The sequence below is a fragment of the Passer domesticus genome, chromosome 8 (genome assembly GCF_036417665.1).
Source record: "Passer domesticus isolate bPasDom1 chromosome 8, bPasDom1.hap1, whole genome shotgun sequence".
Classification (NCBI taxonomy): domain Eukaryota; kingdom Metazoa; phylum Chordata; class Aves; order Passeriformes; family Passeridae; genus Passer; species Passer domesticus.
Window position 1 is genome coordinate 21,113,196 of NC_087481.1, and position 70,732 is coordinate 21,183,927.

The window sequence follows — 70,732 nt, forward strand, 5'->3', positions numbered from 1 at the left end:
TGAGTAGATGTAGCCCGGCCCGCCCTTTGAAGTTGACAAGTTCTTGGCATCTCAGAGCCTCAAGGGAAGAGCAAGGTTATCTATGGTAGGCTGGGGCAGAACTAGCAGCAAGCAAAGTTGTCCAAGAATACCTTCCATTGGAATGCTAATGGCAATTGAAGAGGCAGGCCAGTGGCAAGCCACTAGCTTCTAGCAGTTTGAAAGTTGCAGACCCAGTGCAGGTGTTGTGCGGCTTCCTTCTTGGCCTCCTAGAAGGTGCCGCGTTCTCCGTCTCTTGCTTGCCAATATGTTGCCGTGTTCCTCTTATTTTTTGGTTGGTTTTGAATTGTTTTTATGATGTTTTGGCGGGTTTTCGGAATGTTTTGGTGGTGTTTCAGAATGTTTTGTTTTCTCTTGTGTTGTTTTGATTGTCTTGGCAGGTTGTGGAACGTTTGGATTCCTTTTGGCGGGTTTTAAAATCTTTTGGCGGGTATTTGGAATGTTTTGGTTTGCTTTCATTTGTTTTGATTATGTTTTGGCAAGTTATTGAAAGTTTCGATCACTTCTGACTGGTTTTCTAGTATTTTGGCATCTTTTCAGAATGTTTTGATCAGGTTTGGCAGGTTCTAAATTATTTTGTCAAGTTTTTGGAATTTTTTGGTTGGTTTTGATTTGTTTTTATGATGTTTTGGCAAGTTTTTTGAATGTTTTGATCAGTTCAGGCTGGTTTTCTAATGTTTTGGCATCTTTTCAGAATGTTTTGATGAGTTTTGTGGGTCTAAATCATTTTGGCGGGTTTTCGGAATATTTTGGTTGGTTTTGATTTGTTTTTATGATGTTTTGGCGGGTTTTCGGAATGTTTTGGTGGTGTTTCAGAATGTTTTGTTTTCTCTTGTGTTGTTTTGATTGTCTTGGCAGGTTGTGGAATGTTTGGATTCCTTTTGGCGGGTTTTAAAATCTTTTGGCGGGTATTTGGAATGTTTTGGTTTGCTTTCATTTGTTTTGATTATGTTTTGGCAAGTTATTGAAAGTTTCGATCACTTCTGACTGGTTTTCTAGTATTTTGGCATCTTTTCAGAATGTTTTGATCAGGTTTGGCAGGTTCTAAACTATTTTGTCAGGTTTTTGGAATGTTTCGGTTGGTTTTGATTTGTTTTTATGATGTTTTGCCAAGTTTTTTGAATGTTTTGATCAGTTCAGGCTGGTTTTCTAATGTTTTGGCATCATTTCAGAATGTTTTGATCAGTTTTGCGGGTCTAAATCATTTTAGCGGGTTTTTGGAATATTTTGGTTGGTTTTGATTTGGTTTTATGATGTTTTGGCGGGTTTTCGGAATGTCTTGGTTGGGTTTTAGAATGTTTTGTATTCTCTTGAGTTGTTTTTATTGTGTTGGCAGGTTTTGGAATGTTTGGATACTTTTTGGCAGGTTTTAAAATCTTTTGGCGGGTATTTGGAATGTTTTGGCAGGTATTCGGAAGGTTTTGATTAGTTTTGACGGGTTTTGAAATATTTTGGCCGGTTTTTAGAAGGTTTCGATTTGTTTTGATTTGTTTTGATTCTGTTTAGCCCAGTTTTTGGTGTGTTTGGATTAGCTTTGGTGGGCTTTATCATGTTTTGTCAGGTTTTTTCGAATGTATTGATCACTTCTGTCGGGTTTTCTATTTTGGCGGGTTTGAAAATATTTTTGGATTAGTTTTGGCGGGTTTGAAAATATTTTGGCTCTTTGCGCAGAGATGACGGTGCCGGTTGCGGTGCGCTCCGGGGCGCTCCTTCTGCGGAAAGACGCCTGGCAGCGGCACTTGGGACAGCTCCGCGTCTCCGTATTCTGCGTTTCTTGCCTTCTGCATCTCAGCAAAATGCTTTCCCACTAGGTCTAGCAAGGAGAAACTGTGGCAGCTGAGTAGATGTAGCCCGGCCCGCCCTTTGAAGTTGACAAGTTCTTGGCATCTCAGAGCCTCAAGGCAAGAGCAAGGTTATCTATGGTAGGCTGGGGCAGAACTAGCAGCAAGCAGAGCAAAGTTGTCCAAGAATAGCTTCCATTGGAATGCTAATGGCAATTGAAGAGGCAGGCCAGTGGCAAGCCACTAGCTTCTAGCAGTTTGAAAGTTGCAGACCCAGTGCAGGTGTTGTGCGGCTTCCTTCTTGGCCTCCTAGAAGGTGCCGCGTTCTCCGTCTCTTGCTTGCCAATATGTTGCCGTGTTCCTCTTATATTTTGGTTGGTTTTGAATTGTTTTTATGATGTTTTGGCGGGTTTTCGGAATGTTTTGGTGGTGTTTCAGAATGTTTTGTTTTCTCTTGTGTTGTTTTGATTGTCTTGGCAGGTTGTGGAACGTTTGGATTCCTTTTGGCGGGTTTTAAAATCTTTTGGCGGGTATTTGGAATGTTTTGGTTTGCTTTCATTTGTTTTGATTATGTTTTGGCAAGTTATTGAAAGTTTCGATCACTTCTGACTGGTTTTCTAGTATTTTGGCATCTTTTCAGAATGTTTTGATCAGGTTTGGCAGGTTCTAAACTATTTTGTCAGGTTTTTGGAATGTTTCGGTTGGTTTTGATTTGTTTTTATGATGTTTTGCCAAGTTTTTTGAATGTTTTGATCAGTTCAGGCTGGTTTTCTAATGTTTTGGCATCTTTTCAGAATGTTTTGATCAGTTTTGCGGGTCTAAATCATTTTGGCGGGTTTTTGGAATATTTTGGTTGGTTTTGATTTGGTTTTATGATGTTTTGGCGGGTTTTCGGAATGTCTTGGTTGGGTTTTAGAATGTTTTGTATTCTCTTGAGTTGTTTTTATTGTGTTGGCAGGTTTTGGAATGTTTGGATACTTTTTGGCAGGTTTTAAAATCTTTTGGCGGGTATTTGGAATGTTTTGGCAGGTATTCGGAAGGTTTTGATTAGTTTTGACGGGTTTTGAAATATTTTGGCCGGTTTTTAGAAGGTTTCGATTTGTTTTGATTTGTTTTGATTCTGTTTAGCCCAGTTTTTGGTGTGTTTGGATTAGCTTTGGTGGGCTTTCTCATGTTTTGTCAGGTTTTTTCGAATGTATTGATCACTTCTGTCTGGTTTTCTATTTTGGCGGGTTTAAAAATATTTTTGGATTAGTTTTGGCGGGTTTGAAAATATTTTGGCTCTTTGCGCAGAGATGACGGTGCCGGTTGCGGTGCGCTCCGGGGCGCTCCTTCTGCGGAAAGACGCCTGGCAGCGGCACTTGGGACAGCTCCGCGTCTCCGTATTCTGCGTTTCTTGCCTTCTGCATCTCAGCAAAATGCTTTCCCACTAGGTCTAGCAAGGAGAAACTGTGGCAGCTGAGTAGATGTAGCCCGGCCCGCCCTTTGAAGTTGACAAGTTCTTGGCATCTCAGAGCCTCAAGGCAAGAGCAAGGTTATCTATGGTAGGCTGGGGCAGAACTAGCAGCAAGCAAAGTTGTCCAAGAAGAGCTTCCATTGGAATGCTAATGGCAATTGAAGAGGCAGGCCAGTGGCAAGCCACTAGCTTCTAGCAGTTTGAAAGTTGCAGACCCAGTGCAGGTGTTGTGCGGCTTCCTTCTTGGCCTCCTAGAAGGTGCCGCGTTCTCCGTCTCTTGCTTGCCAATATGTTGCCGTGTTCCTCTTATATTTTGGTTGGTTTTGAATTGTTTTTATGATGTTTTGGCGGGTTTTCGGAATGTTTTGGTGGTGTTTCAGAATGTTTTGTTTTCTCTTGTGTTGTTTTGATTGTCTTGGCAGGTTGTGGAACGTTTGGATTCCTTTTGGCGGGTTTTAAAATCTTTTGGCGGGTATTTGGAATGTTTTGGTTTGCTTTCATTTGTTTTGATTATGTTTTGGCAAGTTATTGAAAGTTTCGATCACTTCTGACTGGTTTTCTAGTATTTTGGCATCTTTTCAGAATGTTTTGATCAGGTTTGGCAGGTTCTAAATTATTTTGTCAAGTTTTTGGAATTTTTTGGTTGGTTTTGATTTGTTTTTATGATGTTTTGCCAAGTTTTTTGAATGTTTTGATCAGTTCAGGCTGGTTTTCTAATGTTTTGGCATCTTTTCAGAATGTTTTGATGAGTTTTGCGGGTCTAAATCATTTTGGCGGGTTTTCGGAATATTTTGGTTGGTTTTGATTTGTTTTTATGATGTTTTGGCGGGTTTTCGGAATGTTTTGGTGGTGTTTCAGAATGTTTTGTTTTCTCTTGTGTTGTTTTGATTGTCTTGGCAGGTTGTGGAACGTTTGGATTCCTTTTGGCGGGTTTTAAAATCTTTTGGCGGGTATTTGGAATGTTTTGGTTTGCTTTCATTTGTTTTGATTATGTTTTGGCAAGTTATTGAAAGTTTCGATCACTTCTGACTGGTTTTCTAGTATTTTGGCATCTTTTCAGAATGTTTTGATCAGGTTTGGCAGGTTCTAAACTATTTTGTCAGGTTTTTGGAATGTTTCGGTTGGTTTTGATTTGTTTTTATGATGTTTTGCCAAGTTTTTTGAATGTTTTGATCAGTTCAGGCTGGTTTTCTAATGTTTTGGCATCTTTTCAGAATGTTTTGATCAGTTTTGCGGGTCTAAATCATTTTGGCGGGTTTTTGGAATATTTTGGTTGGTTTTGATTTGTTTTTATGATGTTTTGGCGGGTTTTCGGAATGTCTTGGTTGGGTTTTAGAATGTTTTGTATTCTCTTGAGTTGTTTTTATTGTGTTGGCAGGTTTTGGAATGGTTGGATACTTTTTGGCAGGTTTTAAAATCTTTTGGCGGGTATTTGGAATGTTTTGGCAGGTATTCGGAAGGTTTTAATTAGTTTTGACGGGTTTTGAAATATTTTGGCCGGTTTTTAGAAGGTTTCGATTTGTTTTGATTTGTTTTGATTCTGTTTAGCCCAGTTTTTGGTGTGTTTGGATTAGCTTTGGTGGGCTTTCTCATGTTTTGTCAGGTTTTTTCGAATGTATTGATCACTTCTGTCTGGTTTTCTATTTTGGCGGGTTTGAAAATATTTTTGGATTAGTTTTGGCGGGTTTGAAAATATTTTGGCTCTTTGCGCAGAGATGACGGTGCCGGTTGCGGTGCGCTCCGGAGCGCTCCTTCTGCGGAAAGACGCCTGGCAGCGGCACTTGGGACAGCTCCGCGTCTCCGTATTCTGCGTTTCTTGCCTTCTGCATCTCAGCAAAATGCTTTCCCACTAGGTCTAGCAAGGAGAAACTGTGGCAGCTGAGTAGATGTAGCCCGGCCCGCCCTTTGAAGTTGACAAGTTCTTGGCATCTCAGAGCCTCAAGGCAAGAGCAAGGTTATCTATGGTAGGCTGGGGCAGAACTAGCAGCAAGCAAAGTTGTCCAAGAAGAGCTTCCATTGGAATGCTAATGGCAATTGAAGAGGCAGGCCAGTGGCAAGCCACTAGCTTCTAGCAGTTTGAAAGTTGCAGACCCAGTGCAGGTGTTGTGCGGCTTCCTTCTTGGCCTCCTAGAAGGTGTCATGTTCTCCGTCTCTTGCTTGCCAATATGTTGCCGTGTTCCTCTTATTTTTTGGTTGGTTTTGAATTGTTTTTATGATGTTTTGGCGGGTTTTCGGAATGTTTTGGTGGTGTTTCAGAATGTTTTGTTTTCTCTTGTGTTGTTTTGATTGTCTTGGCAGGCTGTGGAATGTTTGGATTCCTTTTGGCGGGTTTTAAAATCTTTTGGCGGGTATTTGGAATGTTTTGGTTTGCTTTCATTTGTTTTGATTATGTTTTGGCAAGTTATTGAAAGTTTCGATCACTTCTGACTGGTTTTCTAGTATTTTGGCATCTTTTCAGAATGTTTTGATCAGGTTTGGCAGGTTCTAAATTATTTTGTCAAGTTTTTGGAATTTTTTGGTTGGTTTTGATTTGTTTTTATGATGTTTTGCCAAGTTTTTTGAATGTTTTGATCAGTTCAGGCTGGTTTTCTAATGTTTTGGCATCTTTTCAGAATGTTTTGATGAGTTTTGTGGGTCTAAATCATTTTGGCGGGTTTTCGGAATATTTTGGTTGGTTTTGATTTGTTTTTATGATGTTTTGGCGTGTTTTCGGAATGTCTTGGTTGGGTTTTAGAATGTTTTGTATTCTCTTGAGTTGTTTTTATTGTGTTGGCAGGTTTTGGAATGTTTGGATTCTTTTTGGCGGGTTTTAAAATATTTTGGCAGGTATTTGGAATGTTTTGGCGGGTATTCGGAATGTTTTGATTAGTTTTGACGGGTTTTGAAATATTTTGGCCCGTTTTTAGGAGGTTTCGATTTGTTTTGATTTGTTTTGATTCTGTTTAGCCCCGTTTTTGGTGTGTTTGGATTAGCTTTGGTGGGCTTTATCATGTTTTGTCAGGTTTTTTCGAATGTATTGATCACTTCTGTCTGGTTTTCTATTTTGGCGGGTTTGAAAATATTTTTGGATTAGTTTTGGCGGGTTTTAAAATATTTTGGCTCTTTGCGCAGAGATGACGGTGCCGGTTGCGGTGCGCTGCGGGGCGCTCCTTCTGCGGAAAGACGCCTGGCAGCGGCACTTGGGACAGCTCCGCGTCTCCGTATTGTGCGTTTCTTGCCTTCTGCATCTCAGCAAAATGCTTTCCCACTAGGTCTAGCAAGGAGAAACTGTGGCAGCTGAGTAGATGTAGCCCGGCCCGCCCTTTGAAGTTGACAAGTTCTTGGCATCTCAGAGCCTCAAGGCAAGAGCAAGGTTATCTATGGTAGGCTGGGGCAGAACTAGCAGCAAGCAGAGCAAAGTTGTCCAAGAATAGCTTCCATTGGAATGCTAATGGCAATTGAAGAGGCAGGCCAGTGGCAAGCCACTAGCTTCTAGCAGTTTGAAAGTTGCAGACCCAGTGCAGGTGTTGTGCGGCTTCCTTCTTGGCCTCCTAGAAGGTGCCGCGTTCTCCGTCTCTTGCTTGCCAATATGTTGCCGTGTTCCTCTTATTTTTTGGTTGGTTTTGAATTGTTTTTATGATGTTTTGGCGGGTTTTCGGAATGTTTTGGTGGTGTTTCAGAATGTTTTGTTTTCTCTTGTGTTGTTTTGATTGTCTTGGCAGGTTGTGGAACGTTTGGATTCCTTTTGGCGGGTTTTAAAATCTTTTGGCGGGTATTTGGAATGTTTTGGTTTGCTTTCATTTGTTTTGATTATGTTTTGGCAAGTTATTGAAAGTTTCGATCACTTCTGACTGGTTTTCTAGTATTTTGGCATCTTTTCAGAATGTTTTGATCAGGTTTGGCAGGTTCTAAACTATTTTGTCAGGTTTTTGGAATGTTTCGGTTGGTTTTGATTTGTTTTTATGATGTTTTGCCAAGTTTTTTGAATGTTTTGATCAGTTCAGGCTGGTTTTCTAATGTTTTGGCATCTTTTCAGAATGTTTTGATGAGTTTTGCGGGTCTAAATCATTTTGGCGGGTTTTTGGAATATTTTGGTTGGTTTTGATTTGGTTTTATGATGTTTTGGCAGGTTTTCGGAATGTCTTGGTTGGGTTTTAGAATGTTTTGTATTCTCTTGAGTTGTTTATATTGTGTTGGCAGGTTTTGGAATGTTTGGATTCCTTTTGGCGAGTTTTAAAATGTTTTGGCGGGTTTTAAAATATTTTGGCGTGTATTTGGAATATATTGATTTGTTTTGACGGGTTTTGAAATATTTTGGCGGGTCTTTAGATGGTTTCGATTTGTTTTGATTCTGTTTGGCCCAGATTTTGGTGTGTTTGGATTAGCTTTGGTGGGCTTTCTCATGTTTTGTCAGGTTTTTTCGAATGTATTGATCACTTCTGTCTGGTTTTCTATTTTGGCGGGTTTGAAAATATTTTTGGATGAGTTTTGGCGGGTTTGAAAATATTTTGGCTCTTTGCGCAGAGATGACGGTGCCGGTTGCGGTGCGCTGCGGGGCGCTCCTTCTGCGGAAAGACGCCTGGCAGCGGCACTTGGGACAGCTCCGCGTCTCCGTATTGTGCGTTTCTTGCCTTCTGCATCTCAGCAAAATGCTTTCCCACTAGGTCTAGCAAGGAGAAACTGTGGCAGCTGAGTAGATGTAGCCCGGCCCGCCCTTTGAAGTTGACAAGTTCTTGGCATCTCAGAGCCTCAAGGCAAGAGCAAGGTTATCTATGGTAGGCTGGGGCAGAACTAGCAGCAAGCAAAGTTGTCCAAGAAGAGCTTCCATTGGAATGCTAATGGCAATTGAAGAGGCAGGCCAGTGGCAAGCCACTAGCTTCTAGCAGTTTGAAAGTTGCAGACCCAGTGCAGGTGTTGTGCGGCTTCCTTCTTGGCCTCCTAGAAGGTGCCGCGTTCTCCGTCTCTTGCTTGCCAATATGTTGCCGTGTTCCTCTTATTTTTTGGTTGGTTTTGATTTGTTTTTATGATGTTTTGGCAGGTTTTCGGAATGTTTTGGTGGTGTTTCAGAATGTTTTGTTTTCTCTTGTGTTGTTTTGATTGTCTTGGCAGGTTGTGGAACATTTGGATTCGTTTTGGCGGGTTTTTAAATCTTTTGGCGGGTATTTGGAATGTTTTGGTTTGCTTTCATTTGTTTTGATTATGTTTTGGCAAGTTATTGAAAGTTTCGATCACTTCTGACTGGTTTTCTAGTATTTTGGCATCTTTTCAGAATGTTTTGATCAGGTTTGGCAGGTTCTAAACTATTTTGTCAGGTTTTTGGATTGTTTCGGTTGGTTTTGATTTGTTTTTATGATGTTTTGCCAAGTTTTTTGAATGTTTTGATCAGTTCAGGCTGGTTTTCTAATGTTTTGGCATCTTTTCAGAATGTTTTGATGAGTTTTGTGGTTCTAAATCATTTTGGTGGGTTTTTGGAATATTTTGGTTGGTTTTGATTTGTTTTAATGATGTTTTGGCGGGTTTTCGGAATGTCTTGGTTGGGTTTTAGAATGTTTTGTATTCTCTTGAGTTGTTTTTATTGTGTTGGCAGGTTTTGGAATGTTTGGATTCCTTTTGGCGAGTTTTAAAATGTTTTGGCGGGTTTTGAAATATTTTGGCGTGTATTTGGAATATTTTGATTTGTTTTGACGGGTTTTGAAATATTTTGGCGGGTGTTTAGAAGGTTTCGATTTGTTTTGATTCTGTTTAGCCCAGTTTTTGGTGTGTTTGGATTAGCTTTGGTGGGCTTTATCATGTTTTGTCAGGTTTTTTCGAATGTATTGATCACTTCTGTCTGGTTTTCTATTTTGGCGGGTTTAAAAATATTGTTGGATTAGTTTTGGCGGGTTTGAAAATATTTTGGCTCTTTGCGCAGAGATGACGGTGCCGGTTGCGGTGCGCTGCGGGGCGCTCCTTCTGCGGAAAGACGCCTGGCAGCGGCACTTGGGACAGCTCCGCGTCTCCGTATTGTGCGTTTCTTGCCTTCTGCATCTCAGCAAAATGCTTTCCCACTAGGTCTAGCAAGGAGAAACTGTGGCAGCTGAGTAGATGTAGCCCGGCCCGCCCTTTGAAGTTGACAAGTTCTTGGCATCTCAGAGCCTCAAGGCAAGAGCAAGGTTATCTATGGTAGGCTGGGGCAGAACTAGCAGCAAGCAGAGCAAAGTTGTCCAAGAATAGCTTCCATTGGAATGCTAATGGCAATTGAAGAGGCAGGCCAGTGGCAAGCCACTAGCTTCTAGCAGTTTGAAAGTTGCAGACCCAGTGCAGGTGTTGTGCGGCTTCCTTCTTGGCCTCCTAGAAGGTGCCGCGTTCTCCGTCTCTTGCTTGCCAATATGTTGCCGTGTTCCTCTTATTTTTTGGTTGGTTTTGAATTGTTTTTATGATGTTTTGGCGGGTTTTCGGAATGTTTTGGTGGTGTTTCAGAATGTTTTGTTTTCTCTTGTGTTGTTTTGATTGTCTTGGCAGGTTGTGGAACGTTTGGATTCCTTTTGGCGGGTTTTAAAATCTTTTGGCGGGTATTTGGAATGTTTTGGTTTGCTTTCATTTGTTTTGATTATGTTTTGGCAAGTTATTGAAAGTTTCGATCACTTCTGACTGGTTTTCTAGTATTTTGGCATCTTTTCAGAATGTTTTGATCAGGTTTGGCAGGTTCTAAACTATTTTGTCAGGTTTTTGGAATGTTTCGGTTGGTTTTGATTTGTTTTTATGATGTTTTGCCAAGTTTTTTGAATGTTTTGATCAGTTCAGGCTGGTTTTCTAATGTTTTGGCATCTTTTCAGAATGTTTTGATGAGTTTTGCGGGTCTAAATCATTTTGGCGGGTTTTTGGAATATTTTGGTTGGTTTTGATTTGGTTTTATGATGTTTTGGCAGGTTTTCGGAATGTCTTGGTTGGGTTTTAGAATGTTTTGTATTCTCTTGAGTTGTTTATATTGTGTTGGCAGGTTTTGGAATGTTTGGATTCCTTTTGGCGAGTTTTAAAATGTTTTGGCGGGTTTTAAAATATTTTGGCGTGTATTTGGAATATATTGATTTGTTTTGACGGGTTTTGAAATATTTTGGCGGGTCTTTAGATGGTTTCGATTTGTTTTGATTCTGTTTGGCCCAGATTTTGGTGTGTTTGGATTAGCTTTGGTGGGCTTTCTCATGTTTTGTCAGGTTTTTTCGAATGTATTGATCACTTCTGTCTGGTTTTCTATTTTGGCGGGTTTGAAAATATTTTTGGATGAGTTTTGGCGGGTTTGAAAATATTTTGGCTCTTTGCGCAGAGATGACGGTGCCGGTTGCGGTGCGCTGCGGGGCGCTCCTTCTGCGGAAAGACGCCTGGCAGCGGCACTTGGGACAGCTCCGCGTCTCCGTATTGTGCGTTTCTTGCCTTCTGCATCTCAGCAAAATGCTTTCCCACTAGGTCTAGCAAGGAGAAACTGTGGCAGCTGAGTAGATGTAGCCCGGCCCGCCCTTTGAAGTTGACAAGTTCTTGGCATCTCAGAGCCTCAAGGCAAGAGCAAGGTTATCTATGGTAGGCTGGGGCAGAACTAGCAGCAAGCAGAGCAAAGTTGTCCAAGAAGAGCTTCCATTGGAATGCTAATGGCAATTGAAGAGGCAGGCCAGTGGCAAGCCACTAGCTTCTAGCAGTTTGAAAGTTGCAGACCCAGTGCAGGTGTTGTGCGGCTTCCTTCTTGGCCTCCTAGAAGGTGCCGCGTTCTCCGTCTCTTGCTTGCCAATATGTTGCCGTGTTCCTCTTATATTTTGGTTGGTTTTGAATTGTTTTGATGATGTTTTGGCGGGTTTTCGGAATGTTTTGGTGGTGTTTCAGAATGTTTTGTTTTCTCTTGTGTTGTTTTGATTGTCTTGGCAGGTTGTGGAACGTTTGGATTCCTTTTGGCGGGTTTTAAAATCTTTTGGCGGGTATTTGGAATGTTTTGGTTTGCTTTCATTTGTTTTGATTATGTTTTGGCAAGTTATTGAAAGTTTCGATCACTTCTGACTGGTTTTCTAGTATTTTGGCATCTTTTCAGAATGTTTTGATCAGGTTTGGCAGGTTCTAAACTATTTTGTCAGGTTTTTGGAATGTTTCGGTTGGTTTTGATTTGTTTTTATGATGTTTTGCCAAGTTTTTTGAATGTTTTGATCAGTTCAGGCTGGTTTTCTAATGTTTTGGCATCTTTTCAGAATGTTTTGATGAGTTTTGCGGGTCTAAATCATTTTGGCGGGTTTTTGGAATATTTTGGTTGGTTTTGATTTGGTTTTATGATGTTTTGGCAGGTTTTCGGAATGTCTTGGTTGGGTTTTAGAATGTTTTGTATTCTCTTGAGTTGTTTATATTGTGTTGGCAGGTTTTGGAATGTTTGGATTCCTTTTGGCGAGTTTTAAAATGTTTTGGCGGGTTTTAAAATATTTTGGCGTGTATTTGGAATATATTGATTTGTTTTGACGGGTTTTGAAATATTTTGGCGGGTCTTTAGATGGTTTCGATTTGTTTTGATTCTGTTTGGCCCAGATTTTGGTGTGTTTGGATTAGCTTTGGTGGGCTTTCTCATGTTTTGTCAGGTTTTTTCGAATGTATTGATCACTTCTGTCTGGTTTTCTATTTTGGCGGGTTTGAAAATATTTTTGGATGAGTTTTGGCGGGTTTGAAAATATTTTGGCTCTTTGCGCAGAGATGACGGTGCCGGTTGCGGTGCGCTGCGGGGCGCTCCTTCTGCGGAAAGACGCCTGGCAGCGGCACTTGGGACAGCTCCGCGTCTCCGTATTGTGCGTTTCTTGCCTTCTGCATCTCAGCAAAATGCTTTCCCACTAGGTCTAGCAAGGAGAAACTGTGGCAGCTGAGTAGATGTAGCCCGGCCCGCCCTTTGAAGTTGACAAGTTCTTGGCATCTCAGAGCCTCAAGGCAAGAGCAAGGTTATCTATGGTAGGCTGGGGCAGAACTAGCAGCAAGCAAAGTTGTCCAAGAAGAGCTTCCATTGGAATGCTAATGGCAATTGAAGAGGCAGGCCAGTGGCAAGCCACTAGCTTCTAGCAGTTTGAAAGTTGCAGACCCAGTGCAGGTGTTGTGCGGCTTCCTTCTTGGCCTCCTAGAAGGTGCCGCGTTCTCCGTCTCTTGCTTGCCAATATGTTGCCGTGTTCCTCTTATATTTTGGTTGGTTTTGAATTGTTTTGATGATGTTTTGGCGGGTTTTCGGAATGTTTTGGTGGTGTTTCAGAATGTTTTGTTTTCTCTTGTGTTGTTTTGATTGTCTTGGCAGGTTGTGGAACGTTTGGATTCCTTTTGGCGGGTTTTAAAATCTTTTGGCGGGTATTTGGAATGTTTTGGTTTGCTTTCATTTGTTTTGATGATGTTTTGGCAAGTTATTGAAAGTTTCGATCACTTCTGACTGGTTTTCTAGTATTTTGGCATCTTTTCAGAATGTTTTGATCAGGTTTGGCAGGTTCTAAATTATTTTGTCAAGTTTTTGGAATTTTTTGGTTGGTTTTGATTTGTTTTTATGATGTTTTGCCAAGTTTTTTGAATGTTTTGATCAGTTCAGGCTGGTTTTCTAATGTTTTGGCATCTTTTCAGAATGTTTTGATGAGTTTTGTGGGTCTAAATCATTTTGGCGGGTTTTCGGAATATTTTGGTTGGTTTTGATTTGTTTTTATGATGTTTTGGCGGGTTTTCGGAATGTCTTGGTTGGGTTTTAGAATGTTTTGTATTCTCTTGAGTTGTTTTTATTGTGTTGGCAGGTTTTGGAATGTTTGGATTCTTTTTGGCGGGTTTTAAAATCTTTTGGCGGGTATTTGGAATGTTTTGGCGGGTATTCGGAAGGTTTTGATTAGTTTTGACGGGTTTTGAAATATTTTGGCCCGTTTTTAGGAGGTTTCGATTTGTTTTGATTTGTTTTGATTCTGTTTAGCCCCGTTTTTGGTGTGTTTGGATTAGCTTTGGTGGGCTTTATCATGTTTTGTCAGGTTTTTTCGAATGTATTGATCACTTCTGTCTGGTTTTCTATTTTGGCGGGTTTAAAAATATTGTTGGATTAGTTTTGGCGGGTTTGAAAATATTTTGGCTCTTTGCACAGAGATGACGGTGCCGGTTGCGGTGCGCTGCGGGGCGCTCCTTCTGCGGAAAGACGCCTGGCAGCGGCACTTGGGACAGCTCCGCGTCTCCGTATTGTGCGTTTCTTGCCTTCTGCATCTCAGCAAAATGCTTTCCCACTAGGTCTAGCAAGGAGAAACTGTGGCAGCTGAGTAGATGTAGCCCGGCCCGCCCTTTGAAGTTGACAAGTTCTTGGCATCTCAGAGCCTCAAGGCAAGAGCAAGGTTATCTATGGTAGGCTGGGGCAGAACTAGCAGCAAGCAGAGCAAAGTTGTCCAAGAATAGCTTCCATTGGAATGCTAATGGCAATTGAAGAGGCAGGCCAGTGGCAAGCCACTAGCTTCTAGCAGTTTGAAAGTTGCAGACCCAGTGCAGGTGTTGTGCGGCTTCCTTCTTGGCCTCCTAGAAGGTGCCGCGTTCTCCGTCTCTTGCTTGCCAATATGTTGCCGTGTTCCTCTTATATTTTGGTTGGTTTTGAATTGTTTTTATGATGTTTTGGCGGGTTTTCGGAATGTTTTGGTGGTGTTTCAGAATGTTGTGTTTTCTCTTGTGTTGTTTTGATTGTCTTGGCAGGTTGTGGAACGTTTGGATTCCTTTTGGCGGGTTTTAAAATCTTTTGGCGGGTATTTGGAATGTTTTGGTTTGCTTTCATTTGTTTTGATTATGTTTTGGCAAGTTATTGAAAGTTTCGATCACTTCTGACTGGTTTTCTAGTATTTTGGCATCTTTTCAGAATGTTTTGATCAGGTTTGGCAGGTTCTAAACTATTTTGTCAGGTTTTTGGAATGTTTCGGTTGGTTTTGATTTGTTTTTATGATGTTTTGCCAAGTTTTTTGAATGTTTTGATCAGTTCAGGCTGGTTTTCTAATGTTTTGGCATCTTTTCAGAATGTTTTGATGAGTTTTGTGGGTCTAAATCATTTTGGCGGGTTTTTGGAATATTTTGGTTGGTTTTGATTTGGTTTTATGATGTTTTGGCGGGTTTTCGGAATGTCTTGGTTGGGTTTTAGAATGTTTTGTATTCTCTTGAGTTGTTTTTATTGTGTTGGCAGGTTTTGGAATGTTTGGATTCCTTTTGGCGAGTTTTAAAATGTTTTGGCGGGTTTTGAAATATTTTGGCGTGTATTTGGAATATATTGATTTGTTTTGACGGGTTTTGAAATATTTTGGCGGGTCTTTAGAAGGTTTCGATTTGTTTTGATTCTGTTTAGCCCAGATTTTGGTGTGTTTGGATTAGCTTTGGTGGGCTTGATCATGTTTTGTCAGGTTTTTTCGAATGTATTGATCACTTCTGTCTGGTTTTCTATTTTGGCGGGTTTGAAAATATTTTTGGATTAGTTTTGGCGGGTTTTAAAATATTTTGGCTCTTTGCGCAGAGATGACGGTGCCGGTTGCGGTGCGCTGCGGGGCGCTCCTTCTGCGGAAAGACGCCTGGCAGCGGCACTTGGGACAGCTCCGCGTCTCCGTATTCTGCGTTTCTTGCCTTCTGCATCTCAGCAAAATGCTTTCCCACTAGGTCTAGCAAGGAGAAACTGTGGCAGCTGAGTAGATGTAGCCCGGCCCGCCCTTTGAAGTTGACAAGTTCTTGGCATCTCAGAGCCTCAAGGCAAGAGCAAGGTTATCTATGGTAGGCTGGGGCAGAACTAGCAGCAAGCAAAGTTGTCCAAGAATAGCTTCCATTGGAATGCTAATGGCAATTGAAGAGGCAGGCCAGTGGCAAGCCACTAGCTTCTAGCAGTTTGAAAGTTGCAGACCCAGTGCAGGTGTTGTGCGGCTTCCTTCTTGGCCTCCTAGAAGGTGCCGCGTTCTCCGTCTCTTGCTTGCCAATATGTTGCCGTGTTCCTCTTATTTTTTGGTTGGTTTTGATTTGTTTTTATGATGTTTTGGCAGGTTTTCGGAATGTTTTGGTGGTGTTTCAGAATGTTTTGTTTTCTCTTGTGTTGTTTTGATTGTCTTGGCAGGTTGTGGAACATTTGGATTCGTTTTGGCGGGTTTTTAAATCTTTTGGCGGGTATTTGGAATGTTTTGGTTTGCTTTCATTTGTTTTGATTATGTTTTGGCAAGTTATTGAAAGTTTCGATCACTTCTGACTGGTTTTCTAGTATTTTGGCATCTTTTCAGAATGTTTTGATCAGGTTTGGCAGGTTCTAAACTATTTTGTCAGGTTTTTGGATTGTTTCGGTTGGTTTTGATTTGTTTTTATGATGTTTTGCCAAGTTTTTTGAATGTTTTGATCAGTTCAGGCTGGTTTTCTAATGTTTTGGCATCTTTTCAGAATGTTTTGATGAGTTTTGTGGTTCTAAATCATTTTGGTGGGTTTTTGGAATATTTTGGTTGGTTTTGATTTGTTTTAATGATGTTTTGGCGGGTTTTCGGAATGTCTTGGTTGGGTTTTAGAATGTTTTGTATTCTCTTGAGTTGTTTTTATTGTGTTGGCAGGTTTTGGAATGTTTGGATTCCTTTTGGCGAGTTTTAAAATGTTTTGGCGGGTTTTGAAATATTTTGGCGTGTATTTGGAATATTTTGATTTGTTTTGACGGGTTTTGAAATATTTTGGCGGGTGTTTAGAAGGTTTCGATTTGTTTTGATTCTGTTTAGCCCAGTTTTTGGTGTGTTTGGATTAGCTTTGGTGGGCTTTATCATGTTTTGTCAGGTTTTTTCGAATGTATTGATCACTTCTGTCTGGTTTTCTATTTTGGCGGGTTTAAAAATATTGTTGGATTAGTTTTGGCGGGTTTGAAAATATTTTGGCTCTTTGCGCAGAGATGACGGTGCCGGTTGCGGTGCGCTGCGGGGCGCTCCTTCTGCGGAAAGACGCCTGGCAGCGGCACTTGGGACAGCTCCGCGTCTCCGTATTCTGCGTTTCTTGCCTTCTGCATCTCAGCAAAATGCTTTCCCACTAGGTCTAGCAAGGAGAAATTGTGGCAGCTGAGTAGATGTAGCCCGGCCCGCCCTTTGAAGTTGACAAGTTCTTGGCATCTCAGAGCCTCAAGGCAAGAGCAAGGTTATCTATGGTAGGCTGGGGCAGAACTAGCAGCAAGCAGAGCAAAGTTGTCCAAGAATAGCTTCCATTGGAATGCTAATGGCAATTGAAGAGGCAGGCCAGTGGCAAGCCACTAGCTTCTAGCAGTTTGAAAGTTGCAGACCCAGTGCAGGTGTTGTGCGGCTTCCTTCTTGGCCTCCTAGAAGGTGCCGCGTTCTCCGTCTCTTGCTTGCCAATATGTTGCCGTGTTCCTCTTATTTTTTGGTTGGTTTTGAATTGTTTTTATGATGTTTTGGCGGGTTTTCGGAATGTTTTGGTGGTGTTTCAGAATGTTTTGTTTTCTCTTGTGTTGTTTTGATTGTCTTGGCAGGTTGTGGAACGTTTGGATTCCTTTTGGCGGGTTTTAAAATCTTTTGGCGGGTATTTGGAATGTTTTGGTTTGCTTTCATTTGTTTTGATTATGTTTTGGCAAGTTATTGAAAGTTTCGATCACTTCTGACTGGTTTTCTAGTATTTTGGCATCTTTTCAGAATGTTTTGATCAGGTTTGGCAGGTTCTAAACTATTTTGTCAGGTTTTTGGAATGTTTCGGTTGGTTTTGATTTGTTTTTATGATGTTTTGCCAAGTTTTTTGAATGTTTTGATCAGTTCAGGCTGGTTTTCTAATGTTTTGGCATCTTTTCAGAATGTTTTGATGAGTTTTGCGGGTCTAAATCATTTTGGCGGGTTTTTGGAATATTTTGGTTGGTTTTGATTTGGTTTTATGATGTTTTGGCAGGTTTTCGGAATGTCTTGGTTGGGTTTTAGAATGTTTTGTATTCTCTTGAGTTGTTTATATTGTGTTGGCAGGTTTTGGAATGTTTGGATTCCTTTTGGCGAGTTTTAAAATGTTTTGGCGGGTTTTAAAATATTTTGGCGTGTATTTGGAATATATTGATTTGTTTTGACGGGTTTTGAAATATTTTGGCGGGTCTTTAGATGGTTTCGATTTGTTTTGATTCTGTTTGGCCCAGATTTTGGTGTGTTTGGATTAGCTTTGGTGGGCTTTCTCATGTTTTGTCAGGTTTTTTCGAATGTATTGATCACTTCTGTCTGGTTTTCTATTTTGGCGGGTTTGAAAATATTTTTGGATGAGTTTTGGCGGGTTTGAAAATATTTTGGCTCTTTGCGCAGAGATGACGGTGCCGGTTGCGGTGCGCTGCGGGGCGCTCCTTCTGCGGAAAGACGCCTGGCAGCGGCACTTGGGACAGCTCCGCGTCTCCGTATTCTGCGTTTCTTGCCTTCTGCATCTCAGCAAAATGCTTTCCCACTAGGTCTAGCAAGGAGAAACTGTGGCAGCTGAGTAGATGTAGCCCGGCCCGCCCTTTGAAGTTGACAAGTTCTTGGCATCTCAGAGCCTCAAGGCAAGAGCAAGGTTATCTATGGTAGGCTGGGGCAGAACTAGCAGCAAGCAAAGTTGTCCAAGAAGAGCTTCCATTGGAATGCTAATGGCAATTGAAGAGGCAGGCCAGTGGCAAGCCACTAGCTTCTAGCAGTTTGAAAGTTGCAGACCCAGTGCAGGTGTTGTGCGGCTTCCTTCTTGGCCTCCTAGAAGGTGCCGCGTTCTCCGTCTCTTGCTTGCCAATATGTTGCCGTGTTCCTCTTATTTTTTGGTTGGTTTTGAATTGTTTTTATGATGTTTTGGCGGGTTTTCGGAATGTTTTGGTGGTGTTTCAGAATGTTTTGTTTTCTCTTGTGTTGTTTTGATTGTCTTGGCAGGTTGTGGAATATTTGGATTCCTTTTGGCGGGTTTTAAAATCTTTTGGCGGGTATTTGGAATGTTTTGGTTTGCTTTCATTTGTTTTGATTATGTTTTGGCAAGTTATTGAAAGTTTCGATCACTTCTGACTGGTTTTCTAGTATTTTGGCGTCTTTTCAGAATGTTTTGATCAGGTTTGGCAGGTTCTAAACTATTTTGTCAGGTTTTTGGAATGTTTCGGTTGGTTTTGATTTGTTTTTATGATGTTTTGCCAAGTTTTTTGAATGTTTTGATCAGTTCAGGCTGGTTTTCTAATGTTTTGGCATCTTTTCAGAATGTTTTGATGAGTTTTGTGGGTCTAAATCGTTTTGGCGGGTTTTTGGAATATTTTGGTTGGTTTTGATTTGTTTTTATGATGTTTTGGCGGGTTTTCGGAATGTCTTGGTTGGGTTTTAGAATGCTTTGTATTCTCTTGAGTTGTTTTTATTGTGTTGGCAGGTTTTGGAATGTTTGGATTCCTTTTGGCGGGTGTTCGGAATGTTTTGGCGGGTGTTCGGAATGTTTTGATTAGTTTTGACGGGTTTTGAAATAATTTGGCGGGTGTTTAGAAGGTTTCGATTTGTTTTGATTTGTTTTGATTCTGTTTAGCCCAGTTTTTGGGGTGTTTGGATTAGCTTTGGTGGGCTTGATCATGTTTTGTCAGGTTTTTTCGAATGTATTGATCACTTCTGTCTGGTTTTCTATTTTGGCGGGTTTGAAAATATTTTTGGATTAGTTTTGGCGGGTTTGAAAATATTTTGGCTCTTTGCGCAGAGATGACGGTGCCGGTTGCGGTGCGCTGCGGGGCGCTCCTTCTGCGGAAAGACGCCTGGCAGCGGCACTTGGGACAGCTCCGCGTCTCCGTATTCTGCGTTTCTTGCCTTCTGCATCTCAGCAAAATGCTTTCCCACTAGGTCTAGCAAGGAGAAACTGTGGCAGCTGAGTAGATGTAGCCCGGCCCGCCCTTTGAAGTTGACAAGTTCTTGGCATCTCAGAGCCTCAAGGCAAGAGCAAGGTTATCTATGGTAGGCTGGGCAGAACTAGCAGCAAGCAAAGTTGTCCAAGAAGAGCTTCCATTGGAATGCTAATGGCAATTGAAGAGGCAGGCCAGTGGCAAGCCACTAGCTTCTAGCAGTTTGAAAGTTGCAGACCCAGTGCAGGTGTTGTGCGGCTTCCTTCTTGGCCTCCTAGAAGGTGCCGCGTTCTCCGTCTCTTGCTTGCCAATATGTTGCCGTGTTCCTCTTATATTTTGGTTGGTTTTGAATTGTTTTTATGATGTTTTGGCGGGTTTTCGGAATGTTTTGGTGGTGTTTCAGAATGTTTTGTTTTCTCTTGTGTTGTTTTGATTGTCTTGGCAGGTTGTGGAATATTTGGATTCCTTTTGGCGGGTTTTAAAATCTTTTGGCGGGTATTTGGAATGTTTTGGTTTGCTTTCATTTGTTTTGATTATGTTTTGGCAAGTTATTGAAAGTTTCGATCACTTCTGACTGGTTTTCTAGTATTTTGGCATCTTTTCAGAATGTTTTGATCAGGTTTGGCAGGTTCTAAATTATTTTGTCAAGTTTTTGGAATTTTTTGGTTGGTTTTGATTTGTTTTTATGATGTTTTGCCAAGTTTTTTGAATGTTTTGATCAGTTCAGGCTGGTTTTCTAATGTTTTGGCATCTTTTCAGAATGTTTTGATGAGTTTTGTGGGTCTAAATCATTTTGGCGGGTTTTCGGAATATTTTGGTTGGTTTTGATTTGTTTTTATGATGTTTTGGCGTGTTTTCGGAATGTCTTGGTTGGGTTTTAGAATGTTTTGTATTCTCTTGAGTTGTTTTTATTGTGTTGGCAGGTTTTGGAATGTTTGGATTCTTTTTGGCGGGTTTTAAAATATTTTGGCAGGTATTTGGAATGTTTTGGCGGGTATTCGGAATGTTTTGATTAGTTTTGACGGGTTTTGAAATATTTTGGCCCGTTTTTAGGAGGTTTCGATTTGTTTTGATTTGTTTTGATTCTGTTTAGCCCCGTTTTTGGTGTGTTTGGATTAGCTTTGGTGGGCTTTATCATGTTTTGTCAGGTTTTTTCGAATGTATTGATCACTTCTGTCTGGTTTTCTATTTTGGCGGGTTTAAAATATTGTTGGATTAGTTTTGGCGGGTTTGAAAATATTTTGGCTCTTTGCGCAGAGATGACGGTGCCGGTTGCGGTGCGCTGCGGGGCGCTCCTTCTGCGGAAAGACGCCTGGCAGCGGCACTTGGGACAGCTCCGCGTCTCCGTATTGTGCGTTTCTTGCCTTCTGCATCTCAGCAAAATGCTTTCCCACTAGGTCTAGCAAGGAGAAACTGTGGCAGCTGAGTAGATGTAGCCCGGCCCGCCCTTTGAAGTTGACAAGTTCTTGGCATCTCAGAGCCTCAAGGCAAGAGCAAGGTTATCTATGGTAGGCTGGGGCAGAACTAGCAGCAAGCAGAGCAAAGTTGTCCAAGAATACCTTCCATTGGAATGCTAATGGCAATTGAAGAGGCAGGCCAGTGGCAAGCCACTAGCTTCTAGCAGTTTGAAAGTTGCAGACCCAGTGCAGGTGTTGTGCGGCTTCCTTCTTGGCCTCCTAGAAGGTGCCGCGTTCTCCGTCTCTTGCTTGCCAATATGTTGCCGTGTTCCTCTTATATTTTGGTTGGTTTTGAATTGTTTTTATGATGTTTTGGCGGGTTTTCGGAATGTTTTGGTGGTGTTTCAGAATGTTGTGTTTTCTCTTGTGTTGTTTTGATTGTCTTGGCAGGTTGTGGAACGTTTGGATTCCTTTTGGCGGGTTTTAAAATCTTTTGGCGGGTATTTGGAATGTTTTGGTTTGCTTTCATTTGTTTTGATTATGTTTTGGCAAGTTATTGAAAGTTTCGATCACTTCTGACTGGTTTTCTAGTATTTTGGCATCTTTTCAGAATGTTTTGATCAGGTTTGGCAGGTTCTAAATTATTTTGTCAAGTTTTTGGAATTTTTTGGTTGGTTTTGATTTGTTTTTATGATGTTTTGCCAAGTTTTTTGAATGTTTTGATCAGTTCAGGCTGGTTTTCTAATGTTTTGGCATCTTTTCAGAATGTTTTGATGAGTTTTGTGGGTCTAAATCATTTTGGCGGGTTTTCGGAATATTTTGGTTGGTTTTGATTTGTTTTTATGATGTTTTGGCGTGTTTTCGGAATGTCTTGGTTGGGTTTTAGAATGTTTTGTATTCTCTTGAGTTGTTTTTATTGTGTTGGCAGGTTTTGGAATGTTTGGATTCTTTTTGGCGGGTTTTAAAATATTTTGGCAGGTATTTGGAATGTTTTGGCGGGTATTCGGAATGTTTTGATTAGTTTTGACGGGTTTTGAAATATTTTGGCCCGTTTTTAGGAGGTTTCGATTTGTTTTGATTTGTTTTGATTCTGTTTAGCCCCGTTTTTGGTGTGTTTGGATTAGCTTTGGTGGGCTTTATCATGTTTTGTCAGGTTTTTTCGAATGTATTGATCACTTCTGTCTGGTTTTCTATTTTGGCGGGTTTAAAATATTGTTGGATTAGTTTTGGCGGGTTTGAAAATATTTTGGCTCTTTGCGCAGAGATGACGGTGCCGGTTGCGGTGCGCTGCGGGGCGCTCCTTCTGCGGAAAGACGCCTGGCAGCGGCACTTGGGACAGCTCCGCGTCTCCGTATTGTGCGTTTCTTGCCTTCTGCATCTCAGCAAAATGCTTTCCCACTAGGTCTAGCAAGGAGAAACTGTGGCAGCTGAGTAGATGTAGCCCGGCCCGCCCTTTGAAGTTGACAAGTTCTTGGCATCTCAGAGCCTCAAGGCAAGAGCAAGGTTATCTATGGTAGGCTGGGGCAGAACTAGCAGCAAGCAGAGCAAAGTTGTCCAAGAATAGCTTCCATTGGAATGCTAATGGCAATTGAAGAGGCAGGCCAGTGGCAAGCCACTAGCTTCTAGCAGTTTGAAAGTTGCAGACCCAGTGCAGGTGTTGTGCGGCTTCCTTCTTGGCCTCCTAGAAGGTGCCGCGTTCTCCGTCTCTTGCTTGCCAATATGTTGCCGTGTTCCTCTTATATTTTGGTTGGTTTTGAATTGTTTTTATGATGTTTTGGCGGGTTTTCGGAATGTTTTGGTGGTGTTTCAGAATGTTGTGTTTTCTCTTGTGTTGTTTTGATTGTCTTGGCAGGTTGTGGAACGTTTGGATTCCTTTTGGCGGGTTTTAAAATCTTTTGGCGGGTATTTGGAATGTTTTGGTTTGCTTTCATTTGTTTTGATTATGTTTTGGCAAGTTATTGAAAGTTTCGATCACTTCTGACTGGTTTTCTAGTATTTTGGCATCTTTTCAGAATGTTTTGATCAGGTTTGGCAGGTTCTAAACTATTTTGTCAGGTTTTTGGAATGTTTCGGTTCTTTTTGATTTGTTTTTATGATGTTTTGCCAAGTTTTTTGAATGTTTTGATCAGTTCAGGCTGGTTTTCTAATGTTTTGGCATCTTTTCAGAATGTTTTGATGAGTTTTGTGGGTCTAAATCATTTTGGCGGGTTTTCGGAATATTTTGGTTGGTTTTGATTGGGTTTTATGATGTTTTGGCGGGTTTTCGGAATGTCTTGGTTGGGTTTTAGAATGTTTTGTATTCTCTTGAGTTGTTTTTATTGTGTTGGCAGGTTTTGGAATGTTTGGATACTTTTTGGCCGGTTTTAAAATCTTTTGGCGGGTATTTGGAATGTTTTGGCAGGTATTCGGAAGGTTTTGATTAGTTTTGACGGGTTTTGAAATATTTTGGCCGGTTTTTAGAAGGTTTCGATTTGTTTTGATTTGTTTTGATTCTGTTTAGCCCAGTTTTTGGTGTGTTTGGATTAGCTTTGGTGGGCTTTCTCATGTTTTGTCAGGTTTTTTCGAATGTATTGATCACTTCTGTCTGGTTTTCTATTTTGGCGGGTTTGAAAATATTTTTGGATTAGTTTTGGCGGGTTTGAAAATATTTTGGCTCTTTGCGCAGAGATGACGGTGCCGGTTGCGGTGCGCTGCGGGGCGCTCCTTCTGCGGAAAGACGCCTGGCAGCGGCACTTGGGACAGCTCCGCGTCTCCGTATTGTGCGTTTCTTGCCTTCTGCATCTCAGCAAAATGCTTTCCCACTAGGTCTAGCAAGGAGAAACTGTGGCAGCTGAGTAGATGTAGCCCGGCCCGCCCTTTGAAGTTGACAAGTTCCTGGCATCTCAGAGCCTCAAGGCAAGAGCAAGGTTATCTATGGTAGGCTGGGGCAGAACTAGCAGCAAGCAGAGCAAAGTTGTCCAAGAATAGCTTCCATTGGAATGCTAATGGCAATTGAAGAGGCAGGCCAGTGGCAAGCCACTAGCTTCTAGCAGTTTGAAAGTTGCAGACCCAGTGCAGGTGTTGTGCGGCTTCCTTCTTGGCCTCCTAGAAGGTGTCACGTTCTCCGTCTCTTGCTTGCCAATATGTTGCCGTGTTCCTCTTATTTTTTGGTTGGTTTTGATTTGTTTTTATGATGTTTTGGCGGGTTTTCGGAATGTTTTGGTGGTGTTTCAGAATGTTTTGTTTTCTCTTGTGTTGTTTTGATTGTCTTGGCAGGTGTTGGAATGTTTGGATTCCTTTTGGCGGGTTTTAAAATCTTTTGGCGGGTATTTGGAATGTTTTGGTTTGCTTTCATTTGTTTTGATTATGTTTTGGCAAGTTATTGAAAGTTTCGATCACTTCTGACTGGTTTTCTAGTATTTTGGCATCTTTTCAGAATGTTTTGATCAGGTTTGGCGGGTTCTAAACTATTTTGTCAGGTTTTTGGATTGTTTCGGTTGGTTTTGATTTGTTTTTATGATGTTTTGCCAAGTTTTTTGAATGTTTTGATCAGTTCAGGCTGGTTTTCTAATGTTTTGGCATCTTTTCAGAATGTTTTGATCAGTTTTGCGGGTCTAAATCATTTTGGCGGGTTTTTGGAATATTTTGGTTGGTTTTGATTTGTTTTTATGATGTTTTGGCGGGTTTTCGGAATGTTTTGGTGGTGTTTCAGAATGTTTTGTATTCTCTTGAGTTGTTTTTATTGTGTTGGCAGGTTTTGGAATGTTTGGATACTTTTTGGCAGGTTTTAAAATCTTTTGGCGGGTATTTGGAATGTTTTGGCAGGTATTCGGAAGGTTTTGATTAGTTTTGACGGGTTTTGAAATATTTTGGCCGGTTTTTAGAAGGTTTCGATTTGTTTTGATTTGTTTTGATTCTGTTTAGCCCAGTTTTTGGTGTGTTTGGATTAGCTTTGGTGGGCTTGATCATGTTTTGTCAGGTTTTTTCGAATGTATTGATCACTTCTGTCTGGTTTTCTATTTTGGCGGGTTTGAAAATATTTTTGGATTAGTTTTGGCGGGTTTGAAAATATTTTGGCTCTTTGCGCAGAGATGACGGTGCCGGTTGCGGTGCGCTGCGGGGCGCTCCTTCTGCGGAAAGACGCCTGGCAGCGGCACTTGGGACAGCTCCGCGTCTCCGTATTGTGCGTTTCTTGCCTTCTGCATCTCAGCAAAATGCTTTCCCACTAGGTCTAGCAAGGAGAAACTGTGGCAGCTGAGTAGATGTAGCCCGGCCCGCCCTTTGAAGTTGACAAGTTCTTGGCATCTCAGAGCCTCAAGGGAAGAGCAAGGTTATCTATGGTAGGCTGGGGCAGAACTAGCAGCAAGCAGAGCAAAGTTGTCCAAGAATAGCTTCCATTGGAATGCTAATGGCAATTGAAGAGGCAGGCCAGTGGCAAGCCACTAGCTTCTAGCAGTTTGAAAGTTGCAGACACAGTGCAGGTGTTGTGTGGCTTCCTTCTTGGCCTCCTAGAAGGTGTCACGTTCTCCGTCTCTTGCTTGCCAATATGTTGCCGTGTTCCTCTTATTTTTTGGTTGGTTTTGAATTGTTTTTATGATGTTTTGGCGGGTTTTCGGAATGTTTTGGTGGTGTTTCAGAATGTTTTGTTTTCTCTTGTGTTGTTTTGATTGTCTTGGCAGGTGTTGGAATATTTGGATTCCTTTTGGCGGGTTTTAAAATCTTTTGGCGGGTATTTGGAATGTTTTGGTTTGCTTTCATTTGTTTTGATTATGTTTTGGCAAGTTATTGAAAGTTTCGATCACTTCTGACTGGTTTTCTAGTATTTTGGCATCTTTTCAGAATGTTTTGATCAGGTTTGGCAGGTTCTAAACTATTTTGTCAGGTTTTTGGAATGTTTCGGTTGGTTTTGATTTGTTTTTATGATGTTTTGCCAAGTTTTTTGAATGTTTTGATCAGTTCAGGCTGGTTTTCTAATGTTTTGGCATCTTTTCAGAATGTTTTGATGAGTTTTGTGGGTCTAAACCATTTTGGCGGGTTTTTGGAATATTTTGGTTGGTTTTGATTTGCTTTTATGATGTTTTGGCGGGTTTTCGGAATGTCTTGGTTGGGTTTTAGAATGTTTTGTATTCTCTTGAGTTGTTTTTATTGTGTTGGCAGGTTTTGGAATGTTTGGATTCTTTTTGGCGGGTTTTAAAATCTTTTGGCGGGTATTTGGAATGTTTTGGCAGGTATTCGGACGGTTTTGATTAGTTTTGACGGGTTTTGAAATATTTTGGCCCGTTTTTAGGAGGTTTCGATTTGTTTTGATTTGTTTTGATTCTGTTTAGCCCAGTTTTTGGTGTGTTTGGATTAGCTTTGGTGGGCTTTCTCATGTTTTGTCAGGTGTTTTCGAATGTATTGATCACTTCTGTCTGGTTTTCTATTTTGGCGGGTTTGAAAATATTTTTGGATTAGTTTTGGCGGGTTTGAAAATATTTTGGCTCTTTGCGCAGAGATGACGGTGCCGGTTGCGGTGCGCTCCGGGGCGCTCCTTCTGCGGAAAGACGCCTGGCAGCGGCACTTGGGACAGCTCCGCGTCTCCGTATTCTGCGTTTCTTGCCTTCTGCATCTCAGCAAAATGCTTTCCCACTAGGTCTAGCAAGGAGAAACTGTGGCAGCTGAGTAGATGTAGCCCGGCCCGCCCTTTGAAGTTGACAAGTTCTTGGCATCTCAGAGCCTCAAGGCAAGAGCAAGGTTATCTATGGTAGGCTGGGGCAGAACTAGCAGCAAGCAGAGCAAAGTTGTCCAAGAATAGCTTCCATTGGAATGCTAATGGCAATTGAAGAGGCAGGCCAGTGGCAAGCCACTAGCTTCTAGCAGTTTGAAAGTTGCAGACACAGTGCAGGTGTTGTGCGGCTTCCTTCTTGGCCTCCTAGAAGGTGCCGCGTTCTCCGTCTCTTGCTTGCCAATATGTTGCCGTGTTCCTCTTATTTTTTGGTTGGTTTTGAATTGTTTTTATGATGTTTTGGCGGGTTTTCAGAATGTTTTGGTGGTGTTTCAGAATGTTTTGTTTTCTCTTGTGTTGTTTTGATTGTCTTGGCAGGTGTTGGAATATTTGGATTCCTTTTGGCGGGTTTTAAAATCTTTTGGCGGGTATTTGGAATGTTTTGGTTTGCTTTCATTTGTTTTGATTATGTTTTGGCAAGTTATTGAAAGTTTCGATCACTTCTGACTGGTTTTCTAGTATTTTGGCATCTTTTCAGAATGTTTTGATCAGGTTTGGCAGGTTCTAAACTATTTTGTCAGGTTTTTGGAATGTTTCGGTTGGTTTTGATTTGTTTTTATGATGTTTTGCCAAGTTTTTTGAATGTTTTGATCAGTTCAGGCTGGTTTTCTAATGTTTTGGCATCTTTTCAGAATGTTTTGATGAGTTTTGTGGGTCGAAATCATTTTGGCGGGTTTTTGGAATATTTTGGTTGGTTTTGATTTGGTTTTATGATGTTTTGGCGGGTTTTCGGAATGTCTCTGGGGGCACCTTGCATCTTGGCGGCATCCTGATCCGTGAGGAATTTCAGCAGGCAGCCGGCCACTCCGGGCCACCGGGCCCTGGACATGAACGATGGCCTTTCCCCAGAGAAGCAAAACTCTCCAGGCCAAGTTCCTGATGTCACTTTGCAAGAGGCACTTGGCACTGTCCAACCAGCCACACTTGCCTCTGGTGGTGCCTTGCTTCTTGCAGGTGTCCTGAGATGTTCAGAATTTTAAGGAGCACCCTGCAGCTACAGTCCACTGGAACCCGCCCAGGAACGATGGCCATTCCCCAGAGAAACAAAACTCACCAGACAAAGTCCTGTTGTCTGTTTGCAGGAGGCACTTTTCACTGTAAAAATCAGCCACAGTTGCATTTTCTGGCAGCTTGCCGCTGGGAGGCATCCTGCGATGTTCGGAATTTTGGTAGTCAGTCAGCCACTCTGGGCCACTGTCACCTGCAAATGAACACTGGACCTTTTGCCTGGGAAACGAATCTGACCAGGCCAGATGCCTGATGTCAGTTTGCAGGAGGCACTTGGCAGTGTCAAACCAGCCACAGTTGCCTGTGGGGGCACCTTGCATCTGGGAGGCATCCTGATCCATTCGGAATTTCAGCAGGCAGCCGGCCACTCCGGGCCACCGGGCCCTGGACATGAACGATGGCCTTTCCCCAGAGAAACAAAAGTCACCAGGCCAGGTTCCTGATGTCAGTTTGCAGGAGGCGCTTGGCACTGTCAAACCAGCCACAGTTGCCTGTGGTGGTACTTTCATTCTGGGAGGAATCCTGATCCGTTCGGAATATCAGCAGGCGGCCGGCCAATACGGGCCACAGGCCATGGATACGTACAATGGCCATTCCAAAGAGAAACAAAAATCACCAGGCCAGGTTCCTGATGTCAGTTTGCAGGAGGCACTTGGCACTGTCAAACCAGCCACAGTTGCCGGTGGGGGCTCCTTTCATCTGGGAGCTATCCTGATCTGGGCGGAATTTCAGCAGGCATCCGCCCACTAGAGCCACCGGGCCCTGGACATGAACCACTGCTTTTCCCCAGAGAAACAAAACTCACCAGGCCAGGTTCCTGATGTCAGTTTGCAGGAGGCACTTGGCACTGTCAAACCAGACACAGTTGCCTGTGGGAGCACCTTGCATCTGGGAGGTATCCTGATCCGTTCGGAATTTCAGCAGGCAGCCGGCCAGTCCGGGCCTACAGGTCCAGGATATGAACGATGGCCTTTCCCCAGAGAAACAAAAGTCACCAGGCCTGGTTCCTGATGTCAGTTTGCAGGAGGCACTTGGCACTGTCAAACCAGCCACAGTTGCCTGTGGGGGCACCTTGCATCTGGGAGGTATCCTCATCCGTGCGGAATTTCAGCAGGCAGCCGGGACTCAGGGCCAGCGGGCCCCGGACAAGAATGATGGCCTTTCCCTAGAGAAACAAAAGTCACCAGGACAGGTTCCGATGTCTGTTTGCAGGAGGCACTTGGCACTGTCAAACCAGCCACAGTTGCCTGTGGGGACACCTCGCATCTGGGAGGTATCCTGATCCGTTCAGAGTTTCAGTAGGCAGCCAGCCACTCCGGGCCACTGGGCCCTGGGCACGAACCATGGCCATTCCCCAGAGAAACAAAAGTCACCAGGCCAGGTTCCTGATGTCAGTTTGCAGGAGGCACTTGGCACTGTCAAACCAGCCACACTTGCCTCTGGTGGTGCCTTGCTTCTGGGAGGTATCTTGAGATATTCGGAATTTTAAGAAGCACCCTGCCGCTACGGTCCATCGGAACCTGCCCAGGAACTATGGCCGTTCCCCAGAGAAACAAAACTCGCCAGGCCACGTCCCTGATGTACATTTTCAAAAGGAACTTCACACTGTCCAACCAGCCACAGTTACCGGTGGTGGCACCTTGCTTCAGGCTGGTATATTGGGATGTTCGGAATTTCAGCAGGCACCAGTCCTCTCCTGGCCACCGGACCCTGGACACCAACGATGGCCTTTTCTGTGAGAAACAAAACTCACCAGGCCAGGTTCCTGAGGTCAGTTTGCAAGAGGCACTTGGCACTGTCCAACCACCCACAGGTGCCTGTGGTGGTGCCTTGATTCTGGGAGGCATCCTGAGATGTTTGGAATTTAAGAGACACCCTGCCACGCCGGGTCACCTCAACCTGGACATGAACCATGAACTTTTTCTGACAGAAGCAAAACTCAGCAGGCCAGGTTCCTGATGTCAATTTGCAGGAGGCATTTGGCACTGTCCAATCCGCCACAATTGCCTATTGTGCCGCCTTGCTTCTAGGATGTATATTGAGACGTTCGGAATTTCTGCAGGCAGCCGGCCACTCCGGCCTACAGGACGTGGGAAAAGAACAATGGCTTTTCCTCTGAGAAACAGAACTCACAAGGCCAGGGTCCTGATGTCAGTTTGCAGGAGGCACTTGGCACTGTCCAACCAGCCACAGTTGCCTGTGGGGGCACCTTGTATCTGGGAGGTATCCTCAACCGTGCGGAATTTCAGCAGGCAGCTTGCCGCCCGGGGCCACGGGAACCAGGACACGCGCCATGGCTTTCCTAAGAGTCACAAAACTCATCAGGCCAAGTTCCTGATGTCAGTTTGCAGGAGGCACTTGGCAATGTCAAACCAGCCACAGGTACCTCTGCTGGCAGCTTGCGTCTTGGAGGCACCCTGGGACATTCGGAATATCAGAATAAGCCGGCCGTTGCGTGCCAGCGGTCCCCGGACACGAACGACGGCCTTTCCCCAGAGAAGCAAAACTCACCAGGCCAAGTTCCTGATGTCACTTTGCAAGAGGCACTTGGCACTGTCCAACCAGCCACACTTGCCTCTGGTGGTGCCTTGCTTCTTGCAGGTGTCCTGAGATGTTCAGAATTTTAAGGAGCACCCTGCAGCTACGGTCCACCGGAACCCGCCCAGGAACGATGGCCATTCCCCAGAGAAACAAAACTCACCAGACAAAGTCCTGTTGTCTGTTTGCAGGAGGCACTTTTCACTGTAAAAATCAGCCACAGTTGCATTTTCTGGCAGCTTGCCGCTGGGAGGCATCCTGCGATGTTCGGAATTTTGGTAGTCAGTCAGCCACTCTGGGCCACTGTCACCTGCAAATGAACACTGGGCCTTTTGCCTGGGAAACGAATCTGACCAGGCCAGATGCCTGATGTCAGTTTGCAGGAGGCACTTGGCAGTGTCAAACCAGCCACAGTTGCCTGTGGGGGCACCTTGCATCTGGGAGGCATCCTGATCCATTCGGAATTTCAGCAGGCATCCGCCCACTCGAGCCACCGGGCCCTGGACATGAACCACGGCTTTTCCCCAGAGAAACAAAAGTCACCAGGCCAGGTTCCTGATGTCAGTTTGCAGGAGGACCTTGGCACTGTCAAACCAGACACAGTTGCCTGTGGGAGCACCTTGCATCTGGGAGGTATCCTGATCCGTTCGGAATTTCAGCAGGCAGCCGGCCACTCAGGGCCACCAGGTCCAGGATATGAACGATGGCCTTTCCCCAGAGAAACAAAAGTCACCAGGCCAGGTTCCTGATGTCAGTTTGCAGGAGGCACTTGGCACTGTCAAACCAGCCACAATTGCCTGTGGGGGCACATTGCATCCTAGAGGTATCCTCAACCGTGCGGAATTTCAGCAGGCAGCCGGCCACTCAGGGCCAGCGGGCCCCGGACAAGAATGATGGCCTTTCCCTAGAGAAACAAAAGTCACCAGGCCAGGTTCCGATGTCAGTTTGCAGGAGGCACTTGGCACTGTCAAACCAGCCACAGTTGCCTGTGGTGGTACTATCGGTCTGGGAGCTATCATGATCCGTTCAGAATTTCAGCAGGCGGCCGGCCACTCCGGGCCACAGGCCCTGGACACGTACAATGGCCTTTCCCCAGAGAAACAAAAGTCACCGGGCCAGGTTCCTGATGTCAGTTTGCAGGAGGCACTTGGCACTGTCCAACCAGCCACAGTTGCCTGTGGGGGCACCTTGTATCTGGGAGGTATCCTCAACCGTGCGGAATTTCAGCAGGCAGCTTGCCGCCCGGGGCCACGGGAACCAGGACACGCGCCATGGCTTTCCTAAGAGTCACAAAACTCATCAGGCCAAGTTCCTGATGTCAGTTTGCAGGAGGCACTTGGCAATGTCAAACCAGCCACAGGTACCTCTGCTGGCAGCTTGCGTCTTGGAGGCACCCTGGGACATTCGGAATATCAGAATAAGCCGGCCGTTGCGTGCCAGCGGTCCCCGGACACGAACGACGGCCTTTCCCCAGAGAAGCAAAACTCACCAGGCCAAGTTCCTGATGTCACTTTGCAAGAGGCACTTGGCACTGTCCAACCAGCCACACTTGCCTCTGGTGGTGCCTTGCTTCTTGCAGGTGTCCTGAGATGTTCAGAATTTTAAGGAGCACCCTGCAGCTACGGTCCACCGGAACCCGCCCAGGAACGATGGCCATTCCCCAGAGAAACAAAACTCACCAGACAAAGTCCTGTTGTCTGTTTGCAGGAGGCACTTTTCACTGTAAAAATCAGCCACAGTTGCATTTTCTGGCAGCTTGCCGCTGGGAGGCATCCTGCGATGTTCGGAATTTTGGTAGTCAGTCAGCCACTCTGGGCCACTGTCACCTGCAAATGAACACTGGGCCTTTTGCCTGGGAAACGAATCTGACCAGGCCAGATGCCTGATGTCAGTTTGCAGGAGGCACTTGGCAGTGTCAAACCAGCCACAGTTGCCTGTGGGGGCACCTTGCATCTGGGAGGCATCCTGATCCATTCGGAATTTCAGCAGGCATCCGCCCACTCGAGCCACCGGGCCCTGGACATGAACCACGGCTTTTCCCCAGAGAAACAAAAGTCACCAGGCCAGGTTCCTGATGTCAGTTTGCAGGAGGACCTTGGCACTGTCAAACCAGACACAGTTGCCTGTGGGAGCACCTTGCATCTGGGAGGTATCCTGATCCGTTCGGAATTTCAGCAGGCAGCCGGCCACTCAGGGCCACCAGGTCCAGGATATGAACGATGGCCTTTCCCCAGAGAAACAAAAGTCACCAGGCCAGGTTCCTGATGTCAGTTTGCAGGAGGCACTTGGCACTGTCAAACCAGCCACAATTGCCTGTGGGGGCACATTGCATCCTAGAGGTATCCTCAACCGTGCGGAATTTCAGCAGGCAGCCGGCCACTCAGGGCCAGCGGGCCCCGGACAAGAATGATGGCCTTTCCCCAGAGCAACAAAAGTCACCAGGCCAGGTTCCGATGTCAGTTTTCAGGAGGCACTTGGCACTGTCAAACCAGCCACAGTTGCCTGTGGTGGTACTATCGGTCTGGGAGCTATCCTGATCCGTTCAGAATTTCAGCAGGCGGCCGGCCACTACGGGCCACAGGCCCTGGACACGTACAATGGCCTTTCCAAAGGGAAACAAAAGTCACCGGGCCAGGTTCCTGATGTCAGTTTGCAGGAGGCACTTGGCACTGTCAAACCAGACACAGTTGCCTGTGGGGGCACCTTGCATCTGGGAGGTATCCTGATCCGTGCGGAATTTCAGCAGGCAGCCGGCCACTCGAGCCACCAGGCCCTGGGGAGGAACGATGGCCTTTCCCGCGAGAAACAAAACTCACCAGGCCAGGTTCCTGATGTCAGTTTGCAGGAGGACCTTGGCACTGTCAAACCAGCCACAGTTGCCTGTGGGAGCACCTTGCATCTGGGAAGTATCCTCAACCGTTCGCAATTTCAGCAGGCAGCCTGCCAATCCGGGCCTGCAGGCCTCGTACAAGAATGATGACCTTTCCCCAGAGAAACAAAAGTCACCAGGCCAGGTTCCTGATGTCTGTTTGCAGGAGGCACTTGGCACTGTCAAACCAGACACAGTTGCCTGTGGGGGCACCTTGCATCTGGGAGGTATCCTCAACCGTGCGGAATTTCAGCAGGCAGGCGGGACTCCGGGCCACCGGGCACTGGACACGATCGCGGGCCTTTCCCCAGAGCAACAAAAGTCACCAGGCCAGGTTCCGATGTCAGTTTGCAGGAGGCACTTGGCACTGTCAAACCAGCCACAGTTGCCTCTGGTGGTACTATCGGTCTGGGCGGTATCCTGATCCGTTTGGAATTTCAGCAGGCGGCCGGCCACTCCGGGCCACAGGCCCTGGGCACGTACAATGTCCTTTCCAAAGGAAAACACAAGTTACCAGGCCAGGTTCCTGATGTCAGTTTGCAGGAAGCACTTGGCACTGTCAAATCAGCCACAGGTGTCTGTGGGGGCACCTTGCATCTTGGCGGCATCCTGATCCGTTCGGAATTTCAGCAGGCAGCCGGCCACTCCGGGCCACCGGGCCCTGGACATGAACGATGGCCTTTCCGCAGAGAAACAAAAGTCACCAGGCCAGGTTCCTGATGTCAGTTTGCAGGAGGCACTTGGCACTGTCAAACCAGCCACAGTTGCCTGTGGTGGTACTATCGGTCTGGGAGGTATCCTGATCCGTTCGGAATTTCAGCAGGCGGCCGGTCTCTACGGGCCACCAGGCCCTGGACACATACAATGGCCTTTCCAAAGAGAAACAAAAATCACCAGGCCAGGTTCCTGATGTCAGTTTGCAGGAGGCACTTGGCACTGTCAAACCAGCCACAGTTGCCTGTGGGGGCTCCTTTCATCTGGGAGCTATCCTGATCTGTGCGGAATTTCAGCAGGCAGCCGGCCACTACGGGCCGCAAGGCCGTAGAGAGGAACGATGGCCTTTCCCCAGAGAAACAAAAGTCACCAGGCCTGGTTCCTGATGTCAGTTTGCAGGAGGCACTTGGCACTGTCAAACCAGCCACAGTTGCCTGTGGGGGTAGCTTCGGTCTGGCAGGCATCCTTATCCGTGCAGAATTTCAGCAGGCAGCCGGCCACTCCGGGCCACCGGGCCATGGACATGGATCGTGGCCTTTCCCCAGAGAAACCAAAGTGACCAGCCCAGCTTTCCGATGTCTGTTTGCAGGAGGCACTTGGCACTGTCAAACCAGCCACAGTTGCCTGTGGGGGCTCCTTGCATCTGGGAGCTATCCTGATCTGTGTGGAATTTCAGCAGGCATCCGCCCACTCGAGCCACCGGGCCCTGGACATGAACCACGGCTTTTCCCCAGAGAAACAAAAGTCACCAGGCCAGGTTCCTGATGTCAGTTTGCAGGAGGCACTTGGCACTGTCAAACCACCCACAGTTGCCTGTGGGGACACTTTTCATCTGGGAAGTATACTGATCCATGCGAAATTCCAGCAGGCAGCCGGCCACTCCTGGCCAACTTGCCCTGGACATGAATCATGGCCTTTCCCCAGAGAAACAAAAGTCACCAGGCCAGGTTCCTGATGGCAGTTTGCAGGAGGCACTTGGCACTGTCAAACCAGCCACAGTTGCCTCTGGTGGTACTATCGGTCTGGGAGGTATCCTGATCTGTTTGGAATTTCAGCAGGCGGCCGGCCACTCCGGGCCACAGGCCCTGGGCACGTACAATGTCCTTTCCAAAGGAAAACACAAGTCACCAGGCCAGGATCCTGATGTCAGTTTGCAGGAAGCACTTGGCACTGTCAAACCAGCCACAGTTGCCTGTGGGGGTAGCATCGGTCTGGCAGGCATCCTGATCCGTGCGGAATTTCAGCAGGCAGCCGGCCACTCCGGGCCACCGGGCCATGGACATGGATCGTGGCCTTTCCCCAGAGAAACCAAAGTGACCAGCCCAGCTTTCCGATGTCTGTTTGCAGGAGGCACTTGGCACTGTCAAACCAGCCACAGTTGCCTGTGGGGACACCTCGCATCTGGGAGGTATCCTGATCCGTTCGGAATTTCAGCAGGCAGCCGGCCACTCCAGGCCACCAGGCACTGGACACGAACCATGGCCTTTCCCCAGAGAAACAAAAGTCACCAGGCCAGGTTCCTGATGTCAGTTTGCAGGAGGCACTTGGCACTGTCAAACCAGCCACACTTGCCTCTGGTGGTGCCTTCCTTCTGGGAGGTATCTTGAGATATTCGGAATTTTAAGAAGCACCCTGCCGCTACGGTCCATCGGAACCTGCCCAGGAACTATGGCCGTTCCCCAGAGAAACAAAACTCGCCAGGCCAGGTCCCTGATTTACATTTTCAAAAGGAACTTCACACTGTCCAACCAGCCACAGTTACCGGTGGTGGCACCTTGCTTCAGGCTGGTATATTGGGATGTTCGGAATTTCAGCAGGCACCAGTCCTCTCCTGGCCACCGGACACTGGTCACCAACGATGGCCTTTTCCGTGAGAAACAAAAGTCACCAGGCCAGGTTCCTGATGTCAGTTTGCAGGAGGCACTTGGCACTGTCAAACCACCTACAGTTGCCTCTGGGGGCATTTTTCATATGGGAAGTATCCTCATCCGTGCGGAATTTCAGCAGGCAGCCGGCCACTCCAGGCCAGTGGGCACTGGACACGAACCATGGCCTTTCCCAGAGAAACAAATGTCACCAGGCCAGGTTCCTGATGTCAGTTTGCAGGAGGCACTTGGCACTGTCAAACCAGACACAGTTGCCTGTGGGGGCACCTTGCATCTGGGCGGTATCCTCAACCGTGCGGAATTTCAGCAGGCAGGCGGGACTCCGGGCCACCGGGCACTGGACACGAACCATGGCCTTTCCCCAGAGAAACAAAAGTCACCAGGCCAGGTTCCTGATGTCACTTTGCAGGAGGCTCTTGGCACTGTCAAACCAGCCACAGTTGCCTGTGGTGGTACTTTCGGTCGGGGAGGCATCCTGGTCCATGAGGAATTTCAGCAGGCAGCCGGCCACTCCAGGCCACCAGGCCCTAGAAATGTACGATGACCTTTTCCCAGAGAAACAAAAGTTACCAGGACAGGGTCCTGATGTCAGTTTGCAGTAGGCACTTGGCACTGTCAAACCAGCCACTGTTGCCTGTGGCGGCACCTTTCATTTAGACGGTATCCTGATCCGTTCGGAATTTCAGTAGGCAGCCGGCGACTCCAGGCCACAGTGCCCCGGACAAGAATGATGGCCTTTTCCCAGAGAAACAAAAGTTACCAGGCCAGGTTCCTGATGTCAGTTTGCACGAGGCACTTGGCACTGTCAAACCAGCCACAGTTGCCTGTGGGGACACCTCGCATCTGGGAGGTATCCTGATCCGTTCAGAGTTTCAGCAGGCAGCCAGCCACTCCGGGCCACTGGGCCCTGGACACGAACCATGGCCATTCCCCAGAGAAACAAAAGTCACCAGGCCAGGTTCCTGATGTCAGTTTGCAGGAGGCACTTGGCACTGTCAAACCAGCCACACTTGCCTCTGGTGGTGCCTTGCTTCTGGGAGGTATCTTGAGATATTCGGAATTTTAAGAAGCACCCTGCCGCTACGATCCATCGGAACCTGCCCAGGAACTATGGCCGTTCCCCAGAGAAACAAAACTCGCCAGGCCAGGTCCCTGATGTACATTTTCAAAAGGAACTTTGCACTGTCCAACCAGCCACAGTTACCGGTGGTGGCACCTTGCTTCAGGCTGGTATATTGGGATGTTCGGAATTTCAGCAGGCACCAGTCCTCTCCTGGCCACCGGACCCTGGACACCAACGATGGCCTTTTCTGTGAGAAACAAAACTCACCAGGCCAGGTTCCTGAGGTCAGTTTGCAAGAGGCACTTGGCACTGTCCAACCACCCACAGGTGCCTGTGGTGGCGCCTTGATTCTGGGAGGCATCCTTAGATATTTGGAATTTTAAGAGACACCCTGCCACGCCGGGTCACCTCAACCTGGACATGAACCATGAACTTTTTCTGACAGAAGCAAAACTCAGCAGGCCAGGTTCCTGATGTCAATTTGCAGGAGGCATTTGGCACTGTCCAATCCGCCACAATTGCCTATTGTGCCACCTTGCTTCTAGGATGTATATTGAGACGTTCGGAATTTCTGCAGGCAGCCGGCCACTCCGGCCTACAGGACGTGGGAAAAGAACAATGGCTTTTCCTCTGAGAAACAGAACTCACAAGGCCAGGGTCCTGATGTCAGTTTGCAGGAGGCACTTGGCACTGTCCAACCAGCCACAGTTGCCTGTGGGGGCACCTTGTATCTGGGAGGTATCCTCAACCGTGCGGAATTTCAGCAGGCAGCTTGCCGCCCGGGGCCACGGGAACCAGGACACGCGCCATGGCTTTCCTAAGAGTCACAAAACTCATCAGGCCAAGTTCCTGATGTCAGTTTGCAGGAGGCACTTGGCACTGTCAAACCAGCCACAGTTGCCTGTGGGGGCACCTTGCATCTGGGAGGCATCCTGATCCATTCGGAATTTCAGCAGGCAGCCGGCCACTCCGGGCCACCGGGCCCTGGACATGAACGATGGCCTTTCCCCAGAGAAACAAAAGTCACCAGGCCAGGTTCCTGATGTCAGTTTGCAGGAGGCACTTGGCACTGTCAAACCAGCCACAGTTGCCGGTGGTGGTACTTTTGGTCAGGGAGGTATCCTGATCCGTGCGGAATTTCTGCAGGCAGCCGGCCACCACGGGCCTCCTCGCCCTGCACACCTAGAATGGCCTTTCCCCAGAGAAACAAAAGTCACCAGGCCAGGTTCCGATGTCAGTTTGCAGGAGGCACTTGGCACTGTCAAACCAGCCACAGTTGCCTCTGGTGGTACTATCGGTCTGGGAGGTATCCTGATCCGTTTGGAATTTCAGCAGGCGGCCGGCCACTCCGGGCCACAGGCCCTGGGCACGTACAAGGTCCTTTCCAAAGGAAAACACAAGTTACCAGGCCAGGTTCCTGATGTCAGTTTGCAGGAAGCACTTGGCACTGTCAAATCAGCCACAGGTGTCTGTGGGGGCACCTTGCATCTTGGCGGCATCCTGATCCGTTCGGAATTTCAGCAGGCAGCCGGCCACTCCGGGCCACCGGGCCCTGGACATGAACGATGGCCTTTCCCCAGAGAAACAAAAGTCACCAGGCCAGGTTCCTGATGTCTGTTTGCAGGAGGCACTTGGCACTGTCAAACCAGCCACAGTTGCCTGTGGGGACACTTTTCATCTGGGAAGTATACTGATCCATGCGGAATTCCAGCAGGCAGCCAGCCACTCCTGGCCAACTTGCCCTGGACATGAATCATGGCCTTTCCCCAGAGAAACAAAAGTCACCAGGCCAGGTTCCTGATGTCAGTTTGCAGGAGGCACTTGGCACTGTCAAACCAGCCACAGTTGCCGGTGGTGGTACTATTGGTCTGGGAGGTATCCTGATCTGTTTGGAATTTCAGCAGGCGGCCGGCCACTCCGGGCCACAGGCCCTGGGCACGTACAATGTCCTTTCCAAAGGAAAACACAAGTCACCAGGCCAGGATCCTGATGTCAGTTTGCAGGAAGCACTTGGCACTGTCAAACCAGCCACAGTTGCCTGTGGGGGTAGCTTCGGTCTGGCAGGCATCCTGATCCGTGCGGAATTTCAGCAGGCAGCCGGCCACTCCGGGCCACCGGGCCATGGACATGGATCGTGGCCTTTCCCCAGAGAAACCAAAGTGACCAGCCCAGCTTTCCGATGTCTGTTTGCCGGAGGCACTTGGCACTGTCAAACCAGCCACAGTTGCCTGTGGGGACACCTCGCATCTGGGAGGTATCCTGATCCGTTCAGAGTTTCAGCAGGCAGCCAGCCACTCCGGGCCACTGGGCCCTGGACACGAACCATGGCCTTTCCCCAGAGAAACAAAAGTCACCAGGCCAGGTTCCTGATGTCAGTTTGCAGGAGGCACTTGGCACTGTCAAACCAGCCACACTTGCCTCTGGTGGTGCCTTGCTTCTGGGAGGTATCTTGAGATATTCGGAATTTTAAGAAGCACCCTGCCGCTACGGTCCATAGGAACCTGCCCAGGAACTATGGCCGTTCCCCAGAGAAACAAAACTCGCCAGGCCAGGTCCCTGATGTACATTTTCAAAAGGAACTTTGCACTGTCCAACCAGCCACAGTTACCGGTGGTGGCACCTTGCTTCAGGCTGGTATATTGGGATGTTCGGAATTTCAGCAGGCACCAGTCCTCTCCTGGCCACCGGACCCTGGTCACCAACGATGGCCTTTTCCGTGAGAAACAAAAGTCACCAGGCCAGGTTCCTGATGTCAGTTTGCAGGAGGCACTTGGCACTGTCAAACCACCTACAGTTGCCTCTGGGGGCATTTTTCATATGGGAAGTATCCTGATCCGTGCGGAATTTCAGCAGGCAGCCGGCCACTCCAGGCCAGTGGGCACTGGACACGAACCATGGCCTTTCCCCAGAGAAACAAATGTCACCAGGCCAGGTTCCTGATGTCAGTTTGCAGGAGGCACTTGGCACTGTCAAACCAGCCACAGTTGCCTGTGGTGGTACTTTTGGTCAGGGAGGTATCCTGATCCGTGCGGAATTTCTGCAGGCAGCCGGCCACCACGGGCCTCCTCGCCCTGCACACCTAGAATGGCCTTTCCCCAGAGAAACAAAAGTCACCAGGCCAGGTTCCTGATGTCAGTTTGCAGGAGGCACTTGGCACTGTCAAACCAGCCACAGTTGCCTGTGGGGGCACCTTGCATCTGGGAGGTATCCTGATCCGTTCGGAATTTCAGCAGGCAGCCGGCCACTCCGGTTTACCGGGCCCATGAGAAGAATGATGGCCTTTCCCCAGAGAAACAAAAGTCACCAGGCCAGGTTCCTGATCTCAGTTTGCAGGAGGCACTTGGCACTGTCAAACCAGCCACAGTTGCCTGTGGGGGCACCTTGCATCCTGGAGGTATCCTGATCCGTGCGGAATTTCAGCAGGCAGCCGGCTACTCCGGGCCACCGTGCCCCAGACAAGAATGATGGCCTTTTCCCAGGGAAACAAAAGTCACCAGGCCAGGTTCCTGATGTCAGTTTGCAGGAGGCACTTGGCACTGTCAAACCAGCCACAGTTGCCGGTGGTGGTACTTTTGGTCAGGGAGGTATCCTGATCCGTGCGGAATTTCTGCAGGCAGCCGGCCACCACGGGCCTCCTCGCCCTGCACACCTAGAATGGCCTTTCCCCAGAGAAACAAAAGTCACCAGGCCAGGTTCCTGATGTCAGTTTGCAGGAGGCACTTGGCACTGTCAAACCAGCCACAGTTGCCTGTGGGGGCACCTTGCATCTGGGAGGTATCCTGATCCGTTCGGAATTTCAGCAGGCAGCCGGCCTGTCCGGTTTACCGGGACCCTGAGAAGAATGATGGCCTTTCCCCAGAGAAACAAAAGTCACCAGGCCAGGTTCCTGATGTCAGTTTGCAGGAGGCACTTGGCACTGTCAAACCAGCCACAGTTGCCTGTGGGGGCACCTTGCATCCTGGATGTATCCTGATCCGTGCGGAATTTCAGCAGGCAGCGGGCTACTCCGGGACACCGTGCCCCAGACAAGAATGATGGCCTTTTCCCAGGGAAACAAAAGTTACCAGGCCAGGTTCCTGATGTCAGTTTGCAGGAGGCACTTGGCACTGTCAAACCAGCCACAGTTGCCTGCGGGGGCACCTTGCATCTGGGTGGTATCCTGATCCGTTCGGAATTTCAGCAGGCAGCCGGCCACTCCCGGCAGGGGGACCCTTGAGAAGAATGATGGCCTTTCCCCAGAGAAACAAAAGTCACCAGGCCAGGTTCCTGATGTCAGTTTGCAGGAGGCACTTGGCACTGTCAAACCAGCCACAGTTGCAGGTGGTGGTACTTTTGGTCAGGGAGGTATCCTGATCCGTGCGGAATTTCTGCAGGCAGCCGGCCACCACGGGCCTCCTCGCCCTGCACACCAACAATGGCCTTTCCCCAGAGAAACAAAAGTCACCAGGGCAGCTTCCTGATGTCAGTTTGCAGGAGGCACTTGGCACTGTCAAACCAGCTGCCGGTGCCTGTGGGAGCACCTTGCATCCTGGAGGTATCCTGATCCGTGCGGAATTTCAGCAGGCAGCCGGCCACACCGGGCCACCGGGCCACCGGGCCACCGGTCACCGGACAAGAATGATGACCTTTTCCCCAGAGAAACAAATGTCACCAGGCCAGGTTCCTGATGTCAGTGTGCAGGAGGCACTTGGCACTGTCAAACCAGACACAGTTGACTCTGGGGGCATTTTTCATATGGGAAGTATCCTGATCCGTTCGGAATTTCAGCAGGCAGCCGGCCACTCCGGGCCACCGGGCACTGGACACGAACCATGGCCTTTCCCCAGAGAAACAAAAGTCACCAGGCCAGCTTCCTGATGTCAGTTTGCAGGAGGCACTTGGCACTGTCAAACCAGCCACAGTTGCCTGTGGTGGTACTTTCCGTCTGGGAAGCATCCTGATCCGTGCGGAATTTCAGCAGTCAGCCGGCCAATACTGGCCTCCAGGCCCTGTACACCAACAATGGCCTTTCCCCAGAGAAACAAAAGTCACCAGGGCAGCTTCCTGATGTCAGTTTGCAGGAGGCACTTGGCACTGTCAAACCAGCCACAGTTGCCTCTGGGGGCACCTTGCATCTGGGCGGTATCCTGATCTGTTCGGAATTTCAGCAGGCAGCCGGCCACTACTGGCCTCCAGGCCCTGGACACGTACAATGGACTTTCCCCAGAGAAACAAAAGTCACCAGGCCAGGTTCCTGATGGCAGTTTGCAGGAGGCACTTGGCACTGTCAAACCAGCTGCCGGTGCCTCTGGGGGCACCTTGCATCCTGGAGGTATCCTCATCCGTGCGGAATTTCAGCAGGCAGCCGGCCACTCCAGGCCACCGGGCACTGGATATGAACCATGGCCTTTTCCCAGAGAAACAAAAGTCACCAGGCCAGGTTCCTGATGTCAGTTTGCAGGAGGCACTTGGCACTGTCAAACCAGCCACAGTTGCCGGTGGTGGTACTTTTGGTCAGGGAGGTATCCTGATCCGTGCGGAATTTCTGCAGGCAGCCGGCCACCACGGGCCTCTTCGCCCTGGACAGCTACAATGGCCTTTCCCCAGAGAAACAAAAGTCACCAGGCCAGGTTCCTGATGTCAGTTTGCAGGAGGCACTTGGCACTGTCAAACCAGCCACAGTTGCCTGTGGTCGTACTTTCGGTCTGGGAGGCATCCTGATCCGTGCGGAATTTCAGCAGGCAGCCGGCGACTACTGGCCTCCAGGCCCTGTACACCAACAATGGCCTTTCCCCAGAGAAACAAAAGTCACCAGGGCAGCTTCCTGATGTCAGTTTGCAGGAGGCACTTGGCACTGTCAAACCAGCCACAGTTGCCTGTGGGGGCACCTTGCATCCTGGAGGTATCCTCATCCATGAGGAATTTCAGCAGGCAGCCGGCCACTCCAGGCCACCGGGCACTGGACAGGAACCATGGCCTTTCCCCAGAGAAACAAAAGTCACCAGGCCAGGTTCCTGATGTCAGTTTGCAGGAGGCACTTGGCACTCTCAAACCAGCCACTGTTGCCTGTGGGGGCACCTTGCATCTCGGAGGTATCCTGATCCATTCGGAATTTCAGCAGGCAGCCGGCCACTCCAGGCCACCGTGTCCCGGACAAGAATGATGGCCTTTTCCCAGAGAAACAAAAGTCACCAGGCCCGGTTCCTGATGTCAGTTTGCAGGAGGCACTTGGCACTGTCAAACCGGCCACAGGTGCCTCTGGGGGCACCTTGCATCCTAGAGGTATCCTGATCCGTGCGGAATTTCAGCAGGCAGCCGGCCACTCCGGTTTACCGGGCTCATGAGAAGAATGATGGCCTTTCCCCAGAGAAACAAAAGTCAGCAGGCCAGGTTCCTGATGTCAGTTTGCAGGAGGCACTTGGCACTGTCAAACCAGCCACTGTTGCCTGTGGGGGCACCTTGCATCTGGGAGGTATCTTGATGCATTCGGAATTTCAGCAGGCAGCCGGCCACTGCCGGCCGCCGGGAACTGGACACGAAAAATGGCCTTTCCCCAGAGAAACAAAAGTCACCAGGGCAGCTTCCTGATGTCAGTTTGCAGGAGGCACTTGGCACTGTCAAACCAGCCACAGTTGCCTGTGGGGGCACCTTGCATCCTGGAGGTATCCTCATCCATGAGGAATTTCAGCAGGCAGCCGGCCACTCCAGGCCACCGGGCACTGGACAGGAACCATGGCCTTTCCCCAGAGAAACAAAAGTCACCAGGCCAGGTTCCTGATGTCAGTTTGCAGGAGGCACTTGGCACTCTCAAACCAGCCACTGTTGCCTGTGGGGGCACCTTGCATCTCGGAGGTATCCTGATCCATTCGGAATTTCAGCAGGCAGCCGGCCACTCCAGGCCACCGTGTCCCGGACAAGAATGATGGCCTTTTCCCAGAGAAACAAAAGTCACCAGGCCCGGTTCCTGATGTCAGTTTGCAGGAGGCACTTGGCACTGTCAAACCGGCCACAGGTGCCTCTGGGGGCACCTTGCATCCTAGAGGTATCCTGATCCGTGCGGAATTTCAGCAGGCAGCCGGCCACTCCGGTTTACCGGGCTCATGAGAAGAATGATGGCCTTTCCCCAGAGAAACAAAAGTCAGCAGGCCAGGTTCCTGATGTCAGTTTGCAGGAGGCACTTGGCACTGTCAAACCAGCCACTGTTGCCTGTGGGGGCACCTTGCATCTGGGAGGTATCTTGATGCATTCGGAATTTCAGCAGGCAGCCGGCCACTGCCGGCCGCCGGGAACTGGACACGAAAAATGGCCTTTCCCCAGAGAAACAAAAGTCACCAGGCCAGGTTCCTGATGTCAGTTTGCAGGAGGCACTTGGCACTGTCAAACCAGCCACAGTTGCCTCTGGGGGCACCTTGCATCTGGGAGGTATCCTCAACCGTTCGGAATTTCAGCAGGCATCCGCCCACTCCAGGCCACCGGGCACTGGACACGAACCATGGCCTTTTCCCGGAGAAACAAAAGTCACCAGGCCAGGTTCCTGATGTCAGATTGCAGGAGGCACTTGGCACTGTCAAACCAGCCACAGTTGCCTGTGGGGGCACCTTGCATCTGGGAGGTATCCTGATCCGTTCGGAATTACAGTAGGCAGCCGGCTACTCCGGCGACCGTTCCCCAGACAAGAATGATGGCTTTTTCCCAGGGAAACAAAAGTTACCAGGCCAGGTTCCTGATGTCAGTTTGCAGGAGGCACTTGGCACTGTCAAACCAGCCACTGTTGCCTGTGGGGACACCTTGCATCTGGGCGGTATCCTGATCCGTTCGGAATTTCAGCAGGCAGCCGGCCACTCCCGGCAAGGGGACCCTTGAGAAGAATGATGGCCTTTCCCCAGAGAAACAAAAGTCACCAGGCCAGGTTCCTGATGTCAGTTTGCTGGAGGCACTTGGCACTGTCAAACCAGCCACAGTTGCCTGTGGTGGTACTTTTGGTCAGGGAGGTATCCTGATCCGTGCGGAATTTCTGCAGGCAGCCGGCCACCACGGGTCTCCTCGCCCTGTACATCTACAATGGCCTTTCCCCAGAGAAACAAAAGTCACCAGGCCAGGTTCCTGATGTCAGTTTGCAGGAGGCACTTGGCACTGTCAAACCAGCCACTGTTGCCTCTGGGGGCACCTTGCATCTGGGAGGTATCCTGATCCATTTGGAATTTCAGCAGGCAGCCGGCCACACCGGGCCACCGGGCCACCGGTCCCCGGACAAGAATGATGGCCTTTCCCCAGAGAAACAAAAGTCACCAGGCCAGGTTCCTTATGTCAGTTTGCAGGAGGCACTTGGCACTGTCAAACCAGCCACAGTTGCCCCTGGGGGCATTTTTCATATGGGAAGTATCCTGATCCGTGCGGAATTTCAGCAGGCAGCCGGCCACTACTGGCCTCCAGGCCCTGTACACCAACAATGGCCTTTCCCCAGAGAAACAAAAGTCACCAGGGCAGCTTCCTGATGTCAGTTTGCAGGAGGCACTTGGCACTGTCAAACCAGCTGCCGGTGCCTGTGGGAGCACCTTGCATCCTGGAGGTATCCTGATCCGTGCGGAATTTCAGCAGGCAGCCCGCCACTCCAGGCCACCGGGCACTGGATATGAACCATGGCCTTTCCCCAGAGAAACAAAAGTCACCAGGCCAGGTTCCTGATGGCAGTTTGCAGGAGGCACTTGGCACTGTCAAACCAGCTGCCGGTGCCTGTGGGGGCACCTTGCATCCTGGAGGTATCCTGATCCGTTCGGAATTTCAGCAGGCAGCCGGCCACTCCAGGCCACCGGGCACTGGATATGAACCATGGCCTTTCCCCAGAGAAACAAAAGTCACCAGGCCAGGTTCCTGATGTCAGTTTGCAGGAGGCACTTGGCACTGTCAAACCAGCCACAGTTGCCTGTTGTGGTACTTTTGGTCAGGGAGGTATCCTGATCCGTGCGGAATTTCTGCAGGCAGCCGGCCACCACGGGCCTCTTCGCCCTGGACAGCTACAATGGCCTTTCCCCAGAGAAACAAAAGTCACCAGGCCAGGTTCCTGATGTCAGTTTGCTGGAGGCACTTGGCACTGTCAAACCACCCACAGTTGCAAGTGGGGGCACCTTGCATCTGGGAGGTATCCTGATCCGTGCGTAATTTCAGCAGGCAGCCGGCCACTCCAGGCCACCAGGCACTGGACAGGAACCATGGCCTTTCCCCAGAGAAACAAAAGTCACCAGGCCAGGTTCCTGATGTTAGTTTGCAGGAGGCACTTGGCACTCTCAAAACAGCCACTGTTGCCTGTGGGGGCAACTTGCATCTGGGAGGTATCCTGATCCATTTGGAATTTCAGCAGGCAGCCGGCCACTCCGGGCCACCGTGTCCCGGACAAGAATGATGGCCTTTTCCCAGAGAAACAAAAGTCACCAGGCCAGGTTCCTGATGTCAGTTTGCAGGAGGCACTTGGCACTGTCAAACCAGCCACAGGTGCCTCTGGGGGCACCTTGCATCCTAGAGGTATCCTGATCCGTGCGGAATTTCAGCAGGCAGCCGGCCACTCCGGTTTACCGGGCTCATGAGAAGAATGATGGCCTTTCCCCAGAGAAACAAAAGTCAGCAGGCCAGGTTCCTGATGTCAGTTTGCAGGAGGCACTTGGCACTGTCAAACCAGCCACAGTTGACTCTGGGGGCATTTTTCATATGGGAAGTATCCTGATCCGTTCGGAATTTCTGCAGGCAGCCGGCCACTCCAGGCCACCAGGCACTGGACACGAACCATGGCCTTTCCCCAGAGAAACAAAAGTCACCAGGCCAGCTTCCTGATGTCAGTTTGCAGGAGGCACTTGGCACTGTCAAACCAGCCACAGTTGCCTGTGGTGGTACTTTCGGTCTGGGAAGCATCCTGATCCGTGCGGAATTTCAGCAGTCAGCCGGCCAATACTGGCCTCCAGGCCCTGTACACCAACAATGGCCTTTCCCCAGAGAAACAAAAGTCACCAGGGCAGCTTCCTGATGTCAGTTTGCAGGAGGCACTTGGCACTGTCAAACCAGCCACAGTTGCCTCTGGGGGCACCTTGCATCTGGGCGGTATCCTGATCCATTCGGAATTTCAGCAGGCAGCCGGCCACTACCGGCCTCCAGGCCCTGGACACGTACAATGGACTTTCCCCAGAGAAACAAAAGTCACCAGGCCAGGTTCCTGATGGCAGTTTGCAGGAGGCACTTGGCACTGTCAAACCAGCTGCCGGTGCCTGTGGGGGCACCTTGCATCCTGGAGGTATCCTGATCCGTGCGGAATTTCAGCAGGCAGCCGGCCACTCCAGGCCACCGGGCACTGGATATGAACCATGGCCTTTCCCCAGAGAAACAAAAGTCACCAGGCCAGGTTCCTGATGTCAGTTTGCAGGAGGCACTTGGCACTGTCAAACCAGCCACTGTTGCCTGTGGTGGTACTTTTGGTCAGGGAGGTATCCTGATCCGTGCGGAAATTCTGCAGGCAGCCGGCCACCACGGGCCTCTTCGCCCTGGACAGCTACAATGGCCTTTCCCCAGAGAAACAAAAGTCACCAGGCCAGGTTCCTGATGTCAGTTTGCAGGAGGCACTTGGCACTGTCAAACCAGCCACAGTTGCCTGTGGTCGTACTTTCGGTCTGGGAGGCATCCTGATCCGTGCGGAATTTCAGCAGGCAGCCGGCCACTACTGGCCTCCAGGCCCTGTACACCAACAATGGCCTTTCCCCAGAGAAACAAAAGTCACCAGGGCAGCTTCCTGATGTCAGTTTGCAGGAGGCACTTGGCACTGTCAAACCAGCCACAGTTGCCTCTGGGGGCACCTTGCATCTGGGCGGTATCCTGATCTGTTCGGAATTTCAGCAGGCAGCCGGCCACTACCGACCTCCAGGCCCTGGACACGTACAATGGACTTTCCCCAGAGAAACAAAAGTCACCAGGCCAGGTTCCTGATGTCAGTTTGCAGGAGGCACTTGGCACTGTCAAACCAGCCACAGTTGCCTGTGGGGGCACCTTGCATCTGGGAGGTATCCTGATCCATTTGGAATTTCAGCAGGCATCCGGCCACTCCGGGCCACCGTGTCCCGGACAAGAATGATGGCCTTTTCCCAGAGAAACAAAAGTCACCAGGCCAGGTTCCTGATGTCAGTTTGCAGGAGGCACTTGGCACTTTCAAACCAGCCACAGGTGCCTCTGGGGGCACCTTGCATCCTAGAGGTATCCTGATCCGTGCGGAATTTCAGCAGGCAGCTTGCCACTCCGGTTTACCGGGCTCATGAGAAGAATGATGGCCTTTCCCCAGAGAAACAAAAGTCAGCAGGCCAGGTTCCTGATGTCAGTTTGCAGGAGGCACTTGGCACTGTCAAACCAGCCACTGTTGCCTGTGGGGACACCTTGCATCTGGGCGGTATCCTGATCCGTTCGGAATTTCAGCAGGCAGCCGGCCACTCCCGGCAAGGGGACCCTTGAGAAGAATGATGGCCTTTCCCCAGAGAAACAAAAGTCACCAGGCCAGGTTCCTGATGTCAGTTTGCTGGAGGCACTTGGCACTGTCAAACCAGCCACAGTTGCCTGTGGTGGTACTTTTGGTCAGGGAGGTATCCTGATCCGTGCGGAATTTCAGCAGGCAGCCGGCCACCACGGGTCTCCTCGCCCTGTACATCTACAATGGCCTTTCCCCAGAGAAACAAAAGTCACCAGGCCAGGTTCCTGAGGTCAGTTTGCAGGAGGCACTTGGCACTGTCAAACCAGCCACTGTTGCCTGTGGGGGCACCTTGCATCTGGGAGGTATCCTGATCCATTTGAAATTTCAGCAGGCAGCCGGCCATTCCAGGCCACCGGGCCAAAGGTCCCCGGACAAGAATGATGGCCTTTCCCCAGAGAAACAAAAGTCACCAGGCCAGGTTCCTGATGTCAGTTTGCAGGAGGCACTTGGCACTGTCAAACCAGCTGCCGGTGCCTGTGGGGGCACCTTGCATCTGGGAGGTATACTCATCCGTGCGGAATTTCAGCAGGAAGCCGGCCACTCCAGGCCACCGGGCACTGGATATGAACCATGGCCTTTCCCCAGAGAAACAAAAGTCACCAGGCCAGGTTCCTGATGTCAGTTTGCAGGAGGCACTTGGCACTGTCAAACCAGCCACAGTTGCCTGTGGTGGTACTTTCTGTCTGGGAGGCATCGTGATCCATGCGGAATTTCAGCAGGCAGCCGGCCACTACTGGCCTCCAGGCCCTGTACACCAACAATGGCCTTTCCCCAGAGAAACAAAAGTCACCAGGCCAGGTTCCTGATGTCAGTTTGCAGGAGGCACTTGGCACTGTCAAACCAGCCAGAGTTGTCTGTGGTGGTACTTTCGGTCTGGGAGGTATCCTGATCCGTGCGGAATTTCAGCAGGCAGCCGGCCACTACGGGCCTCCAGGCCCTGGGCACTTACAATGGACTTTCCCCTGAGTAACAAAAGTCACCAGGCCAGGTTCCTGATGTCAGTTTGCAGGAGGCACTTGGCACTGTCCAACCACATGCCGTTGCCTGTGGGGGCACCTTGCATCCTGGAGGTATCCTGATCCGTGCGGAATTTCAGCAGGCAGCCGGCCACTCCAGGCCACCGGGCACTGGATATGAACCATGGCCTTTCCCCAGAGAAACAAAAGTCACCAGGCCAGGTTCCTGATGTCAGTTTGCAGGAGGCACTTGGCACTGGCAAACCAGCCACAGTTGCCTCTGGGGGCACCTTGCATCCTGGAGTTATGCTGATCCATTCGGAATTTCAGCAGGCAGCCGGCCACACCGGGCCACCGGGCCACCGTTCCCCGGACAAGAATTATGGCCTTTCCCCAGAGAAACAAAAGTCACCAGGCCAGGTTCCTGATGTCAGTTTGCAGGAGGCACTTGGCACTGTCAAACCAGCCACAGTTACCTGTGGGGGGACCTTGCATCCTGGAGGTATCCTGATCCGTGCGGAATTTCAGCAGGCAGCCGGCCACTCCAGGCCACCGGGCACTGGACAAGAACCATGGCCTTTCCCCAGAGAAACAAAAGTCACCAGGCCAGGTTCCTGATGTCAGTTTGCAGGAGGCACTTGGCACTGTCAAACCAGCCACAGTTGCCTGTGGTGGTACTTTTGGTCAGGGAGGTATCCTGATCCGTGCGGAATTTCTGCAGGCAGCCGGCCACCACGGGCCTCTTCGCCCTGGACAGCTACAATGGCCTTTCCCCAGAGAAACAAAAGTCACCAGGCCAGGTTCCTGATGTCAGTTTGCAGGAGGCACTTGGCACTGTCAAACCAGCCACAGTTGCCTGTGGTCGTACTTTCGGTCTGGGAGGCATCCTGATCCGTGCGGAATTTCAGCAGGCAGCCGGCGACTACTGGCCTCCAGGCCCTGTACACCAACAATGGCCTTTCCCCAGAGAAACAAAAGTCACCAGGGCAGCTTCCTGATGTCAGTTTGCAGGAGGCACTTGGCACTGTCAAACCAGCCACAGTTGCCTGTGGGGGCACCTTGCATCCTGGAGGTATCCTCATCCATGAGGAATTTCAGCAGGCAGCCGGCCACTCCAGGCCACCGGGCACTGGACAGGAACCATGGCCTTTCCCCAGAGAAACAAAAGTCACCAGGCCAGGTTCCTGATGTCAGTTTGCAGGAGGCACTTGGCACTCTCAAACCAGCCACTGTTGCCTGTGGGGGCACCTTGCATCTCGGAGGTATCCTGATCCATTCGGAATTTCAGCAGGCAGCCGGCCACTCCAGGCCACCGTGTCCCGGACAAGAATGATGGCCTTTTCCCAGAGAAACAAAAGTCACCAGGCCCGGTTCCTGATGTCAGTTTGCAGGAGGCACTTGGCACTGTCAAACCGGCCACAGGTGCCTGTGGGGGCACCTTGCATCCTAGAGGTATCCTGATCCGTGCGGAATTTCAGCAGGCAGCCGGCCACTACCGACCTCCAGGCCCTGGACACGTACAATGGACTTTCCCCAGAGAAACAAAAGTCACCAGGCCAGGTTCCTGATGTCAGTTTGCAGGAGGCACTTGGCACTGTCAAACCAGCCACAGTTGCCTGTGGGGGCACCTTGCATCTGGGAGGTATCCTGATCCATTTGGAATTTCAGCAGGCAGCCGGCCACTCCGGGCCACCGTGTCCCGGACAAGAATGATGGCCTTTTCCCAGAGAAACAAAAGTCACCAGGCCAGGTTCCTGATGTCAGTTTGCAGGAGGCACTTGGCACTTTCAAACCAGCCACAGGTGCCTCTGGGGGCACCTTGCATCCTAGAGGTATCCTGATCCGTGCGGAATTTCAGCAGGCAGCCGGCCACTCCGGTTTACCGGGCTCATGAGAAGAATGATGGCCTTTCCCCAGAGAAACAAAAGTCAGCAGGCCAGGTTCCTGATGTCAGTTTGCAGGAGGCACTTGGCACTGTCAAACCAGCCACTGTTGCCTGTGGGGACACCTTGCATCTGGGCGGTATCCTGATCCGTTCGGAATTTCAGCAGGCAGCCGGCCACTCCCGGCAAGGGGACCCTTGAGAAGAATGATGGCCTTTCCCCAGAGAAACAAAAGTCACCAGGCCAGGTTCCTGATGTCAGTTTGCTGGAGGCACTTGGCACTGTCAAACCAGCCACAGTTGCCTGTGGTGGTACTTTTGGTCAGGGAGGTATCCTGATCCGTGCGGAATTTCTGCAGGCAGCCGGCCACCACGGGTCTCCTCGCCCTGTACATCTACAATGGCCTTTCCCCAGAGAAACAAAAGTCACCAGGCCAGGTTCCTGAGGTCAGTTTGCAGGAGGCACTTGGCACTGTCAAACCAGCCACTGTTGCCTGTGGGGGCACCTTGCATCTGGGAGGTATCCTGATCCATTTGAAATTTCAGCAGGCAGCCGGCCATTCCAGGCCACCGGGCCAAAGGTCCCCGGACAAGAATGATGGCCTTTCCCCAGAGAAACAAAAGTCACCAGGCCAGGTTCCTGATGTCAGTTTGCAGGAGGCACTTGGCACTGTCAAACCAGCTGCCGGTGCCTGTGGGGGCACCTTGCATCTGGGAGGTATACTCATCCGTGCGGAATTTCAGCAGGAAGCCCGCCACTCCAGGCCACCGGGCACTGGATATGAACCATGGCCTTTCCCCAGAGAAACAAAAGTCACCAGGCCAGGTTCCTGATGTCAGTTTGCAGGAGGCACTTGGCACTGTCAAACCAGCCACAGTTGCCTGTGGTGGTACTTTCTGTCTGGGAGGCATCGTGATCCATGCGGAATTTCAGCAGGCAGCCGGCCACTACTGGCCTCCAGGCCCTGTACACCAACAATGGCCTTTCCCCAGAGAAACAAAAGTCACCAGGCCAGGTTCCTGATGTCAGTTTGCAGGAGGCACTTGGCACTGTCCAACCACATGCCGTTGCCTGTGGGGGCACCTTGCATCCTGGAGGTATCCTGATCCGTGCGGAATTTCAGCAGGCAGCCGGCCACTCCAGGCCACCGGGCACTGGATATGAACCATGGCCTTTCCCCAGAGAAACAAAAGTCACCAGGCCAGGTTCCTGATGTCAGTTTGCAGGAGGCACTTGGCACTGGCAAACCAGCCACAGTTGCCTCTGGGGGCACCTTGCATCCTGGAGTTATGCTGATCCATTCGGAATTTCAGCAGGCAGCCGGCCACACCGGGCCACCGGGCCACCGTTCCCCGGACAAGAATTATGGCCTTTCCCCAGAGAAACAAAAGTCACCAGGCCAGGTTCCTGATGTCAGTTTGCAGGAGGCACTTGGCACTGTCAAACCAGCCACAGTTACCTGTGGGGGGACCTTGCATCCTGGAGGTATCCTGATCCGTGCGGAATTTCAGCAGGCAGCCGGCCACTCCAGGCCACCGGGCACTGGACAAGAACCATGGCCTTTCCCCAGAGAAACAAAAGTCACCAGGCCAGGTTCCTGATGTCAGTTTGCAGGAGGCACTTGGCACTGTCAAACCAGCCACAGTTGCCTGTGGTGGTACTTTTGGTCAGGGAGGTATCCTGATCCGTGCGGAATTTCTGCAGGCAGCCGGCCACCACGGGCCTCTTCACCCTGGACAGCTACAATGGCCTTTCCCCAGAGAAACAAAAGTCACCAGGCCAGGTTCCTGATGTCAGTTTGCAGGAGGCACTTGGCACTGTCAAACCAGCCACAGTTGCCTGTGGTCGTACTTTCGGTCTGGGAGGCATCCTGATCCGTGCGGAATTTCAGCAGGCAGCCGGCGACTACTGGCCTCCAGGCCCTGTACACCAACAATGGCCTTTCCCCAGAGAAACAAAAGTCACCAGGGCAGCTTCCTGATGTCAGTTTGCAGGAGGCACTTGGCACTGTCAAACCAGCCACAGTTGCCTGTGGGGGCACCTTGCATCCTGGAGGTATCCTCATCCATGAGGAATTTCAGCAGGCAGCCGGCCACTCCAGGCCACCGGGCACTGGACAGGAACCATGGCCTTTCCCCAGAGAAACAAAAGTCACCAGGCCAGGTTCCTGATGTCAGTTTGCAGGAGGCACTTGGCACTCTCAAACCAGCCACTGTTGCCTGTGGGGGCACCTTGCATCTCGGAGGTATCCTGATCCGTTCGGAATTTCAGCAGGCAGCCGGCCACTCCAGGCCACCGTGTCCCGGACAAGAATGATGGCCTTTTCCCAGAGAAACAAAAGTCACCAGGCCCAGTTCCTGATGTCAGTTTGCAGGAGGCACTTGGCACTGTCAAACCGGCCACAGGTGCCTCTGGGGGCACCTTGCATCCTAGAGGTATCCTGATCCGTGCGGAATTTCAGCAGGCAGCCGGCCACTCCGGTTTACCGGGCTCATGAGAAGAATGATGGCCTTTCCCCAGAGAAACAAAAGTCAGCAGGCCAGGTTCCTGATGTCAGTTTGCAGGAGGCACTTGGCACTGTCAAACCAGCCACTGTTGCCTGTGGGGGCACCTTGCATCTGGGAGGTATCTTGATGCATTCGGAATTTCAGCAGGCAGCCGGCCACTGCCGGCCGCCGGGAACTGGACACTAAAAATGGCCTTTCCCCAGAGAAACAAAAGTCACCAGGCCAGGTTCCTGATGTCAGTTTGCAGGAGGCACTTGGCACTGTCAAACCAGCCACAGTTGCCTCTGGGGGCACCATGCATCTGGGAGGTATCCTCAACCGTTCGGAATTTCAGCAGGCATCCGCCCACTCCAGGCCACCGGGCACTGGACACGAACCATGGCCTTTTCCCGGAGAAACAAAAGTCACCAGGCCAGGTTCCGGATGTCAGATTGCAGGAGGCACTTGGCACTGTCAAACCAGCCACAGTTGCCTGTGGGGGCACCTTGCATCTGGGAGGTATCCTGATCCGTTCGGAATTACAGTAGGCAGCCGGCTACTCCGGCCACCGTTCCCCAGACAAGAATGATGGCTTTTTCCCAGGGAAACAAAAGTTACCAGGCCAGGTTCCTGATGTCAGTTTGCAGGAGGCACTTGGCACTGTCAAACCAGCCACTGTTGCCTGTGGGGACACCTTGCATCTGGGCGGTATCCTGATCCGTTCGGAATTTCAGCAGGCAGCCGGCCACTCCCGGCAAGGGGACCCTTGAGAAGAATGATGGCCTTTCCCCAGAGAAACAAAAGTCACCAGGCCAGGTTCCTGATGTCAGTTTGCTGGAGGCACTTGGCACTGTCAAACCAGCCACAGTTGCCTGTGGTGGTACTTTTGGTCAGGGAGGTATCCTGATCCGTGCGGAATTTCTGCAGGCAGCCGGCCACCACGGGTCTCCTCGCCCTGTACATCTACAATGGCCTTTCCCCAGAGAAACAAAAGTCACCAGGCCAGGTTCCTGAGGTCAGTTTGCAGGAGGCACTTGGCACTGTCAAACCAGCCACTGTTGCCTCTGGGGGCACCTTGCATCTGGGAGGTATCCTGATCCATTTGGAATTTCAGCAGGCAGCCGGCCACACCGGGCCACCGGGCCACCGGTCCCCGGACAAGAATGATGGCCTTTCCCCAGAGAAACAAAAGTCACCAGGCCAGGTTCCTTATGTCAGTTTGCAGGAGGCACTTGGCACTGTCAAACCAGCCACAGTTGCCCCTGGGGGCAATTTTCATATGGGAAGTATCCTGATCCGTGCGGAATTTCAGCAGGCAGCCGGCCACTACTGGCCTCCAGGCCCTGTACACCAACAATGGCCTTTCCCCAGAGAAACAAAAGTCACCAGGCCAGCTTCCTGATGTCAGTTTGCAGGAGGCACTTGGCACTGTCAAACCAGCTGCCGGTGCCTGTGGGAGCACCTTGCATCCTGGAGGTATCCTGATCCGTGCGGAATTTCAGCAGGCAGCCCGCCACTCCAGGCCACCGGGCACTGGATATGAACCATGGCCTTTCCCCAGAGAAACAAAAGTCACCAGGCCAGGTTCCTGATGGCAGTTTGCAGGAGGCACTTGGCACTGTCAAACCAGCTGCCGGTGCCTGTGGGGGCACCTTGCATCCTGGAGGTATCCTGATCCGTTCGGAATTTCAGCAGGCAGCCGGCCACTCCAGGCCACCGGGCACTGGATATGAACCATGGCCTTTCCCCAGAGAAACAAAAGTCACCAGGCCAGGTTCCTGATGTCAGTTTGCAGGAGGCACTTGGCACTGTCAAACCAGCCACAGTTGCCTTTTGTGGTACTTTTGGTCAGGGAGGTATCCTGATCCGTGCGGAATTTCTGCAGGCAGCCGGCCACCACGGGCCTCTTCGCCCTGGACAGCTACAATGGCCTTTCCCCAGAGAAACAAAAGTCACCAGGCCAGGTTCCTGATGTCAGTTTGCTGGAGGCACTTGGCACTGTCAAACCACCCACAGTTGCAAGTGGGGGCACCTTGCATCTGGGAGGTATCCTGATCCGTGCGTAATTTCAGCAGGCAGCCGGCCACTCCAGGCCACCGGGCACTGGACAGGAACCATGGCCTTTCCCCAGAGAAACAAAAGTCACCAGGCCAGGTTCCTGATGTTAGTTTGCAGGAGGCACTTGGCACTCTCAAACCAGCCACTGTTGCCTTTGGGGGCACCTTGCATCTGGGAGGTATCCTGATCCATTTGGAATTTCAGCAGGCAGCCGGCCACTCCGGGCCACCGTGTCCCGGACAAGAATGATGGCCTTTTCCCAGAGAAACAAAAGTCACCAGGCCAGGTTCCTGATGTCAGTTTGCAGGAGGCACTTGGCACTGTCAAACCAGCCACAGGTGCCTCTGGGGGCACCTTGCATCCTAGAGGTATCCTGATCCGTGCGGAATTTCAGCAGGCAGCCGGCCACTCCGGTTTACCGGGCTCATGAGAAGAATGATGGCCTTTCCCCAGAGAAACAAAAGTCAGCAGGCCAGGTTCCTGATGTCAGTTTGCAGGAGGCACTTGGCACTGTCAAACCAGCCACAGTTGACTCTGGGGGCATTTTTCATATGGGAAGTATCCTGATCCGTTCGGAATTTCTGCAGGCAGCCGGCCACTCCAGGCCACCAGGCACTGGACACGAACCATGGCCTTTCCCCAGAGAAACAAAAGTCACCAGGCCAGGTTCCTGATGTCAGTTTGCAGGAGGCACTTGGCACTGTCAAACCAGCCACAGTTGCCTGTGGTGGTACTTTCGGTCTGGGAAGCATCCTGATCCGTGCGGAATTTCAGCAGTCAGCCGGCCAATACTGGCCTCCAGGCCCTGTACACCAACAATGGCCTTTCCCCAGAGAAACAAAAGTCACCAGGGCAGCTTCCTGATGTCAGTTTGCAGGAGGCACTTGGCACTGTCAAACCAGCCACAGTTGCCTCTGGGGGCACCTTGCATCTGGGCGGTATCCTGATCCATTCGGAATTTCAGCAGGCAGCCGGCCACTACCGGCCTCCAGGCCCTGGACACGTACAATGGACTTTCCCCAGAGAAACAAAAGTCACCAGGCCAGGTTCCTGATGGCAGTTTGCAGGAGGCACTTGGCACTGTCAAACCAGCTGCCGGTGCCTGTGGGGGCACCTTGCATCCTGGAGGTATCCTGATCCGTGCGGAATTTCAGCAGGCAGCCGGCCACTCCAGGCCACCGGGCACTGGATATGAACCATGGCCTTTCCCCAGAGAAACAAAAGTCACCAGGCCAGGTTCCTGATGTCAGTTTGCAGGAGGCACTTGGCACTGTCAAACCAGCCACAGTTGCCTGTGGTCGTACTTTCGGTCTGGGAGGCATCCTGATCCGTGCGGAATTTCAGCAGGCAGCCGGCCACTACTGGCCTCCAGGCCCTGTACACCAACAATGGCCTTTCCCCAGAGAAACAAAAGTCACCAGGGCAGCTTCCTGATGTCAGTTTGCAGGAGGCACTTGGCACTGTCAAACCAGCCACAGTTGCCTCTGGGGGCACCTTGCATCTGGGCGGTATCCTGATCTGTTCGGAATTTCAGCAGGCAGCCGGCCACTACCGACCTCCAGGCCCTGGACACGTACAATGGACTTTCCCCAGAGAAACAAAAGTCACCAGGCCAGGTTCCTGATGTCAGTTTGCAGGAGGCACTTGGCACTGTCAAACCAGCCACAGTTGCCTGTGGGGGCACCTTGCATCTGGGAGGTATCCTGATCCATTTGGAATTTCAGCAGGCAGCCGGCCACTCCGGGCCACCATGTCCCGGACAAGAATGATGGCCTTTTCCCAGAGAAACAAAAGTCACCAGGCCAGGTTCCTGATGTCAGTTTGCAGGAGGCACTTGGCACTTTCAAACCAGCCACAGGTGCCTCTGGGGGCACCTTGCATCCTAGAGGTATCCTGATCCGTGCGGAATTTCAGCAGGCAGCCGGCCACTCCGGTTTACCGGGCTCATGAGAAGAATGATGGCCTTTCCCCAGAGAAACAAAAGTCAGCAGGCCAGGTTCCTGATGTCAGTTTGCAGGAGGCACTTGGCACTGTCAAACCAGCCACTGTTGCCTGTTGGGACACCTTGCATCTGGGCGGTATCCTGATCCGTTCGGAATTTCAGCAGGCAGCCGGCCACTCCCGGCAAGGGGACCCTTGAGAAGAATGATGGCCTTTCCCCAGAGAATCAAAAGTCACCAGGCCAGGTTCCTGATGTCAGTTTGCTGGAGGCACTTGGCACTGTCAAACCAGCCACAGTTGCCTGTGGTGGTACTTTTGGTCAGGGAGGTATCCTGATCCGTGCGGAATTTCTGCAGGCAGCCGGCCACCACGGGTCTCCTCGCCCTGTACATCTACAATGGCCTTTCCCCAGAGAAACAAAAGTCACCAGGCCAGGTTCCTGAGGTCAGTTTGCAGGAGGCACTTGGCACTGTCAAACCAGCCACTGTTGCCTGTGGGGGCACCTTGCATCTGGGAGGTATCCTGATCCATTTGAAATTTCAGCAGGCAGCCGGCCATTCCAGGCCACCGGGCCAAAGGTCCCCGGACAAGAATGATGGCCTTTCCCCAGAGAAACAAAAGTCACCAGGCCAGGTTCCTGATGTCAGTTTGCAGGAGGCACTTGGCACTGTCAAACCAGCTGCCGGTGCCTGTGGGGGCACCTTGCATCTGGGAGGTATACTCATCCGTGCGGAATTTCAGCAGGAAGCCCGCCACTCCAGGCCACCGGGCACTGGATATGAACCATGGCCTTTCCCCAGAGAAACAAAAGTCACCAGGCCAGGTTCCTGATGTCAGTTTGCAGGAGGCACTTGGCACTGTCAAACCAGCCACAGTTGCCTGTGGTGGTACTTTCTGTCTGGGAGGCATCGTGATCCGTGCGGAATTTCAGCAGGCAGCCGGCCACTACTGGCCTCCAGGCCCTGTACACCAACAATGGCCTTTCCCCAGAGAAACAAAAGTCACCAGGCCAGGTTCCTGATGTCAGTTTGCAGGAGGCACTTGGCACTGTCAAACCAGCCACAGTTGTCTGTGGTGGTACTTTCGGTCTGGGAGGTATCCTGATCCGTGCGGAATTTCAGCAGGCAGCCGGCCACTACGGGCCTCCAGGCCCTGGGCACTTACAATGGACTTTCCCCTGAGTAACAAAAGTCACCAGGCCAGGTTCCTGATGTCAGTTTGCAGGAGGCACTTGGCACTGTCCAACCACATGCCGTTGCCTGTGGGGGCACCTTGCATCCTGGAGGTATCCTGATCCGTGCGGAATTTCAGCAGGCAGCCGGCCACTCCAGGCCACCGGGCACTGGATATGAACCATGGCCTTTCCCCAGAGAAACAAAAGTCACCAGGCCAGGTTCCTGATGTCAGTTTGCAGGAGGCACTTGGCACTGGCAAACCAGCCACAGTTGCCTCTGGGGGCACCTTGCATCCTGGAGTTATGCTGATCCATTCGGAATTTCAGCAGGCAGCCGGCCACACCGGGCCACCGGGCCACCGTTCCCCGGACAAGAATTATGGCCTTTCCCCAGAGAAACAAAAGTCACCAGGCCAGGTTCCTGATGTCAGTTTGCAGGAGGCACTAGGCACTGTCAAACCAGCCACAGTTACCTGTGGGGGCACCTTGCATCCTGGAGGTATCCTGATCCGTGCGGAATTTCAGCAGGCAGCCGGCCACTCCAGGCCACCGGGCACTGGACAAGAACCATGGCCTTTCCCCAGAGAAACAAAAGTCACCAGGCCAGGTTCCTGATGTCAGTTTGCTGGAGGCACTTGGCACTGTCAAACCAGCCACAGTTGCCTGTGGGGGCACCTTGCATCTGGGATGTATCCTGATCCATGCGGAATTTCAGCAGGCAGCCGGCCACTCCGGGCCACCGGGAACTGGGGACGAACCATGGCCTTTCCCCAGAGAAACAAAAGTCACCAGGCCAGGTTCCTGATGTCAGTTTGCAGGAGGCACTTGGCACTGTCAAACCACCCACAGTTGCAAGAGGGGGCACCTTGCATCTGGGAGGTATCCTGATCCGTGCGTAATTTCAGCAGGCAGCCGGCCACTCCAGGCCACCGGGCACTGGACAAGAACCATGGCCTTTCCCCAGAGAAACAAAGTCACCAGGCCAGCTTCCTGATGTCAGTTTGCAGGAGGCACTTGGCACTGTCAAACCAGACACAGTTGCCTGTGGGGGCACCTTGCATCTGGGAGGTATCATCATCCATAAGGAATTTCAGCAGGCAGCCGGCCATACCGGGCCACCGGGCACTGGACACGAACCATGGCCTTTCCCCAGAGAAACAAAAGGCACCAGGCCAGGTTCCTGATGGCAGTTTGCAGGAGGCACTTGACACTGTCAAACCAGCCAGAGTTGCCTGTGGGGGCACCTTGCATCTGGGAGTTATCCTGATCCGTGCGGAATTTCAGCAGGCAGCCGGCCACTCCGGTTCACCTGGCCCATGAGAAGAATGATGGCCTTTCCCCAGAGAAACGAAAGTTACCAGGCCAGGTTCCTGATGTCAGTTTGCTGGAGGCACTTGGCACTGGCAAACCAGACACAGTTGCCTGTGGGGGCACCTTGCATCTGGGAGGTATCCTGATCCGTTCGGAATTTCAGTAGTGAGCCGGCTAATCCGGGCCAGCTTGCCCTTGACAAGAATGATGGCCTTTCCCCAGAGAAACAAAAGTCACCAGGCCAGGTTCCTGATGTCAGTTTGCAGGAGGCACTTGGCACTGTCAAACCACCCACAGTTGCAAGTGGGGGCACCTTGCATCTGGGAGGTATCCTGATCCGTGCGTAATTTCAGCAGGCAGCCGGCCACTCCAGGCCACCGGGCACTGGAGACGAACCATGGCCTTTCCCCAGAGAAACAAAAGTCACCAGGGTAGCTTCCTGATGTCAGTTTGCAGGAGGCACTTGGCACTGTCAAACCAGCCACAGTTGCCTGTGGTCGTACTTTCGGTCTGGGAGGCATCCTGATCCGTGCGGAATTTCAGCAGGCAGCCGGCCACTACTGGCCTCCAGGCCCTGTACACTAACAATGGCCTTTCCCCAGAGAAACAAAAGTCACCAGGCCAGGCTCCTGATGTCAGTTTGCAGGAGGCACTTGGCACTGTCAAACCAGCCACAGTTGCCTGTGGGGGCACCTTGCATCTGGGCGGTATCCTGATCCGTCCGGAATTTCAGCAGGCAGCCGGCCACTCCCGGCAAGGGTACCCTTGAGAAGAATGATGGCCTTTCCCCAGAGAAACAAAGTCACCAGGCCAGCTTCCTGATGTCAGTTTGCAGGAGGCACTTGGCACTGTCAAACCAGCCACAGTTGCCTGTGGTGGTACTTTTGGTCAGGGAGGTATCCTGATCCGTGCGGAATTTCAGCAGGCAGCCGGCCACCACGGGCCTCCTCGCCCTGTACATCTATAATGGCCTTTCCCCAGAGAAACAAAAGTCACCAGGCCAGGTTCCTGATGTCAGTTTGCAGGAGGCACTTGGCACTGTCAAACCAGCCACAGTTGCCTCTGGGGGCACCTTGCATCCTGGAGTTATGCTGATCCATTCGGAATTTCAGCAGGCAGCCGGCCACACCGGGCCACCGGGCCACCGTTCCCCGGACAAGAATTATGGCCTTTCCCCAGAGAAACAAAACTAACCAGGTCAGGTTCCTGATGTCAGTTTGCTGGAGGCACTTGGCACTGTCAAACCAGCCACAGTTGCCTGTGGGGGCACCTTGCATCTGGGATGTATCCTGATCCATGCGGAATTTCAGCAGGCAGCCGGCCACTCCGGGCCACCGGGAACTGGGGACGAACCATGGTCTTTCCCCAGAGAAACAAAAGTCACCAGGCCAGGTTCCTGATGTCAGTTTGCAGGAGGCACTTGGCACTGTCAAACCAGCCACAGTTGCCTGTGGGGGCACCTTGCATCCTGGAGGTATCCTGATCCGTGCGTAATTTCAGCAGGCAGCCGGCCACTCCAGGCCACCGGGCACTGGAGACAAACCATGGCCTTTCCCCAGAGAAACAAAAGTCACCAGGGTAGCTTCCTGATGTCAGTTTGCAGGAGGCACTTGGCACTGTCAAACCAGCCACAGTTGCCTGTGGTGGTACTTTCGGTCTGGGAGGCATCCTGATCCGTGCGGAATTTCAGCAGGCAGCCGGCCACTACTGGCCTCCAGGCCCTGTACACCAACAATGGCCTTTCCCCAGAGAAACAAAAGTCACCAGGCCAGGTTCCTGATGTCAGTTTGCAGGAGGCACTTGGCACTGTCAAACCAGCCACAGTTGCCTGTGGGGGCACCTTGCATCTGGGCGGTATCCTGATCCGTTCGGAATTTCAGCAGGCAGCCGGCCACTACCGGCCTCCAGGCTCTGGACACGTACAATGGACTTTCCCCAGAGAAACAAAAGTCACCAGGCCAGGTTCCTGATGTCAGTTTGCAGGAGGCACTTGGCACTGTCAAACGAGCTGCTGGTGCCCGTGGGGGCACCTTGCATCCTGGAGGTATCCTGATCCGTGCGGAATTTCAGCAGGCAGCCGGCCACTCCAGGCCACCGGGCACTGGACACGAACCATGGCCTTTCCCCAGAGAAACAAAAGTCACCAGGCCAGGTTCCTGATGTCAGTTTGCAGGAGGCACTTGGCACTGTCAAACCAGCCACAGTTGCCTGTGGGGGCACCTTGCATCCTGGAGGTATCCTGATCCGTGCGTAATTTCAGCAGGCAGCCGGCCACTCCAGGCCACCGGGCACTGGAGACAAACCATGGCCTTTCCCCAGAGAAACAAAAGTCACCAGGGTAGCTTCCTGATGTCAGTTTGCAGGAGGCACTTGGCACTGTCAAACCAGCCACAGTTGCCTGTGGTGGTACTTTCGGTCTGGGAGGCATCCTGATCCGTGCGGAATTTCAGCAGGCAGCCGGCCACTACTGGCCTCCAGGCCCTGTACACCAACAATGGCCTTTCCCCAGAGAAACAAAAGTCACCAGGCCAGGTTCCTGATGTCAGTTTGCAGGAGGCACTTGGCACTGTCAAACCAGCCACAGTTGCCTGTGGGGGCACCTTGCATCCTGGAGGTATCCTGATCCGTGCGGAATTTCAGCAGGCAGCCGGCCACTCCAGGCCACCGGGCACTGGACAGGAACCATGCCCTTTCCCCAGAGAAACAAAAGTCACCAGGCCAGGTTCCTGATGTCAGTTTGCAGGAGGCACTTGGCACTGTCAAACCAGCCACAGTTGCCTTTGGGGGCACCTTGCATCCTGGATGTATCCTGATCCATGCGGAATTTCAGCAGGCAGCCGGCCACTCCAGGCCACCGGGCACTGGACACGAACCATGGCCTTTCCCCAGAGAAACAAAAGTCACCAGGCCAGGTTCCTGATGTCAGTTTGCAGGAGGCACTTGGCACTGTCAAACCAGCCACAGTTGCCTTTGGGGGCACCTTGCATCCTGGAGGTATCCTCATCCATGAGGAATTTCAGCAGGCAGGCGGGACTCCGGGCCAGCGGGCACTGGACAAGATCGCGGGCCTTTCCCCAGAGCAACAAAAGTCGCCAGGCCAGGTTCCGATGTCAGTTTGCAGGAGGCACTTGGCACTGTCAAACCAGCCACAGTTGCCTGTGGTGGTACTATCGGTCTGGGAGGTATCCTGATCTGTTTGGAATTTCATCAGGCGGCCGGCCACTCCGGGCCACAGGCCCTGGGCACGTACAATGTCCTTTCCAAAGGAAAACACAAGTCACCAGGCCAGGATCCTGATGTCAGTTTGCAGGAGGCACTTGGCACTGTCAAACCAGCCACAGTTGCCTGTGGGGGCACCTTGCCTCTGGGCGGTATCCTGATCCGTTCGGAATTTCAGCAGGCAGCCGGCCACTACCGGCCTCCAGGCCCTGGACACGTACAATGGACTTTCCCCAGAGAAACAAAAGTCACCAGGCCAGGTTCCTGATGTCAGTTTGCAGGAGGCACTTGGCACTGTCAAACCAGCTGCCGGTGCCTGTGGGGGCACCTTGCATCTGGGAGGTATACTCATCCGTGCGGAATTTCAGCAGGCAGCCCGCCACTCCAGGCCACCGGGCACTGGATATGAACCATGGCCTTTCCCCAGAGAAACAAAAGTCACCAGGCCAGGTTCCTGATGTCAGTTTGCAGGAGGCACTTGGCACTGTCAAACCAGCCACAGTTGCCTCTGGGGGCACCTTGCATCCTGGAGGTATCCTGATCCATGCGGAATTTCAGCAGGCAGCCGGCCACTCCAGGCCACCGGGCACTGGACACGAACCATGGCCTTTCCCCAGAGAAACAAAAGTCACCAGGCCAGGTTCCTGATGTCAGTTTGCAGGAGGCACTTGGCACTGTCAAACCAGCCACAGTTGCCTCTGGGGTCATTTTTCATATGCGAAGTATCCTGATCCGTGCGGAATTTCTGCAGGCAGCCGGCCACTCCAGGCCTCCGGGCACTGGACACGAACCATGGCCTTTCCCCAGAGAAACAAAAGTCACCAGGCCAGGTTCCTGATGTCAGTTTGCAGGAGGCACTTGGCACTGTCAAACCAGCCACAGTTGCCTGTGGTGGTACTTTTGGTCAGGGAGGTATCCTGATCCGTGCGGAATTTCTGCAGGCAGCCGGCCACCACGGGCCTCCTCGCCCAGGACAGCTACAATGGCCTTTCCCCAGAGAAACAAAAGTCACCAGGCCAGGTTCCTGATGTCAGTTTGCAGGAGGCACTTGGCACTCTCAAACCAGCTGCAGGTGCCTCTGGGGGCATTTTTCATATGCGAAGTATCCTGATCCGTGCGGAATTTCAGCAGGCAGCCGGCCATTCCAGGCCAGCGGGCACTGGACACGAACCATGGCCTTTTCCCAGAGAAACAAAAGTCACCAGGCCAGGTTCCTGACGTCAGTTTGCAGGAGGCACTTGGCACTGTCAAACCAGCCACTGTTGCCTGTGGGGGCACCTCGCATCCTGGAGGTATCCTGATCCATTCGGAATTTCAGCAGGCAGCCGGCCACTCCGGGCCACCGTGTCCCGGACAAGAATGATGGCCTTTTCCCAGAGAAACAAAAGTCACCAGGCCAGGTTCCTGATGTCAGTTTGCAGGAGGCACTTGGCACTGTCAAAGAAGCCACAGGTGCCTCTGGGGGCACCTTGCATCCTAGAGGTATCCTGATCCGTGCGGAATTTCAGCAGGCAGCCGGCCACACCAGTTTACCGGGATCATGAGAAGAATGATGGCCTTTCCCCAGAGAAACAAAAGTCAGCAGGCCAGGTTCCTGATGTCAGTTTGCAGGAGGCACTTGGCACTGTCAAACCAGCCACAGTCGCCTGTGGGGGCACCTTGCATCTGGGAGGTATCTTGATCCATTCGGAATTTCAGCAGGCAGCCGGCCACTGCCGGCCGCCGGGAACTGGACAGGAACCATGCCCTTTCCCCAGAGAAACAAAAGTCACCAGGCCAGGTTCCTGATGTCAGTTTGCAGGAGGCACTTGGCACTGTCAAACCAGCCACAGTTGCCTGTGGGGGCACCTTGCATCTGGGAGGTAACCTGATCCGTGCGGAATTTCAGCAGGCATCCGCCCACTCCAGGCCACCGGGCACTGGACACGAACCATGGCCTTTCCCCAGAGAAACAAAAGTCACCAGGCCAGGTTCCTGATGTCAGATTGCAGGAGGCACTTGGCACTGTCAAACCAGCCACAGTTCCTGTGGGGGCACCTTGCATCTGGGCGGTATCCTGATCCGTTCGGAATTTCAGCAGGCAGCCGGCCACTCCCGGCAAGGGGACCCTTGAGAAGAATGATGGCCTTTCCCCAGAGAAACAAAGTCACCAGGCCAGCTTCCTGATGTCAGTTTGCAGGAGGCACTTGGCACTGTCAAACCAGCCACAGTTGCCGGTGGTGGTACTTTTGGTCAGGGAGGTATCCTGATCCATGAGCAATTTCAGCAGGCAGCCGGCCACCACGGGCCTCCTCGCCCTGTACATCTATAATGGCCTTTCCCCAGAGAAACAAAAGTCACCAGGCCAGGTTCCTGATGTCAGTTTGCAGGAGGCACTTGGCACTGTCAAACCAGACACAGTTGCCTCTGGGGGCACCTTGCATCCTGGAGTTATGCTGATCCATTTGGAATTTCAGCAGGCAGCCTGCCACACCGGGCCACCGGGCGTTGGACACGAATCACGGCCTTTCCCCAGAGAAACAAAAGTCACCAGGCCAGGTTCCTGATGTCAGTTTGCAGGAGGCTCTTGGCAATGTCAAACCAGCCACAGTTGCCTCTGGGGGCACCTTGCATCCTGGAGGTATCCTGATCCGTGCGGCATTTCAGCAGGCAGCCGGCCACTCCAGGCCAGCGGGCACTGGACAAGAAGCATGGCCTTTTCCCAAAGAAACAAAAGTCACCAGGCCAGGTTCCTGATGTCAGTTTGCAGGAGGCACTTGGCACTGCCAAACCAGCCACAGTTGCCTGTGGGGGCACCTTGCATCTGGGAGGTATCCTGATCCGTGAGGAATTTCAACAGGCCGCCGGCCACTCCGGGTCACCGTGCCCCGGACAAGAATGATGGCCTTTCCCCAGAGAAACAAAAGTCACCAGGCCAGGTTCCTGATGTCAGTTTTCAGGAGGCACTTGGCACTGTCAAACCAGCCACAGTTGCCTGTGGGGGCACCTTGCATCTGGGTGGTATCCTGATCCATTCGGAATTTCAGCAGGCAGCCGGCCACTCCGGGTCACCGTGCCCCGGACAAGAATGATGGCCTTTTCCCAGAGAAACAAAAGTCACCAGGCCAGGTTCCTTATGTCAGTTTGCAGGAGGCACTTGGCACTGTCAAACCAGCCACAGTTGCCTGTGGGGGCATTTTCCATATGGGAAGTATCCTGATCCGTGCGGAATTTCAGCAGGCAGCCGGCCACTCCAGGCCAGCGGGCACTGGACACGAACCATGGCCTTTCCCCAGAGAAACAAAAGTCACCAGGGCAGCTTCCTGATGTCAGTTTGCAGGAGGCACTTGGCACTGTCAAACCAGCCACAGTTGCCGGTGGTGGTACTTTTGGTCAGAGAGGTATCCTGATCCATGAGCAATTTCAGCAGGCAGCCGGCCACCACGGGCCTCCTCGCCCTGTACATCTATAATGGCCTTTCCCCAGAGAAACAAAAGTCACCAGGCCAGGTTCCTGATGTCAGTTTGCAGGAGGCACTTGGCACTGTCAAACCAGACACAGTTGCCTCTGGGGGCACCTTGCATCCTGGAGTTATGCTGATCCATTCGGAATTTCAGCAGGCAGCGTGCCACACCGGGCCACCGGGCCACCGTTCCCCGGACAAGAATTATGGCCTTTCCCCAGAGAAACAAAACTAACCAGGCCAGGTTCCTGATGTCAGTTTGCTGGAGGCACTTGGCACTGTCAAACCAGCCACAGTTGCCTCTGGGGGCACCTTGCATCCTGGAGGTATCCTGATCCATGCGGAATTTCAGCAGGCAGCCGGCCACTCCAGGCCACCGGGCACTGGACAAGAACCATGGCCTTTCCCCAGAGAAACAAAAGTCACCAGGCCAGGTTCCTGATGGCAGTTTGCAGGAGGCACTTGGCACTGTCAAACCAGCCACAGTTCCTGTGGGGGCACCTTGCATCCTGGAGGTATCATCATCCATGAGGAATTTCAGCAGGCAGCCGGCCACACCGGGCCACCAGGCACTGGACACGAACCATGGCCTTTCTCAGAGAAACAAAACTCACCAGGCCAGGTTCCTGATGTCAGTTTGCAGGAGGCACTTGGCACTGTCAAACCGGCCACAGTTGCCTCTGGGGGCACCTTGCATCCTGGAGGTATCCTCATCCGTGCGGAATTTCAGCAGGCAGCCGGCCACTCCAGGCCACCGGGCACTGGACACGAACCATGGCCTTTCCCCAGAGAAACAAAAGTCACCAGGCCAGGTTCCTGATGTCAGTTTGCAGGAGGCACTTGGCACTGTCAAACCAGCCACAGTTGCCTGTGGGGGCACCTTTCATCCTGGAGGCATCCTCATCCGTGCGGAATTTCAGAAGGCAGCCGGCCACTCCAGGCCACCGGGCACTGGACATGAACCATGGCCTTTCCCCAGAGAAACAAAAGTCACCAGGCCAGGTTCCTGATGTCAGTTTGCAGGAGGCACTTGGCACTGTCAAACCAGCCACAGTTGCCTCTGGGGGCACCTTGCATCCTGGAGGTATCCTGATCCGTTCGGAATTTCAGCAGGCAGCCGGCCATTCCAGGCCACTAGGCACTGGACACGAACCATGGCCTTTCCCCAGAGAAACAAAAGTCACCAGGCCAGGTTCCTGATGTCAGTTTTCAGGAGGCACTTGGCACTGTCAAACCACCCACAGTTGCCTGTGGGGGCACCTTGCATCCTGGAGGTATCCTGATCCGTTCGGAATTTCAGCAGGCAGCCGGCCACACCGGGCCACCGGGCGTTGGACACGAATCACGGCCTTTCCCCAGAGAAACAAAAGTCACCAGGCCAGGTTCCTGATGTCAGTTTGCAGGAGGCTCTTGGCAATGTCAAACCAGCCACAGTTGCCTCTGGGGGCACCTTGCATCCTGGAGGTATCCTGATCCGTGCGGCATTTCAGCAGGCAGCCGGCCACTCCAGGCCAGCGGGCACTGGACAAGAAGCATGGCCTTTTCCCAAAGAAACAAAAGTCACCAGGCCAGGTTCCTGATGTCAGTTTGCAGGAGGCACTTGGCACTGTCTAACCAGCCACAGTTGCCTGTGGGGGCACCTTGCATCTGGGAGGTATCCTGATCCGTGAGGAATTTCAACAGGCAGCCGGCCACTCCGGGTCACCGTGCCCCGGACAAGAATGATGGCCTTTCCCCAGAGAAACAAAAGTCACCAGGCCAGGTTCCTGATGTCAGTTTTCAGGAGGCACTTGGCACTGTCAAACCAGCCACAGTTGCCTCTGGGGGCACCTTGCATCTGGGTGGTATCCTGATCCATTCGGAATTTCAGCAGGCAGCCGGCCACTCCGGGTCACCGTGCCCCGGACAAGAATGATGGCCTTTTCCCAGAGAAACAAAAGTCACCAGGCCAGGTTCCTTATGTCAGTTTGCAGGAGGCACTTGGCACTGTCAAACCAGCCACAGTTGCCTGTGGGGGCATTTTCCATATGGGAAGTATCCTGATCCGTGCGGAATTTCAGCAGGCAGCCGGCCACTCCAGGCCAGCGGGCACTGGACACGAACCATGGCCTTTCCCAGAGAAACAAAAGTCACCAGGGCAGCTTCCTGATGTCAGTTTGCAGGAGGCACTTGGCACTGTCAAACCAGCCACAGTTGCCGGTGGTGGTACTTTTGGTCAGGGAGGTATCCTGATCCATGAGCAATTTCAGCAGGCAGCCGGCCACCACGGGCCTCCTCGCCCTGTACATCTATAATGGCCTTTCCCCAGAGAAACAAAAGTCACCAGGCCAGGTTCCTGATGTCAGTTTGCAGGAGGCACTTGGCACTGTCAAACCAGCCACAGTTGCCTGTGGGGGCACCTTGCATCCTGGACTTATGCTGATCCATTCGGAATTTCAGCAGGCAGCCTGCCACACCGGGCCACCGGGCCACCGTTCCCCGGACAAGAATTATGGCCTTTCCCCAGAGAAACAAAACTAACCAGGCCAGGTTCCTGATGTCAGTTTGCTGGAGGCACTTGGCACTGTCAAACCAGCCACAGTTGCCTCTGGGGGCAACCTGCATCCTGGAGGTATCCTGATCCATGCGGAATTTCAGCAGGCAGCCGGCCACTCCAGGCCACCGGGCACTGGACAAGAACCATGGCCTTTCCCCAGAGAAACAAAAGTCACCAGGCCAGCTTCCTGATGGCAGTTTGCAGGAGGCACTTGGCACTGTCAAAACAGCCACAGTTCCTGTGGGGGCACCTTGCATCCTGGAGGTATCATCATCCATGAGGAATTTCAGCAGGCAGCCGGCCACACCGGGCCACCAGGCACTGGACACGAACCATGGCCTTTCTCAGAGAAACAAAACTCACCAGGCCAGGTTCCTGATGTCAGTTTGCAGGAGGCACTTGGCACTGTCAAACCAGCCACAGTTGCCTGTGGGGGCACCTTGCATCCTGGAGGCATCCTCATCCGTGCGGAATTTCAGAAGGCAGCCGGCCACTCCAGGCCACCGGGCACTGGACATGAACCATGGCCTTTCCCCAGAGAAACAAAAGTCACCAGGCCAGGTTCCTGATGTCAGTTTGCAGGAGGCACTTGGCACTGTCAAACCAGCCACAGTTGCCTCTGGGGGCACCTTGCATCCTGGAGGTATCCTGATCCGTTCGGAATTTCAGCAGGCAGCCGGCCATTCCAGGCCACCAGGCACTGGACACGAACCATGGCCTTTCCCCAGAGAAACAAAAGTCAACAGGCCAGGTTCCTGATGTCAGTTTGCAGGAGGCACTTGGCACTGTCAAACCAGCCACAGTTGCCTGTGGGGGCCCCTTGCATCCTGGGCGGTATCCTGATCCTTTCGGAATTTCAGCAGGCAGCCAGCCATTCCAGGCCACCGGGCACTGGACACGAACCATGGCCTTTCCCCAGAGAAACAAAAGTCACCAGGCCAGGTTCCTGATGTCAGTTTGCAGGAGGCACTTGGCACTGTCAGACCAGCCACAGTTGCCTGTGGGGGCACCTTGCATCCTGGAGGTATCCTCATCCGTTCGGAATTTCAGCAGGCAGCCGGCCATTCCAGGCCACCAGGCACTGGACACGAACCATGGCCTTTCCCCAGAGAAACAAAAGTCACCAGGCCAGGTTCCTGATGTCAGTTTGCAGGAGGCACTTGGCACTGTCAAACCACCCACAGTTGCCTGTGGGGGCACCTTGCATCCTGGAGGTATCCTGATCCGTTCGGAATTTCAGCAGGCAGCCGGCCACTCCAGGCCACCGGGCACTGGACACGAACCATGGCCTTTCCCCAGAGAAACAAAAGTCACCAGGCCAGGTTCCTGATGTCAGTTTGCAGGAGGCACTTGGCACTGTCAAACCAGCCACAGTTGCCTGTGGGGGCACCTCGCATCCTGGAGGTATCCTGATCCGTTCGGAATTTCAGCAGGCAGCCGGCCACTCCAGGCCACCGGGCACTGGACAGGAACCATGGCCTTTCCCCAGAGAAACAAAAGTCACCAGGCCAGGTTCCTGATGTCAGTTTGCAGGAGGCACTTGGCACTGTCGAACCAGACACAGTTGCCTGTGGGGGCCCCTTGCATCTGGGCGGTATCCTGATCCGTTCGGAATTTCAGCAGGCAGCCGGCCACTGCCGGCAAGGGGACCCCTAGGAAGAATGATGGCCTTTCCCCAGAGAAACAAAAGTCACCAGGCCAGGTTCCTGATGTCAGTTTGCAGGAGGCACTTGGCACTGTCAAACCAGACACAGTTGCCTGTGGGGGCACCTTGCATCTGGGACGTATCCTGATCTGTGCCGAATTTCAGCAGGCAGCCGGCCACTCCAGGCCACCGGGCGTTGGACACGAATCACGGCCTTTCCCCAGAGAAACAAAAGTCACCAGGCCAGGTTCCTGATGTCAGTTTGCAGGAGGCTCTTGGCAATGTCAAACCAGCCACAGTTGCCTCTGGGGGCACCTTGCATCCTGGAGGTATCCTGATCCGTGCGGAATT